We start from the raw sequence: 72,089 nt of genomic DNA on the forward strand, positions 1-72,089 counted from the left end.
ATCGTGTCTGTGTGGTTTACTTTGGTTAAACATGCATGTACATAACTGTTTGAATGTAAAACATTTCTGAAGTTTCTATGAAATCAACTGCGACTGTAGTGTACTATTGTGACCAATTGTTCAGCCAGACCATCTCAGTTGATGCCTTAATTTTGAATTGCGACTGTCTTTAATTTGCACGGAAAAAGGCGTTTTAAGGCAGAACTTAGTGCAAAACATGTTAAAGGCATATTATGCGCTTGAAAGTACAGCCAACAAAACTTTTGAGATTATTTTCATGAGAAAAAGATTCTAATAATTTCCAGGTTATTCGTATTTTTGTGAATACTTTAAAATAACATGTACCTCAAAGTGCAACGAATTTTAAGTATTAACACGGCGGTAGCCAAAGACGAGCCATATATCGATATGTGTTTTGTGTCCTCTGAGTCGATACAACAATCAGAGAGCTCTCTAGAGCCATGTTAATCTCAGTATTCCCTTTTGTAGCAATGGTCTTCTCACTACAAGCTGCTGTTCACAGTAACCCTCAACCCCATCGATATGACTTTTAGTGTTTACGATAATTTGTTTAATACAAGAACTATTCTGTGGCGTCTGTATGCTGTCGTTAAATTAAAGTCAGTAGCTCTGGACACCCGGGTTAGGAGAATAGTGGCCGTTATCACGAACATATTAGCTTTGGCGACTCTAAACGTTTCCTAAGCTGTAATCAGACACGACAGACATCATACATTACCGCGTCAAAAAACAAAACTTAATGTTAAACAATATCGTAAATAAAAATTAGTTCCATCACTGTATAATGCTACTGTTTCCTATTTTGTTCAGATACTGATCTGTGAAAGCCAGTATAAATAACCAATACCAACTTTAATGTGGCCTACACAATTGGTGCACAAATTAAACTTTTGCGTCGTAACGTTTATTGTGAAAGGGATGTACGGAGTATGCGCCAAAAATTAGTAGCTAATGTTAAATTCGTGTTGTTCAAGGTACACTAGTGTGTGCTGGTTTGTAAAAAAATAATTTTTTTGCTTCTACGTCAGTATCTTTAATGAACTGCACTATCGTTTAATTCTGTGCTACGAACATAGAGAATAGTTTCTCAGTCTATTCAAGAACTGCAAATTCGTTAAAACTCAAAGCTATTCTCTGCGAATTTCGCAGTCCGTAACACACTGCTTTTATGAGATAGTTCTACCATTTGAAGACCGAATAGATTCCGATCCTTTCCGACGTGTGTATACACGGAAGAACCAGATTTGTCTCTCTGTTTGTGCTGGCGCGGCCAAGGCTCCAGATAGACTCTCGGCAAGTTGGGTGCAGACTGTTAGCTACCTTCTCGCAGTCTCTTGTAAATAGTGAGAAGGGAGCAGAAGAGGTGAGGCGTAGGCAGGAGGCGGGCGCGTGCCGGTGGCGATCAATGTCAGCCGGAGCGTTGGCTCGCCGCCCGCGACCGTTGCTACAAATTAGCTTTCGTTACGGCTGCTGCAACGTTCTTCTCATTCCACAGAAAGCGCGCCGCGAATCGAAGCTATTAGTATGCGTACCCACGTGTAAAATATATGCAAAGGAATTACCGATTGGAAAAGCCGCAGCAAAATCCATTGCACACCTCTACTTCCCCGCATCCAGTGCGAATAAGGCCGCCGGATAAGTAATGATACCACAACTAATGTGGAATCTTCTTGTTAAACGCGCCTGGAGCCTCGCTATCGCTTCGCCGTGCCATTTGCTCGTTTTACGCCAAAATGTGAGCCTCAAATTAATACTATCAATTCTCTGGTTCCTAAATTTACGGTAGTTCCTATGACACCGCACAAAATTTCCGCATACTCGGCCGCTCATTCCACGGACGCCAGCCGTGATAACTAATATCGTCTACGATCTCCACTTGTTTATATTACAGCATTAAATCTTGGGTGAAGGCTTCCCACTAACGTTTCATAAACTGGAGACGTGGAATTCGTTTCCAACTTACACTAAGTTTAGTGAATAGTTGTAGATGGGATTTAGAGCGAATTTATCTGCTTCGAAACTGACACCACTTCATGGAAAAGATGTTCCATGGGTTCCAGGAGCCGACCAGTTCGGTAATGTTATTTCGTTTTCTTTCAGCCATGATGCATTATTTCTTGCTTTGTGGACTTATAATGAAAGGAGCGGTTCCTCGTAAAATGTGTTTATACACAGATATGTTTATTGTCTACACTGAAAACAGGAAAAGCAACGCCAATCCATAACATCAACTACGTCCCACCCACATCATGTACAGCAGGGCCGCGCGGGATTAGCCGAGCGGTCTTGGGCGCTGCAGTCATGGACTGTGCCGCTGGTCCCGGCGAAGGTTCGAGTCCTCCCTCGGGCAGGGGTATGTGTGTTTGTCCTTAGGATACTTTAGGTTGAATAGTGTGTAAGCTTAGGGACTGATGACCTTAGCAGTTAAGTCCCATAAGATTTCACACACATTTGAACATTTGAACATCATGTACAGTGATTCGACACCTCTCAAATCCTTCTTATGTCTTCCGTAGTAGCTGCTCTGGTTGCACCATACTAAGAATGACATCACACATTTATTGTAATCAGCAACCACCAGGCAGCAGCACTATGATTATAAAAGTTCACGATCGTGAAACCCATCTAATATGAGCCTTAGTCCTCTTAGTGGAACCTTTTGTCTGTTATCTTTGTGTCAGAAATGCAATGTAAGCCTCATGCCTTAAAAGCGAGGTGACGCAGTCACTACAATAATAATGTCGGAATGAGAGCAAATTGAAACGTCCCCTTAGAAAAATTAGTGAATGACTGTGCTGGTAAACCTCTTACATTATTTGATTTTCAAACAGCTGAGCAAAACTGAACGTACTCAGACATTTCGCTCTTTACTTATTCTGATCAACACTAAACTGACACACAATATTTTTAGCACAACTCAATCTGACTTTCAATAATCTCTACAAAAGAATGGCCCTGACTAACAATAACCTATACCTTACATGAATCACTTACCTCACAAAAATCTTCGTCACTCGAATTACTGCAATACAGCGAGCGCCAATACTGCCAGCTAAATAAAAGATTCTAACTACTGAAGACACTAACTACTGATAGGCATAGCTAGCAAATGAAAGATTTCGATGGAGAACAAACAATGTACACTCCTGGAAATGGAAAAAAGAACACATTGACACCGGTGTGTCAGACCCACCATACTTGCTCCGGACACTGCGAGAGGGCTGTACAAGCAATGATCACACGCACGGCACAGCGGACACACCAGGAACCGCGGTGTTGGCCGTCGAATGGCGCTAGCTGCGCAGCATCTGTGCACCGCCGCCGTCAGTGTCAGCCAGTTTGCCGTGGCATACGGAGCTCCATCGCAGTCTTTAACACTGGTAACATGCCGCGACAGCGTGGACGTGAACCGTATGTGCAGTTGACGGACGTTGAGCGAGGGCGTATAGTGGGCATGCGGGAGGCCGGGTGGACGTACCGCCGAATTGCTCAACACGTGGGGCGTGAGGTCTCCACAGTGCATCGATGTTGTCGCCAGTGGTCGGCGGAAGGTGCACGTGCCCGTCGACCTGGGACCGGACCGCAGCGACGCACGGATGCACGCCAAGACCGTAGGATCCTACGCAGTGCCGTAGGGGACCGCACCGCCACTTCCCAGTAAATTAGGGACACTGTTGCTCCTGGGGCATCGGCGAGGACCATTCGCAACCGTCTCCACGAAGCTGGGCTACGGTCCCGCACACCGTTAGGCCGTCTTCCGCTCACGCCCCAACATCGTGCAGCCCGCCTCCAGTGGTGTCGCGACAGGCGTGAATGGAGGGACGAATGGAGACGTGTCGTCTTCAGCGATGAGAGTCGCTTCTGCCTTGGTGCCAATGATGGTCGTATGCGTGATTGGCGCCGTGCAGGTGAGCGCCACAATCAGGACTGCATACGACCGAGGCACACAGGGCCAACACCCGGCATCATGGTGTGGGGAGCGATCTCCTACACTGGCCGTACACCACTGGTGATCGTCGAGGGGACACTGAATAGTGCACGGTACATCCAAACCGTCATCGAACCCATCGTTCTACCATTCCTAGACCGGCAAGGGAACTTGCTGTTCCAACAGGACAATGCACGTCCCCTTGTATCCCGTGCCACCCAACGTGCTCTAGAAGGTGTAAGTCAACTACCCTGGCCAGCAAGATCTCCGGATCTGTCCCCCATTGAGCATGTTTGGGACTGGATGAAGCGTCGTCTCTCGCGGTCTGCACGTCCAGCACGAACGCTGGTCCAACTGAGGCGCTAGGTGGAAATGGCATGGCAAGCCGTTCCACAGGACTACATCCAGCATCTCTACGATCGTCTCCATGGGAGAATAGCAGCCTGCATTGCTGCGAAAGGTGGATATACACTGTACTAGTGCCGACATTGTGCATGCTCTGTTGCCTGTGTCTATGTGCCTGTGGTTCTGTCAGTGTGATCATGTGATGTATCTGACCCCAGGAATGTGTCAATAAAGTTTCCCCTTCCTGGGACAATGAATTCACGGTGTTCTTATTTCAATTTCCAGGAGTGTATTTACCTTAATAGTGTTCAAAAGTCAATATATATAACATGCCGCGACAGCGTGGACGTGAACCGTATGTGCAGTTGACGGACGTTGAGCGAGGGCGTATAGTGGGCATTACTCTCTCTGATGGACGCACGTCCAGATCATCCGCTCTCGAAACTCTGCCATCTCTCTCCCCTGCTGGCTGCTCACCTTCAACTGCACAACGCTACGCGCTGTTCAAATCCAACTGCCCAACACTACAATAGCGAATATTTCAACAATGCCATCCAGCCACAGACTGCACACAGCACAGCCAGTGTTTTTCATACAAAGCGCTACGTGGCGTTACCAATATAAAAACCTAAACAGCCTACTTACGAATATTACAACAATGCCAACCAGCCACAGACTGCACACAGCACAGCCAGTGTTTTTCATACAAAGCGCTACGTGGCGTTACCAATATAAAAACCTAAACAGCCTACTTACGAATATTACAACAATGCCAACCAGCCACAGACTGCACACAGCACAGCCAGTGATTTTCATACACAGTGCTACGTGGCGTTACCAATATAAAAACCTTAACAGCCTACTTACAAAATGAGGACTTGTACAGCAAGACAGAACCTATCACAGCATCCATCAAGAAGAGACGATTGTTATTTTATGGTCATCTCATGAGGATGGACGGTGACCGACTAACTAAAAGAATATGGAGTTTCATCCAATCTAAGGAAAAAAGGCCAAGATGGTTCGAAGAATGTGAAAAAGATCTTAGGCAGATTGGTATCTCACAAAGAGAAATTCCTGACAGGAACAAATTTAGAAGACTGGTGAACAACTACCAAGGTTTTAAAATGGCATCAATGTCCAAAAGACTGAGAGGACCATTATCCGAAGAGCATAAACAGGCACTTCTTGGTGAATTCAGGAGATACTGGCAGGAAGTCAAAACTGGAACAAGAACAAGATCTAGACACTAAAATGAATTTGGTTGTTACCACGCAGTTCATAGAGGCTCAACTCGATAGTAAAAAAAAGTTGGAATAGGGAGAAGTGGGGTCCCAATTCCCGTTTGACCATCCTTATTTTCCCCGAGAAGCCAAAACATTGTTGACTGGTTGACTTGGGGGAGGGGACCAGACAGCGAGGTCGTCGGCCCCATCGATTAGGGAAGGATTGGGGAGGAGGTCGGCCGTGCCCTTTCAAAGGAACTGTCCCCCCATTTGCCTGAAGGGAGTTAGGGAAGTATCGAAAACCTAAATCAGGACGCGGACGCGGGTTTGAACTGTCATCCTCCCGAATGCGTGTCCAGTGTGCTAACCACTGTGTCACCACGCTCGGTAATATTATGAGCTCTGCCCCCCGCAAGCTGGTGACGTTGCAGGCAAGTGACGAATAAAGGTAATACTGGGCATCCCGTTTATGTAGAGCACCTCAAATAACTTATTACCCAGAAGAAAAACAAAAATATCGGGAAATTGTTGTTTAGCTACATTAATCAGCATGATTCCCTTTAAAAATGAACTCGCAAATTGCGATTATGATGCCCCATCAGCTTTAGAATATTTCAGAGCAAATGAAAATTTGTGCTAGACCAGGACTCTGTCCCGGATTTCCGGATGGTAGCGAGCAATTGCCGTAAACAACTTCGGCTTTCCGAGATCACTTCCAGGAGTAGCCCAAAGCTCCATTTGTCCATGTGTCTACTCTCTATTGCGCTCGTACTATGCAGTATTACAATGATTCCCGCACAGGCTGAGACACCAAAACAAATGGAGATTTGGGCGGACCCTGGAAGCACATTCTGATAGCCGTAGTTGTTAAGGCGACTGCTCGCTACAATTGGGAAATCTACGCACATATTTTCATTTATTCTGCAATGTTCTACAGCTGATGTGGAACCATAGTCGCAGTTTGCGAGTTCATTCTTATTTGAATGTGGCTTTCAATCGTCAGAGCTCTGTCTCAGACGCTGCACTGCGGTATTTCACGCTACAGCAAGACAACTGCGAGAGAAAACAGTGCCGGATACTATGCTGGAATCACAGTAATATTCTTCAATCACAAGGGAGAGTAGATACGAGGACAAATGGAGATTTGGGCCGCTCCTGGATGCTCCCTCGGGGTAGCTGACGTAGTTGAGGCGACCCCTCGCGACAAACGAGAAATCTGGGCTCGACTCCCAGACCGGCATAAACTTTCACTTGCACCGAAATATTCTACAACTGATGTGGAAGCATAACCGCAGTTTTCGAGTGCATTCTCAACTGAATGCGGCTCTTGACCGTCAACACAGTGTCTCAGACACTGCAGTGCACTATGATTGCCTTTCTTGTAACTTTATTAGTTACAAAAATATGAACAGAAGTACGTCTTTATTAAATAGCGCCATATATATTTTTTATTTGTTAATTCACTTCCTAGCCTTAAGTGGTGCTCAGAAACGTACCACATATTCACGTAGACACCGTATTCGACTTAATTAGAGCAGAAACAAGGGACCTTAATACCATTTTGAAGCACTGTAAGCCGGCCGGTGTGGCCGAGCGGTTCTAGGCGTTTGAGTCTGGAACCGCGCGACCGCTAAGATCGCAGGTTCGAATCTTGCCTCGAGCATGGATGTGTGTGAGGTCCTTAGGTTAGTTAGGCTTAAGTAGTTCTAAGTTCTAGGGCACTGATGACCTCAGATGTTAAGTCCCATAGTGCTCAGAGCCATTTGAAGCACTGTAATCCGTTGTGGGTACAAAAACGGGTAGAACATTCAAAAGTGCTCAGTGTGGTGACCGTGGACAGTCATGCACAGGTCCACGCGTTTAATGAAAGAATTCATTACTGTTTCCAGTGTTCCCTGCTGACATGAATTACAAGCAAGCAAGATACTTTTCTGCATGTTCTCTGGAGTTTTATGAATATCTTGATAAACAACGTCTGTTATTCATCTTTAAAGGAAAAAGTCCAGACGAGTTTAATCAGGAGGCCGAGCAGACAAACTCACTGTTCCTCTACGACCAGTCCATCTGGTAAGATACCTTTGGTTCGTGCATGCAAGGCGTTATGTGTTCGACGTCCATCATTTGGGACCACATAACCTTTCTTACTCTTAGCGACACTCTGTGCAGAAGACGAGGAAGAATTCGTGTAAAAGTTGGCACGTGCCTTGTGGATTAAGGCTAACATTGATGAAATAACGACCAATAATTTTAGTTTGAGAAATTTGGCGATGCACCGCCGCGCAGGCCGGTCAGGGCCATTTTATGCTAGAGGGATATTCACCTGGCCTTACATGGGACCTGTGGTAGTAATCGAAAGAACTATGACAGCTGTGGATTACGTGAACATTACGCACCTGCAGCCCTTAATACTTGATGACTTCCACGATGGTGATGGCATCCTCCAGCAAAATAACTGTCCGTGTCACAAGGCCAGGGTCATGCCAGTGATTTGAGGGGCGTGATAGTGAACTAATGTTGATGTATTGGCTATCAAATTAACCTGATCTGAGGCCGATGGCACACACCTGGGGCACTATAGGGCGCCAGCTACGTATCTACAAGCCACCCATCAGCAATTTACGGCAACTGCGTGACCTGTGCCTACATATCAGATGCCCCATACGTGTGGAAACGTACCAAGGACTTGTCAGACCCATGTCGTATTGCATCGCACGCTATTAACAAGGTGGTCGTTTCTGTTCATCAATATATGTTTTCCGTGGTTTCCCTAACTCATTTAATACAAATGCTGCGATCGTTTCATTGAAAACTACTCGATCGACTATCTTCTCCATCTTTGTACTATCGGAATTTATGCTTCGTCTTTAATACCCACGCCGTTCATTCGGCATAGATCCTGATCTTCTATTTTATTTGGAACCATGTATTTCTATTGATTAGTACAGTGAACTTTAGAATTTGGTGTTCTCTGTTAACACACAGAACTATTGTTGCGTAGCAGTTGCGTCTATGAATTGCTGTGGCCTATAGCATACATTAAAATAAAACATAATGACCTCATTTGATAACAATATCTCCTCGGCACTAACCACTATAGATCATAAAACAACAGTCACGTGAATCCCAAAAAATGATTTTCACCGATTATATCTTTTAGTTTTCAAGTCTGTCAGTCAAATAACAATTTTCCTGACTTTCCAGGAGTTTTCCTGTTACGCCATACCAATATCAACAACTTCTTACTATTTTGTAGAAACAGGTACGTAAGATAGCCCTACGTAAGAAGCAGATCTAAGTTGTTAATTTCGACTGACAGTAATCAAGAAATGCATATGCAATTTCAACTGACTTAAATGAAATTGATGAGAATAATATTGCTGAAGGTAAACGCTAAAGGTTTCGCTGATTGGGTTTCTCATTTTGTGGTAGCCACTTTGGCTGTTCTTGGCAAAACCGAGGAAGTGAGGTAAGCAGATTTCAAAGTCGTGGCTTCTTCACCATGACTTTCGTTACATTTGGGGGCATTCAGCTCGATGTCAACGAGCGAGAAAAGCACATCTTCACATTTTGATTTATTTTGTATAAATCATAAAACGAAGTAAATCCCACATATTTTTATTTCGTTAGATACGTGTATGTTGATATACATAATGCCCTTTGTATCTTGATTACCACTACTGCTACAACTCCATAGCGACCACTGACCCTAGTCTGTAAGAAAACGACCTAAAAGAGGTTGGGTATCTTTACTGTCGACATATTCAGTATATTTCCATAATGGATAGTAGGGTTCCCAACCATCTCTTCCACATAATTTTCAGATCAAGCATTTCCAAGCATTTGCCTATAAGTTTCATTCCGTCCGTAACTTACGAATTTTTAATTTTCCAACCAACTTTAGGGTAACTAAAAGTTCATTTAACTATTAGAGCATGACTTGAAATATACGTACAAGCAAACATTATTTATCTCGAAAGTCATCTTCTACCTAATCTTCTGGTAGACCACTGAAAGATACAACTACAACTTTTATCTCAATCGATAACTGTAATTCTGGTCCAAATCATAATCTCATGAAGGTGCTAAGGGAAGGCCACGACGTTCGGATCACGGATTTACTTCAGACTTTGTACACCTTTAGTAGGCCATTAAACAACATAATGTAGTAAGGTGCAGTACTCTGGCAGTTCCGATAAAATCGCAAGAGATGTATCTGTGCTTCGATACGAGACGTTAGAGTTCATGTTGGTCAAGCACTTAGCGTTCAAACTTCATAACACGAAGCTCTATGAAGCGACCGTTCGACTCCTGTTTACGCCCCATATATATTTTTTCATGACTAGTCATATTACGTAATTTATATGACATTTGAGAGGAAATATAACTAAAAAACCTACATGTATTTGCATGAAGGTTTAGTGAATTTCATGTTATTTGACCGCTTGATATTTCTTATTACATTTAATAATTAGAACAAACATGTTTATAGCTATCGATAAGTAAATGAAGAAATGCATAGTCTTTTCCTGAAAATGTATGCCTGTCGTGATTTGCAAAATCCCCTACACATGCAGTCCGGTAAGGTACCCAGAACTACTTTGCACCTCGACGCTTCGAGCTGCAGACATAGAGACAAGCTCCATTTGGCAGCTAACCTACGTAGCGGAGAGACATCGCTAGTGTAGCAAGAAAGAATAGCATAGGTGCAAATTTTTTGCGTTTTTGTTCGTTGTTGTTCGTTGTATTTGGTCGTCATCGTTTTTTTTTTTTTTAATTTTATGGGACTTAACTGCTAAGGTAATCAGTCCCTAAGCTTACACACAACTTAACCTAAATTATCCTAAGGACAAACACACACACCCATGCACGAGGGAGGACTCGAACCTCCGCCGGGAGCAGCCGCACAGGCCATGACTGCAGCGCCCCAGACTGCTCGGCTAATCCCGCGCGGCTCATCATTGATCCTTTCACCCAGTTTCTTATTACAGAGAGCAGCTAACCCTACATCTACATCTACATCTACATTTATACTCCGCAAGCCACCCAACGGTGTGTGGTGGAGGGCACTTTACGTGCCACTGTCATTACCTCCCTTTCCTGTTCCAGTCGCGTATGGTTCGCGGGAAGAACGACTGTCTGAAAGCCTCCGTGCGCGCTCTAATCTCTCTAATTTTACATTCGTGATCTCCTCGGGAGGTATAAGTAGGGGGAAGCAATATATTCGATACCTCATCCAGAAACGCACCCTCTCGAAACCTGGCGAGCAAGCTACACCGCGATGCAGAGCGCCTCTCTTGCAAAGTCTGCCACTTGAGTGTATTAAACATCTCCGTAACGCTATCACGGTTACCAAATAACCCTGTGACGAAACGCGCCGATCTTCTTAGGATCTTCTCTATCTCCTCCGTCAACCCGATCTGGTACGGATCCCACACTGATGAGCAATACTCAAGTATAGGTCGAACGAGTGTTTTGTAAGCCACCTCCTTTGTTGATGGACTATATTTTCTAAGCACTCTCCCAATGAATCTCAACCTGGTACCCGCCTTACCAACAATTAATTTTATATGATCATTCCACTTCAAATCGTTCCGCACGCATACTCCCAGATATTTTACAGAAGTAACTGCTACCAGTGTTTGTTCCGCTATCATATAATCATACAATAAAGGATCCTTCTTTCTATGTATTCGCAATACATTACATTTGTCTATGTTAAGGGACAGTTGCCACTCCCTGCACCAAGTGCCTATCCGCTGCAGATCTTCCTGCATTTCGCTACAATTTTCTAACGCTGCAACTTCTCTGTATACTACAGCATCATCCGCGAAAAGCCGCATGGAACTTCCGACACTATCTACTAGGTCATTTATATATATTGTGAAAAGCAATGGTCCCATAACACTCCCCTGTGGCACGCCAGAGGTTACTTTAACGTCTGTAGACGTCTCTCCATTGATAAGAACATGCTGTGTTCTGTTTGCTAAAAACTCTTCAATCCAGCCACACAGCTGGTCTGATATTCCGTAGGCTCTTACTTTGTTTATCAGGTGACAGTGCGGAAATGTATCGAACGCCTTCCGGAAGTCAAGAAAAATAGCATCTACCTGGGAGCCGGTATCTAATATTTTCTGGGTCTCGTGAACAAATAAAGCGAGTTGGGTCTCACACGATCGCTGTTTACTGAATCCATGTTGATTCCTACAGAGTAGATTCTGGGTTTCCAAAAACGACATGATACTCGAGCAAAAAACATGTTCTAAAATTCTACAACAGATCGACGTCACAGATATAGGTCTATAGTTTTGCGCATCTGCTCGACGACCCTTCTTGAAGACTGGGACTACCTGTGCTCTTTTCCAATCATTTGGAACCCTCCGTTCCTCTAGAGACTTGGTACATAGAATTTTACTTTCGAATTCACTGAACGCTTCACGCATAGCCCTCCTTACGCTAACTTTGACATCGTTTAGCTTCTGTTTGTCTGAGAGGTTTTGGCTGCGTTTAAACTTGGAGTGAAGCTCTCTTTGCTTTCGCAGTAGTTTCCTAACTTTGTTGTTGTACCACGGTGGGTTTTTCCCGTCCCTCACAGTTTTACTCGGCACGTACCTGTCTAAAACGCATTTTACGATTGCCTTGAACTTTTTCCATAAACACTCAACATTGTCAGTGTCGGAACAGAAATTTTCGTTTCGATCTGTTAGGTTGTCTGAAATCTGCCTTCTATTACTCTTGCTAAACAGATAAACCTTCCTCCCTTTTTTGTATTCCTATTAACTTCCATATTCAGGGATGCTGAAACGGCCTTATGATCACTGATTCCCTGTTCTGCACATACAGAGTCGAAAAGTTCGGGTCTGTTTGTTATCAGTAGGTCCAAGATGTTATCTTGACCGAACACGCTGAGTTACCGTGCCGCCACCACTTAACCACCACGAAACTCTGATGTCCGGCACCAACGTACAGATACATTATTACATAACAGACGCGTAAAACCCCTCTTGCAATTTTCTCTGATCTACCAGAGTAGTTCACCTTACTGCTTCCACATTATGTTGTTTTAATGGCCTAATAAAGGTGTAAAAAGTCTGAAGTAAATCCGTGATCCCAACGGTGGGCCTTCCCTTGTCATTTGGTTTGAGATTCCTCTCTGCCGTCAGAAAAGCTTCATATCCCATCCCACGTTCCTGCTCTTTTGGTAAAAGCTTAAGTTTATCCAGAAGATCTAACTACTATAAATTTCTGGTTTTAGTAACTTTCGACACCAAAACCACCACAAACAAGACTTCTCTGCCAGTTGCCGGGAGGGACCATGTACGTCCTCAGAACCCAGGCCGTAACACGCATTACTTATCCACACATGAGGAAACTCTGCAACTGGTTGCTGCTTGCACCCTCAGTTGCTGCTGATATAGCCATCCCAACGTCTTAAACATATGCAGCAGGCATTTCATTTTCCACCTATCGCTTTCCTTGATTTCTCTAAGCTCTACAATTATCCGCCGTGTTGAGTAACACACCATTCCCTTTCGGCAACTACTTTGACCTGACACACGATGCAGAAGGCTTACCGATAGTAGAAGTGTATCGCACATACTTAGGTTTACTGTTAGTTTCAGATAGCAGGAAAATGGCGTAAATTGTAGTGCCACTGACAGAGCGCTCCTAATAGTCAAGTTTCCCTATTCGATTTGGCAAGAGAACAGTTTTAATTTGCCAGGAAGATTCGGAACAGAATACACTTCCCCGTAAAGAGAAGCATCCGTCTTGACAAATCTGGTATTTATAATTGCCGATTTATACACTTGTCATTTGTTCGATTTCTACTGCTCAAATACAACTTCAGCAGGGGCCTCTATTCATATGTAATTATCGTTCCAGAGAAATATAGTTCCATAATCTTGAAACTGTTAGCTTTTTTCATTGGTATGCTGTATAATGCCTACTATAATGGGATCATCTACTATGCGATTGGCGTTGCTTAGATACTACAGTGTAACCTCATATGTTCTCAATTTATTAGGAAACACCTTGGTTTGCAATTCTATCTGCTTACTGACATATTTCGGTTTACTGAATTAATGGTTTAACGGTCGAGGGAACAAACACGATGGGGAGGGGACGGGGTGAGGGTGGGGGGCAAGGGGGGTAAAAACTGAGGATAAGAAAAGATGTTGACGTTCATTGTTCACAGACCTTCGGATTTCGATGATTGGTAAAAATCTCATAATCCTCTTAATAACGAAGCGAAGAAGGGAATTTGATTAAATTATAGGAAACGGATTTTGCACGATATTTTCACACAGCCCACACTCACTCTTTGCAGACGTAAGCACTAAAAATATTAAGTATTGGTATGATAGCTTTCTGCTGATCCGCAGTCATCCGTATGCTAATTTATAAAAATACTTGAAACATGAGAAATTAAAGAATAACAGTCAGAAAGCTATTCTATATAGAAAACGCTTAAACAAAAATGCAAAACTACTGAAGACTCTAAAATAATGTTGAATGTAACCCAAAAGACCCCAGCAGCTTTGTTAATATTACCTCAGTATACATATTGTGGCATTAGATTATCAGACAGAGTGTCACTCTACAGCTGTCTTTGAGCATTTATGCAGTGCGAATCACATAAGACTTGCACTGCAAATACTGCGGAAGTGAAAAGTGCGATTTTCTAAGACTAGATGGTACTCAGGGACTCGTAGTGTTAGCCAACCAACAGATTGTGACAATATTTAGAAGGTGTATTTTTGTTCAAACATTCATTTTTTAAATGGAACAATGTCTTCGAACACTAACAAACTAAAAGTATGGTAAATTAGACCACTACAGGTTGTATTCAAAATCACCACCGGCCTTAGCAATACACGCTTCCAGTCTGGTATGGAACCACTGCTGCACACGTGCTGGCGTTACAGCTGAGATATTTGAGCAGGATGCAGTAATACGTCATTGCATATCATCGGGTGTAGTTGTTATGTCCTTGTATGCGGTGTCTTTCATCTTTCCCCACAGAAATAGTCTACAGGCGTCAATCTGGAGAACGAGCCGGCTTAGATACAGCTCCACTGTGCCCAATCCACCGATTTGGAAACAATTCGTGAAGACATGCTGTAGTACTTCGTGCACTACGGACTGAACAGCCGTCATGTTGGTACCACAGGAGGGATTGTCAACAGACCAACAGTTCATGTTTTGGAGGTCTACCTGGCCATGATTGTAAATGCGGCTTCATCACTAAACAAGATATATGACACATCTGGACTATCCTTTCTTAATGCCCATGCATAGAAGTTAATTCGATTCTCATAATCGCTTGCGTGCCTCAGCGATAGAGCGTACTGTAGTCGCAACCACAATGAATGGATGGGGCATGGCTGTGTGTGATGTCCTTAGGTTAGTTAGGTTTAACTAGTTCTAAGTTCTAGGGGACTGATGACCTAAGATGTTAAGTCCCATAGTGCTCAGAGCCATTTGAACCATTTGAATGAATGGATGTCTGTTGAGAGGCCAGACAATCTGTAGTTCCTGCAGAAGGGCAGCAGCTTCTTCAGTAGCTGCAGGGGCAACAGTCTGGAAGATTGACTGACCTGGCCTTATAACATCCACCAAAATGGCCTTGCTGTGCTGGTACTGCGAACGACTAAAAGCAAGGGGAAACTATAGACGTAATTTTTTCCCAAGGGCATCCAGCTCTACTGTATGGTTAAGTGATGGTTCAAATGGCTCTGTGCACTATGGGACTTAACTTCTGAGGTCATCAGTCCCCTAGAACTTAGAACTACTTAAACATAACTGACCTATGGACATCACACACATCCATGCTCCAGGCAGGATTCAACTAATGAGGAGATACTGAATAGAGCTGGGGAGAGAAGAAATTTGTGGCACAACCTGAGTAGAGGAAGGGATCGTTTGATAGATCAGGACACATTCTGATATATGAAGGGACCACCAATTTAGTTTTGGGGGAAAGTGTGGGGGGTAAAAATTGTAGAGGGAGACGAAGGGATGATTGCAGTAAGCAGATTCAGAAGGATGTAAGTTGCAGTAGTTACTCGGTGATGAAGAAGCTAGCACAGTATACACTAGTATGGAGAGCTGCATCAAACCAGTCTTTGGACTGAAGACCACGTCAATACAGTCGTTTCCATGCAGCTCTTGATGGAGAAAGTTAGGTTAGTGTTAGTGTTGTTTAACGTCCCGTCGACAACGAGGTCATTAGAGACGGAGCGCAAGCTCGGGTTAGGGAAGGATGGGGAAGGAAATCGGCCGTGCCCTTTCAAAGGAACCATCCCGGCATTTGCCTGAAACGATTTTAGGGAAATCACGGAAAACCTAAATCGTTGATGGAGAAAGATGTGACAGGGTAGATGTTTAATCCGTAATACACTTGCCTAACTGATGCCACTTCCTCGTGCGATTGTGCGGGTGCTATAGGGTGGATCAGCTTCAACAGCAGCAAGATCATTAATTTCCACCTCTTCTGTTGTCACTTGTTTGCTTCTGTACGTTGTCTAGGTGTTATACCACCACTTTTAAGTAACTAATTGAAGAAGCTGATAAATTATTGCCGAGACGGTTGACGTCTGTAGGGTTATCTTGCTGCATAGACTGTACAAGAACGAACTGCATTCTTCCAATACTCTCCATACACCATGAGCGAGTCGGCTTTTTCTGCAGTGGAAAATCCCATCGTCCATTCAAAACCTATTGCTTGGATTGCGACTGACTAGCAAGTCGCAATGCACTCAAGGAACACACAAGCGCACTGTAAGCAAACATAACAACATCGCACCTTACAGCTACGCAAGTTGAATGGCACAAACAAGTCTCGGCGTGGGAACTTTTCGTAATACGATATCTGGTAAGCAACCTGCACTAGAATCCTGCAGCACTGACATTATAATTTATCTTATGTTTTGTCTGTTAACGTCAATAGTCGTTGTTCCATTTAAAAAGTGTACGTTTGCACAAAAAGTACGCTTTCTAAATATTATTGCAATCTGTTTATTAGCTAACAATACGAGCCCATGACTACCAATCCATTCTGTGAAAACCGCACATCAACAGCACTTTCCATTTCCGCGATACTTGCGTGGTGTAAGTTTTAAGTAATTCATCCTATATATTACGCCGAAAAGCAAAAGCGCTTAAAGCGGTCAGCAAATATGATTTTACTCCTGAATCTTGCAGTACTGTGGGTGGAAATCGTATTTTTTTTAGATAGTCTTTGCTTGATATCTCAAGATGAGTCATTTTGATCAAAAGCACCCTGACTGTAAATTTAAAGTGCTAAGAGGTTTATTTCAACCGTGAAGCCGAAAAATATTAAAACACATCGTAGTGAAAGAATATGATATTCAACCATCCACTTTTTATGTGTGAAAAATATTTGCCACTTTGCGTGACATTATTTTCAACGCGACGTACTTCGCATCCTTTTAGTGCTTCCAAATAAATTTCCTTTCTAGATCTAGATTGCGTGTCACTGAGTAACCGTCTTACTTTAGAATATGAATACGCTCCGTATTATTCAGTATGCCTTCAGGCACGGGAAGTTTCCCGACTGCAGGCGCGCTCAAGCATTCTAAGACAAATATTGAATCAGACCAGCACTTTTACGGCTCGAAGTAAAGACTTGAGCTGAACCTCCGTACATTTCCTCGTCTGATTGTATGCCTCTATTAAATAATAATATATTAAGTTAGTGGAAACGGAATATAGTTTCATGTAGCCTTCGACTTAATTTTAACATCCTGTGATGAAACCGGGACACATCTTACATTTCCTCTCAAAAATATATTCTGCCTTCTTAGTTACAAGGTTTATCGATCTTCCCGCGTTCTATGGCTGCGCAACAAGGCATTAATTCTGCATTTATTCTCTGAGTAGATACTATGGACGTCTATTTAATGGTCCCCACAGAGCACTGTTCTTCATAGTCCATGAGGGATGACTAATGTCCACCTCCCTCCTTATATCCTTATATTCATGAGCTTTTGCGTTGGATATTGCTCAATGAAGCCGTCCGATCCTCCGATGGTATTAGAGTATTTGTTATGAAGTTAAACTGTTACTTTTCATCGTGTATTACATTTTCTGTACACTTACAACCTTTATTACACGCGATCTATTTCATAGAATGAAATAATTTATATTGATACTGGAAGAGGGTAGATTCCCTATCCGTGACGTTTACAGTCATCTCTTGGTTCCTTCTACGATTTTTACCCCCCACACTTCCCTCCAGTAATAAATTGATGATCCTTTGATGTATCAGAATGTATCCTATCAACTAATCCCTTCCTCTAGTCAGGTTGTTCCTCAAATTTCTTTTCTCCCCAACTCAATTCAGTACCTCCTCATCAGTTATTAGTCAACAGCCTTAGCCTTGGACCTTTCGTCCCTATTAATATCAAATAATCTTTTCATACTGGAAGAAGATTACTTATTATAACGGCTATGAGTGACACAGTGAAATGAGTTTAGTTCTCATTACCCCTATTTTAAAAACTACGGAAAACTGTGTCTCCAATTCGCAGTTTCCATATTGGAAACATCCTTGCGTTAAAATAGTTTTGGTAAATTTGCATACTTTGAGTTTTACGGTCCTATTTTTATCATAATTTTGCTCTACAATATCACCAATACAGCGATCCGACAACTAGCTGGAAAACATGCAAGAATGGGGACTTAGGTGCTATGGACAAATCATACAGGCACCACCTACTTCAGTCATCAGCCCAGACTATCATCTCACTGTCGAAGACCAGAAACAAGTTGGAAGGCCTAAATTGCGATTGCTAGACACTATAAACGCAGATCTAAAGTCAAGAAACCTAGATCCACAGGGAGCGTTAGACCATAAGATACTGCGCGAACTGATCCAAAAACCGAACCCTATTACAACAAGACGGCGCTGAGAAGAAGAAGAAGAAGAAGAAGAAGAAGAAGAAGTAGCCTGTGGTAATACTTTGATTATTCAGCATGACGGGATGACATCTGAACTGACAGTTGTTCACCGTAATACACTTTCGTAATTGTGCAAAGTTGTCAATATTACGATCTCTACTACCAATTTGTTTTTCCCACTGGGTACTGATCTAGCACTCAAATGTTCTAATCACATACATCTAGCATGTTCGCGGTAGTAGCAGAGCAGTATTTCGTCCCCACACAATCTCCTCAGTGAAAACTATATGCCTTAAAATACTCTCGGTAGAGCTGTGAACACACTTTGCTTACTGCATCGCAATAGTTGCATCTTACACAGTAAACTTTTGTCGAACACTTCTGGTGAAAGTCTCAGAAATGTGGTACACAAAACATTTATGTTAATTACGAATTCCCTGTACGTCATTCATGAGTTGCTATTTATTATTTTTGGCTTCACATAAAACGTGGAAGTTAGAATAGCTGAAACTTCCTAACGATGAACTTGTTACCATAATGAATTATCTTTGAAAAAACGCGAAGGTCTAATAAGAACACCAGTTAAAAAACTAGCGACTCCCAGGACACCAGGATAATACGGTATAATATCACCTCTAACTTGATAATGACCGAAATTTGGCGAGGAAGGGATTCCACAAATTTCAAAATGTATACCGTATCCAACTGAAGACACACATTGACGATTAGTTCCGCAGAACTACAAAAGTTCGGGGATGATTACTATACTTCACCTGTTGATGAAAATAGTCCCTCGCATTTTATATGTTATTAAGATAAGATTATTTTGCATTCTAGTCGAGTTAGGATAGTTCGCCTCAGTCTTCTACAAAGCAGGAACGAATGCGTCTATACTTGGGAAGTCGACGTTGTCGTCTTGGCTGACAGGTATCACCAGAACATATCCATCATGAATATGTAGAAACAATTAAACATTTTGTCACAAATACTGTTGAAATAACCATCCTGGTTTATATTCCCAGTAATCTGGATGCGTAGATTCAAGTCATGGTGCGAAAAACACACCGGAAATATCGCAGAATCACCTCCTGCCTGAACTATATCCCTCACACCCACACACTTCGGCTTAAACACCCATTAGGCCTTCGGTGTGTTCTACGCATTGATTCAATTGAAGAGATACGAAACCGAGACACGTCACACCACACTATACGCCTCTAGTCAGCTACTGTCCCGATTCTGTGTTGTTTGACACACTTAAGACGTACAGCTTTATTTGCCACGGTTAGCAATGATCTTTGCGAGGTATTCCACTACAAATATCTATTTCATCCATTTCGGATACCAGTATCAATTAACTGTAAGAGTTCTAAGATTGGCTTGGTTTCTCAATACTAATACCAGAATATGTCCGTAAGATATATAAACCACGCGTATTAGCCCCTTGATAAGGAAATACACTGCCCGAAAGAAAAACGAAAAAAAAGGGATGAAGCACTCATAAGACATGGTCGGTCGGATGTCAATGTAACATCGCACACGTACTCACCATCGGCGAGTATATAAATGAATATATAAATGAGAAAAGTTGTAATTTTCTGTGACAGGTAGAACGACCAGTAGATTACATTAATGATGTTCGTGTTATCAGTGCTTTTATCAAGCCTGTTGCATTATATAAGGGGCGTGAAAACGTCAGATGAGGACAAAAAATATTCCGCATGCTCGTATGACAAAGAGTTATCAGGACCTAAAAGAATTCTGGGTGTCCATTTGGTGGCTGGTCGAACTGTGCAATATCAAATGGTTCAAATGGCTCTGAGCACTATGGGACTCAACTGCTGAGGTCATTAGTCCCCTAGAACTTAGAACTAGTTAAACCTAACTAACCTAAGGACATCACAAACATCCATGCCCGAGGCAGGATTCGAACCTGCGACCGTAGCGGTCTTGCGGTTCCAGACTGCAGCGCCTTTAACCGCACGACCACTTCGGCCGGCTGTGCAATATCCACATTTGCGCTGCATTCAGATGTGACATTGTCCCGATGTTGGACTCCATGGGAACTCAAGTCGACCACATCTTACCACCACAAAGGAGGGTCACCTTATTCTGCACCAATGACATCGTAACTCCTTTCCAAGTGGATCTGTCATCTGAGAAAAAGTAATTGGTTCTTTGCATCATTTTTTGACATATCACGCCATCGTGGTAGAAATATTTACTATCATTTATTATTTTTGAAAACTAAAGTCTAGTAGTTTCAGCGCCTGAATAGAGCCTTCTTCATGCCCGTATATGGTTACAAAAAGCACTTAACATAATAAAGTACAAAATGAGTCCAATAATACAAAGTTGAATCAATAGTAACAGGAGAGATGGTGTTGTTATTGATAAGCCTCCTTGTATTTCTGTTTTAGATACTGATGCACTCTTCATATGTACCCCTGTCCCCCTCCCCAGTACCGAACACCTTCACCTGTATCTTTTCAGTATAGTTGACCTAATACTACTGGTCCACATTCACTTACCCCTTCCGAATAGCCTGATTTCTAGGTATGCCATAGCATGGATCACTTATACTTCAGGCATAACCCATTTATATATATGGTCACATGTTTCACGAACACATTTTGCCTATTTACATGATATCAAGTTGGTTTGGGGTCTTTTCCACATTAGAATACGCTAACACGAGTTTCCTGTCGAACGTTTTTCCAGTTGAGAGGTTATTTTAAACCGTTTCCTACCAAGCATTTTGTCTTGATTTAGATTTCTTCCCCAGTCGTTATATATCCACACCAGTTATGTGCACTTTTAATGACACTTTTCCGCCCATGTGATAACGAAATGTTTTTACGTCTGGTAATTTTGGTGCATACCCCCTTTCTATTTAATTATGATTATAATTTTATCTTTATTTCAAATGTCTTTTATATACCTAGAATCCATTCCTTCACATAAACCCTACAAAGTTCTTTCCATGATGTTTCTTAATCCTGAGTTCGCGCTCTCGCATCATACCATCACATACGTTGATACAGGGTCTTCTCTGCAGTTGAATATATGAATATATTGCTTCGTTCTTGCTCTTTCATGCCGGAGCTGTTATCTCAATCCAGCTCTCCTTTCATTTTCATTCTCATTTCTGCTTAAAGTGTTGTTTTCCTCCGGTTAGTGCATATTCTGACAACGAGACACACCGGTCCATCGTTTTATGATATCCCACATTCTGAAAATTAATGAATTCTTGTCCTGTTAGTTTCTATCCCGTATTTCTCTTCTTACATAACTTGACAAGTACTCTGCACTGTTATTACGGATGGGATGTTCTTTCAAATTAGTGGCAGCTATTTCTTACTGCATAATTAAATGTTTTCACCCTATGTAGGAGAACTTTTCACGACATTGTTTGACATACTTTTGTATATGACATGATCTTTTCCTATTTTCTTTACAACTTTAGAAATAATTCATTTTTAAACTACTCACACATAATACTCAACACTACCTTAAACTATACTTTAAGACAAAAAAAGACACGCAGTGAAGGGATTATCCAAATGGGTCAGAAATGGGTATATGTGATGTATATGTACAGACAAAAAAATTGTACAGTTTCAGAAAAATTGGATCATTTACTTAAGGAATGCGCTTCACAAATTAAGCAATCGAATAAGGCGCTGGTCCACCTATGGCCCTTACGCAAGTAGTTACTCGGCTTGGCATTGATTGACAGAGTTGTTGGATGTCCTGAGGGATATCGTGCCAAATACTGTTCAATTTGCGCGTTAGATTGTCAAAATCCCGAGATTATTGGAGGCCCCTAACCATAATACTCCGAAAGTTCTCAGTTGTGGAGAGATCCGGTGACCTTGCTGGCCTACATAAAATTTGGCAAACACGAAGACAAGCAGTAGAAACTCTTACTGTGTGCGGCTGGGCATTACCTTGCTGAAATTTAAGCCCCTGTTACCTTGCCCTGAAGCGCAACAAAACGGCGTGTAGAATATCTTCGACGTATCGCTGTGCTGTAAAGGTGCCGCGGATGACAACCAAAGTGGTTCTGCTATGGAAAGGAATGATATCCACACCATCACTCCAGGTTGTCGGGCCGTATGGTGGGCGAAAGTCGGGTTGGTATCCCACCGCCGCCCAGCTCGTGTCTTGGTACGTCTTCGGATTGGAATCTCATTGAATGGACTAGAATTATCTTCAGTGTGTGTCCCGCTTCGAGTTGAGCTACGATGACAGGGAGGACGTGTCTGAAGACGCCCCAGACAGCAGATACCAGTCTGAATGTCGCTCGACATATAGTCAGACAACTAAGAGCGATGGTTGAGGATCTAATCCGCCAGTTGGACATAATTTTGCATGACATCCCTCAGGAGGACTTGTAACAAATCTAACAATCAATGTCAATCCAAATAACTGGTTGCATAAGAACCAGAGGTGGGCCAATGCGTGAATGAATAGCTCAATTTTTGAAGATCTTACTCTGGAATAAATCATCCAATTTTTCTGAAATGGTAATCATTTGTTCGTCTGTACATATGCATCACATTTACCCATTTCTGTCGCATCGGGATAGTTCCTTCGTGCTGTGTCGTTATTTTCTTAGAGTATATTTTACATTGCGGTCAATTTTCATCATTTTCTGCTATTAATTTGTATATATTTTTCCTGCAGTATGGCTACATCTTTTTACACGATCCCTATGACACCTTCTATATGATATTACTCAATTTGTATTTCTTACTACACGTGTTTCATATATTGGACGTTGAACATGTAGGGTTGCTACATCCCATTACAGTGATACCATTATGTTCCATAGTTGCCTTAATAGATCTGATGTTCTCATACGCTGCTTCTATGAAATGTTGTTAATATTCTTTTTTGAACTTATTTTATACGTTATTATTTTAAGTATTTCCTGTAACTATATAGGGGCCTGAAAAATACGTTACTGAGGCGCTGAAACCAGCAATCTGCTTCAAAAATAACGGCTGATGGTATATATTTGTACAACAGTTCGACCGGCCACTGTTCCTCACTCCCTATTTTCATGACCCCACTGGTCGGGGATTAGCAGCAGCCGGAGTAGGATATTACGGTCCTACGTTCGGCAGACCTTAACACCGTAATACAAAGGGCTATACTGGGTGCCGTGACTGGGAAGCATGGACTACTGAAGAAAAGCGTTGCACTGTGTTCAACGATCAAGCACGGTTCTGCACTAAGCCGATTGACTATCGACAGAGTGTATGGTAGCACGCTGGGGAGAGGTTCCATTCTTCCACTGTTTTAGGGAGACACAATGGCGTTACTTCTGGCGTCATGATGTGGGCAGTCATCGTGTATGACTTCGTCACAACTGATCGTGGTTGGGAGAGCTCTGACGGCACAACGGTACATCGCGGACATCCTGCGTACTTATATGTAACTTCTCATGCGACAGTATCGTATTTCAACAAGACAAAGCTTGTCAACACATGGCACGTTTCTGTATATACCGTCTGCATGACGCTGAGCTACTCCGATGGCCTACAAGACCCCCAGATTTGTCCCCAATAGAACATATAAACTCTGTCCCAGTGACAGTAACTGCGACAAGGACAATTACATCAGTTGTGGGCAAGACTGCCTCAGAATACGATACAACTGCTTTACGAACCCCCTTTCGAACCAAATCAGTTCATGCATCCAGGCTAGAGGTGGAGCACATCATATTCATAAAAGTTGGCATATTGTGAAGAGTTTGTTTTTTAAATCTATTTTGTAAACACTGAAATAATGTCATTTAGCCTCACAACCAGTGAACTTTCATTGAGTTTCCACCTCCTCTTCTGGATACTGCACTGTTTTCGTCAGGCAGTTTGCATGCAGTCTTAACAGGTGCTTCAAGAGATTGATTCTAATCATACAGTAATCTATGGTCTGGAGCTATTTTCTACACACACTCAGGCGAAAAGGGAATACAAAGTGTTCTGGACCCCCATCTCCACCTCAGAAACCAATGGAAAGAGGTGTTATTCTGCTAGGTATACAAGAACCCGGGGTTTCAGGGAAATTAAACTGTTCCTTTCATCCGTCTTTTCGATCGACAAGTTGAACATTTACAAGTCATACATGTAGCTTTTATCTCCACGACTACGTTCATTGAATTGCTTCAGCAAGTCTAGCCATCCTTGCTTTGACCAACAAGTCATGTTTAAATAGTCACAAAAAGGTAAGGAAGGAAGATTAGAATTGAACGTCTCGCCAACATCTAAGTTATTAGAAACGGAACAAAAATTTGATTGTACTGAAGCACCGAATCTGACCACTTAACCAAACATCACACCATTACATAATCTCCATTTGACCTCCAAGTTGTTTCATTTTAATAGTGTTATAACATCATAAAAACTCAAAAAATATTGACATAATATTACAAAAGTACGACAGCCACAGAATTAAAGAATTGATTTTGCTTGGAAAAGATATAGATCTATTTCGCATTAAATAAGTTCATAAAATCAGACGCCTTGACAAAAATTTACTGCAGGGGGTTCGTCTCTCCACCCTTTAACACAAAACTACTGGCGAAATTCTCTGTCAATTTAACTAGGAAGCAGTCAGATTTATCCAATAGCTCCTTCCACAGCACCTACTGGAAACAAGTCACGCTAACTCTCCGCTTGGTTAATAATTACCACCACAATTCCGATCTCTTTATACACTTCATGAGGACACACGACTGCCTCCCAGAATCTCAGAGCTACCAGCAACTCCCTAGAGTGCACCTGCACCTATACTCTCCAATCCACTTCTTGCTGTGCGCCGTAAGCATCAAATTCTCCCACAAATTTATCTAACTATTACAAGTACGCGTTTCTTACGTGCAAGAAAGAAATACACAAATTGGCCCCAGCAAATAAAAGCCAAAGCTGTTACACTGGCGAAAGTTAAGACCGGTAGAAAGAGACTTTTGTGTGTTACACCGTAATGCCACTGAAATATTTCTGAGTGCTGGGACTGCGCAGCCGTGCGCAGTACGCTGCTGAGGTTCGTCCTAGCGCGCCGAGAGTGACACCTAGGTACTTGGGGCACTCCGCGCACAACTCCACACAAGATGCCAACTTGCCGCAAGGCCTTGGGGACCGGGAGTTTCATCTCGACGAGTGCCTGGATGTCTCAGCGTCTGTGTGCACGATTTGTTAGCTAAACTCCTTCCCTCTCGTTCTTCTGCGAAGTGTTCTGCGCTGTTCCTTCAGACTTCCTTGGAAATCCTACTCTCACGTCATTTGTTCTGGCGGTATTCTCTGACAGCAATCTGGAACAGCGAACTTCGGGCCACCGTTATACACTCACAAGACACCTAATACATTTACGCTTCCTTACCATCCATCACCAAGTTGCACTTTCATTGAAAAAATGTATGCTAATGAACACGCAAAAAAATATGCACAACGAGCACAACATTAGTCATCCCGAAGACACATCAGGCTAAGACTGTGCAGCATCATCCCCAGCCAAGATAATAGCCTCATTTCGGCCAGGAAAAGAATCCACAAGGTTCTTTTAGCTGTGACATACCCAGCTGAAGCCACTCATTAATTAAATAAAATGATCATATGGCACTGATGGCCGGGAGTCCCTACCTGGGGAAATTCGTGTGCCGATTTTCACGTCTTTTCAGTTGATGCCACATTTGGCGACTTGCGTGCCGATGATGATGAAATGATTTTGAGGACAAAACAACACTGAGTCGCTGAGAGGAGAAAATCTCCGAGTCGACCGGAAATTGAACCCGGGCCTTCTGCAGGGCGGTCAGAAGCGCTGATCCCTCAGCCAAGTAGGCGGACACAGAGTGACGATTAAATCCCGCAGAACTACCAAAATGTGGGGGTTTGATTTCTAAGTTTCACTCGCTTTCCAAACAGTGTGAGATATTTTCTATGGGTACGATCAGGTGGTTTAGTGGGTCAGTCGAGGTTCGATAGGGTATTTGCCAAACCAGGGAATTATGCCTGCACTGTGAACACGTCTGTTGTCATGAAAGACGGGAGTGTTTGAAGCCTACCATTCGTGAATATATACAAGAAAGGGTAAAAATTGGTCACCGAAAATGTTGAATAAAACTTCCTTGTTCATGTTCACGGTATCTTGAAAGAGTGATCCCAAGCTGTGATACGAGAGACTCATCAAAAGCGTCATAGAAGCACCTCCACCCTTAGCTACAACTTCCACACACTGTGTGTTAAACGCCTTATCGAGCCGTCGGTGCATTCGACACGTTACATCATATGAAAAGAGATTGAATCGCGAGTCGTTGGACAACACTACGCGCTGTGTCTAGTGAAGACTTGCCGCTGTGAACATTGGCCTCCTACGACATACCCAACTACTAATGTTCATTTCAAGCAATTTCCTTCGTAATATTCTCTGGGAAACTGCTTCAGATGGATGTGCATTCACTGACAGCATCATTCCCTATCGGGTTTCAAGCCGACAGTCACTGACAACGGGTGGCATCCTACATCGGTCCCCTTTGGTTAGATGCTTTTTATGACCTCTGTTCGCACACTGTGTTAAGTGGTGCACCATTCCTTGTAACCACGTAAAACAGTTCGTAATGATACACCAACAAATAGGGCAGTTTTGTTCACGGTGTCGTCATCCGAAAGTACAAATACAGTATTTCTTTTCAGCCATTCTGTCACGTTGCCACGTCTTTCTGTCTCACTGCACTGATTTCGTAAAACAAACTGGCACATACACACCACTTCATTGCTATGACTTACCAGAGCATTCGTTTGCTAAGGGACGATCGGTCACGAAATGAGAACTAGCGTAAAAATCAAAAATGTTTTATTTGTAGCAGTTAGCCCACACTTTCAGCTGCTTCTCTACACAGATGCCTCTCCGACTTAGACATTTGTTGTAGCGTTGTACCAACTTTCCAATATCCTCGTCACAGAGGGCAGCCGCCTGCGCTTTCTGTGTATTGTCTACGCCGGTCTGCAGATCGTTGCCTGTGCCAAAATGTTGTCTTCGTGGCCAAGAGTTCATGTGAGCAACGAGAAACTCAGAGGGAGCTAATTCCAGACTGTGTGGTGGGTGGTGCAACACCTCCCATCGAAACCGCTACAGCAGCGTCTACATCGCCCATGCAGTTTACGGCCGATAATTGTCATGAAGAAGGAAATGCATAACAGTTACGTTATGTGGGCTGCATGAAATCGGGCGAAATCTGTCAACGGGGAAACATTATTTTCTAGGCATCTTTACATGCTCACTGTGCGCTCACAAATGAAACGAGCGATGTGACCTGATCGATGGGCATACTAGAGACAATGCCCATTTGTGGTTTCAACTTCCCGACCGATGAGACCTTACCAAACGAATAGCCCTCGTATATTAGCGTTGGAGAGTCACATCATCATCTGGCAGTTGTTCTACACCATGTTTTTTGTGTTGGTTGGAGGGGGAAGTCGTCAGTCTTCTGACTGATTTTATGCTGTCCGCTACGAATTCCTGTGTCAACCTCTTCATCTGAGAGTAGCAGTAGTACCCCACATCCTAATTTATTTGTTGAATTTATTCCAACCCCTGTCTTCCCCTACAGCTTTTACCCTCTATAAGTCCCTCTAGTAGCATGGAGGTTATTCCCTGACGCCTTGACACATGTCCTATCATCCTGTCCTGTTTTTTATTATTGTTTTCCACACTTTTCTCTCCTCTCCTATTCTGTCGAGAGCCTTCTCATTTATCATCTTACCAGCCCCCTTAATCTTCAACATACTTCTGCACGTCCCCTCCCGCCGGAGGTTCGAGTCCTCCCTCTGGCATGGGTGTGTGCGTTGTTCTTAGCATAAGTTAGTATAAGTTAGTTTAAGTAGTGTGTAAGACTAGGGACCGATGACCTCAGTAGTTTGGTCCCTTAGAAATTCACACACATTTGAACATTTGAACATACTTCTGCAGCATCGCGTTTCAGTCGCTTCGATTCTCTTCTTTTTCAGTTTTTCCGCAGTCCATGAGTCATTGCCGTATAATGTTGTGCTAGAAACTTACATCCTCAGAAATTTCCACGGAAAATAAAGACCGATTTTTTATGCTAGCAGTCTTCTTCTGGGTAGTAATGCCTTCTTTGCATGTGCTAGTCTTTTTTATAGCCTCCTTGTTTCCAACGTAGCAGTAATCCATAGCTTTGTCTACTCCGTAGTACCCAGTTTCAATTGTAAGTTTCTCACTAATTTCATTTCAGGTAATCCCAATTAGCTTCTTCTTCCTTCGGTTTACTCTCAATCCATTTTCTGTGTTCAGTAGACTTCATTACATTCAGTATGTCCTGTAGTTCTTCTTAACTTTCACTGAGAATATAAATGTCGTCAGCGAATCTTGTCACAGATTTCCTTTTACCATGAATTTTAATCCCACTGCAGAACCTTTCTTTTATTTCCGTCTTTGCCTGTTCGTTGTACACGATGCAGAGCGCTATAAAATGACCTGTGTGTTCTTTTAAGAGAGTGATTAATATTTTGTTCGATGAGCTCATTAAAACACCATTAGACGTAAGCTTTTAGGGTGATTGAAATATATTACAGCAGGTCGCCGTATCAACAATTCTGTGATTTCTACTTGTTACGTAATAATAATTAAACCAATACAGAATCATTTAACCTTTCTTAATTGTCTTTTCCACACCTTCCATATGGTACATTTGAAACTTACGTTTACGTGCAGATGACGTAATTAACTTAATTTACAATCACATTAAACACTAATATATCAAAGCTTTTTATACTAGGTTTGAATAAAATCTACGAAGAGGTGCTGAAAAGTAAGCCCTGCGACTTTTTTATGTGAAAACTTTTAAAGGTTTTTAAATAAAACAACCATTATTAACATTCTTCATATTTATTCTTCATGTCTACATATTAATTTCTCAACATAGTCACCTTGGCGACGAACACATTTCTGGCAACGAGAGACCAGTTTGCTGATACCGTCACTGTAAAATGTTTCACTTTGTTGACGGAGCCACAACCTCACCTCTGCTTGCACCGCTTCATCACTGTCAAAGTGAGGTCCTCGAAAGCGTTCTTTAAGTTGTGAGATCAGATGAAAATCGGATGGCGTCAAGTCAGGACTGTGTGGGGGATGCTCGATGACAGTGAACCCAAGGCGTTGGATTGCTGCAAATATAGGAGCGCTCGTGTGTGGTCTGGCATTATCATGCTGAAGGAAAGGGAGCTCCATGTGTGGACAAACCCTCAAGATTCGAAACTCGATTGCAGCACACTGTTTCTCACGCACGGACGTAGTTACATTACATTCCCCATAGCTACATGCTACAATGTAACATGAGCCCTGTAGCGACAGACGGCTGCAAATATGTAGATATGAAGTATAAAGATTTAGAATGTTAATAACGTTTGTTTTACTTAAAAGCTTTAGGAGTTTTTACATAAGAAATTCGTATAACATGCTGTTGTGTTTTTCTACGTAATTATGCTTATCTGGACTGTAATATTGACTTACTTCTTGTATTTAGCGCCTCTAACGACTGAAATAATGTACATTTTCCTACTGTCAATGTCCAATGACGGCGTGATCATTTGATGTATTGTTTATTTTACAACAATTTTAGGTGGAAGTTAATACTTTTCAAAGAACTGTGTTAATTACTAGAATTTACGTGCCTGTAATGCTAGAGATAAATCTCACGCAGTCATGGTCATAGCATCATCAGTTTTGTCACAAAACAGCCTATCAATTTCTTTTGTATCATACCTAGTTGTATCATTCTCTTTATGATACAGTGATGTTGTATATTATAAAATCTTCACCATTCTTGTTGCTGTGTTTTGGCGGCCAAACTCGTTCCCGCCTAACTGCCGGGGCCGGCCGTTGTGGCCGAGCGGTTCTAGGCGCTTCAGTCTGGAACCGCGCTACTGCTACGGTCGCAGGTTCGAATCCTGCTTCAGGCATGGATGTGTGTGATGTCCTTAGGTTAGTTATGTTTAAGTAGTTCTAAGTTCTAGGGGACTGATGACCTGAGGTGTGAAGTCCCATAGTGCTCAGAGCCATTTGAACCATTTGATTTAACTGCCGGGATTTCAGACAGCCGGCATTATATCGTGAGCTCACCTTCCAGGCGTCTTGGGCAAGACCACTCGAGATTTTCAGGACTCCGGCAACGCCCTCTTCTCGGCCGAGCCGAATGTCTAGTCGTCGTATTGCTCTACCGGAAACAATGTGCCTTCACTAGGCACGGATGCTTATGATATGAAAAACGAAAGCTAACGTATAATGTCCCATTAATAACGGGATTGATAAAACAGTTAATTCCCGAATGAACAGGTAGAGGTCAGTGTCCAATGGGCACCATATTTCGGCCAACGACCACGTTGCCTATATCAGGTGCGCTGATGAACTTATCGCTTAAGGTCCAGCATCGCGCTTCTATGGCTGATTCCAGGGATACCTCTTGGAAATGTTCCGTAAACGAGGAGCGTTCAATAAATAATACAATACATTTTTCTCTGAAAGTGGGTTGGTTTTCAGGATTCCAGTACACCATATTATTCCCCACTCCTTTGGCTACGAAACCCTATTTTTCAACATAATCTACGTTCAGTACGGAGGGGGGAGAGGGTGTCCGCATGGCATCACTCTACTGGTCGACGTTGATGCCAACGTACTGCTTCGCGTGGAGTGCATCCTTCTTTGGGCCAAACAAATGGAAGTCGGAGTGTACGAGATCGAGGCTGGAGGATGGACGACAAATAACAGTCCAATAACGTTTTGTGAACACCTCTCGGGTGTACATACCTGTGAGAGGCCTCATGTTGTCATGGAGAACGAGAAGTTCGTCCCCATTTTTGTGACGACGAACACGCTGAGGGCATTTCTTCAATTTCCTGAGTGTAGCACAATCCACTTCAGAGTTTATCGTTGCACCATGATGGAGGACATCAAACATAATAACCCCTTTAGGTTCCCAGATCATCGCCATGTCTTTATCGGCTGAGGGTCGTAGCATCGTGATAATCACGACTGGCAAGCCGGATTCTCTGTAAGCGCCATAGTCTTCCTCTTGGCGTGATCAGTGTCAACCTTTCTATATGCTCTATCTTCTAGCATGCTCCGCCTCTTCAATTACCCTTGAGCAGGGTGTCTCTGCTGGTATGGGAACAGCGAATGCCAGCATTTCTTTCCGTTGTCATATTACATCAGACAAGGAGGAGGGGAGGGTGCGGGAGACGAGGTGGGGTACGAGGGGAAGGGAGGTCGGCCAATCGCGTTACGTCAACGTCATTGTGCTGTCTACCAATCGCTATGGGGCCACGGGGCACTGACGCCTCGGCCAGTTTTTATAATTCAGTTGTGTGAGACTCATCACTTGTTGGCTGCCTGTACATACACCCAGGTCTCGTGTTGCACTGGCGAGACACATGTGTCGACTAGAAGACTTTAACAAGTGTGTTTCCTGCAAGCATCCATTAGAGGAATATATTCACTATCGTCTACATCAAGATTGGGAGGACACAGTTAATGGGAGAGCATATGACACTTTATTCGGATAAAACAGCAATCAAGAGATGTATAAGCAGAAATATGGTTCATCAAATAACCGCAACACAAGAAAATGACATGAAGATGCATTGCCTGATTGAGATGCTTGAAACAATGTGCTTCTTTTGCTCAAATTGTACACTCTTTTTGAAATCTCCAGTAAGTCTAAGTTTTTCCACAACGCAAGGTGCGGCAGTCAGTGCGTCAAGAACGGAAAGACAGTTTATTATGATTACCTGGAATTCAAGAGATGTATGTGTGTGAAGATGTATGATTTCTCCAAGCAAAGAGTTACATTTGCTGGAACTACCTCTCCTTTTGAAATGATTGAGTGGTAAAACACTGACTATGATACCTACCCACACTTGAAAATTAAGTAGCTCTCTCCGTCCATTATTATTATTATTATTATTATTATTATTATTATTATTATTATTATTGTCGTTATAATTATATTTACTTATGATATAGGTTTTGATGGCGGCAGAATTACATTGTTATCATAACATCTGGTGGCTCTTTATTTACGCATACTTTCATAGCGGTGTATTCCACCAATTCTATGGGCAGTTTTCCAGTTTCCAAAAAGTGGGGGAAAGTTATGACAGAGGGACCTGCCTGTAAGAATGTTGCACAAAGTATAATTTAATCACTGCTAACACTTGGTTTGAGAATCATGAAAACCATTTGTATATGTAGAAGAAACCTGGGGACACTTAAGGGCTTCAGTATGATTATATATAATCGTAAGACAGAAATTTCGAAACCAGATTCTAACTGTAAGATATTTCCGGGGGCTGATGTGGACTATGATCACAGTTTGTTGGTTATGAACTGCAGACTAAAACTGAAGAAATCACAGAAAGTTATGAAATTAAGGAGAACGAACCTGTATAAATTAAAGGAACCAGAGGACTCAGAGTTTAAAATGGAGCATTAGGCAACGTCGGGCTGTAACAGGCTAAAAAAAAATTCCAACAGAAGACGAGTGGGTAGCTTTGAGAGATGAAATAGGGATGGCAGCAAAGGATCACATAGGTAAAAAGACAACGCCTAATAGAAGTCCCTGGATAACACAGGAATTATTGAATTCAATGGAAATCTCATGTGACTACCGCCTCCCGTAGAGTAGACCGTTCGCCGGTTGCAAGTATTTCGATTTGACGCCACTTCGGCAACTTCCTCGTCGATGGGGATGAAATGATGATGATTAGGACAACACAACACCCAGTCCTTGAGCAGTGAAAGTCTCCGACCCAGCAGGGAATCGAATCTGGGCCCTTAGGATTGACATTCTGTCGCGCTGACCACTCAGCTACCGGGGGCGGACATTGAATCTAATGAAGAACGGAAAAATATGAAAGTGCAGCAATTGAAGCAGGCGATTTCTAAAAATGAGACTGATAAAAGTGAAAAATAGCTATGCAGGAATGGCTAGAGGAAAAATGTACGACTGTAGAAGCTTGTAAAACTAGGGGAAAGATGTATGCCGTCTGTAGGAAAATTAAAGAGAAGTCTAAGGAAAAGAGAAGCAACTGTATGAATATCAAGAGATCAAATGAAAAGCCAGTAGTAAGCAGAGCAGGAGAAGATAAACGGTGGAGGGAATATGTGGATGGTCTATATAAGGGAAACAAACGTGTGAACAAAGTTATAGAAAGTCAAGAGGGGTTAGGTGAAGGTGATATGAGAGACAGGATAGAAGCGAGATGACTTCGACAGAGCACTGAAAGGTTATGGAGTGGAAGATATTCGACCAAAATTATGGAGAATCTTGGGACAGTCAGCCGCGAAAAAATTATTCCCTCTGGTCTGCAAGATATATGAGACAGGTGAAAAACGTGAAGATTTCTGGAAGACTGTAAACATTCGAATCGTAAAGAACGCAAGTACTGACAAATGTGATTACTATCAAACTACGAGTTTAAGAAGTCTTGGTTACGATTTATTGTCAAGAATTATTTACAAAAGTCTAGAGGACATGGTAGGAGCCGACCTTCAAGAAATTCAGTTGGGATTGTAGTGTAGGAACACTGGAGGCAATACTCTCCCCATGAATTCACCTACGCGATAGGTTGAAGAAAAAAAAGCTGCCTTTACAGTAACTGTAGATTTGTAGAAAGCTTCTGATAATATTGACTGGTTTACGCTCTTTGAAATTTTGAAAGTAGCAGGACTAAAACACATGGAGCAAAAGGTGTTCTTAAATCTTTACGAAAAGCAGACTACAGTTACAGTGGGTGGACAAAAATATGGAAATATCGCGGGAAATGCATGCTTGAATATAAATGCAGATGGTAGCCAAGTCCGCAGGTTGCGTTGTTGTTTTTGACCACGAACGGCACGTGTGCCATGTCCTCAATGCGTTGCAAGTGTCAGTCATGGTCAGAGCAGTATTCTGTGTAGTTGTGAGTGCGTTATTTCGGAGTTCAGTGCATTTGAACGTGGGCATCGTACTGAAAAAAATCAGGGAAAGCGTAAAAATATCACCCGCTAAATCACAACGCGGACGAAAGCGCGTGTTGAGTAATCGTGCCGTACGGCCATTGAGGAAAATCGCGATAAAAATAAGAGGGCGACAACTGCAAAAGTCACTGCAGATCTGAATGTCGCACTAGCGAACCCTGTCAGCAACAAAACAACACGAACGGATCTCCATAAACAAGGAACTGCAAGGCGAGTTGGATTTCGAAAATCACTCATCACTGGTGCCAATTCCCGTAACAATAAAACGTGGGGCCTGGATTATAAAGCAATGGAAAATGTAATTTATTGGGATGAACCTTGTTTCACATTGTTTTCAACTTCTGACCGAGTATACGCCACAAGAGAAAACCTGGCGGGAGTTCGGTGATGATTTGGGCAGCCACATCATGGTATTGTACAGGCCCTGTGGTTACTCTGTAAGGTTGCATTACTGCATTACTGTGAGAATTTTGGCTGAACAGGTCTATCTCATGGAACGATATTTGTTTTGCGATTGTGATTCTGTGTTCCAACAGATCTCCTTACAGATGTCGGAAGTCGTAGGCTGGGCAGACTGGTAAAACAGGACATACGACGAACTGTAGCGTAACTATCAGACTTTATTGCACAGCAGAGTACATGTTTGTCCGAACCCACACTAACTTCTCTATTATTCTAGTCTCAAACAGAGCGCAGAAAAATCGAACACCTATATCTTTCCGTGCGAGCTCGGATTTCCTTATTTTATTATAATGATCGTTTCTCCGTGTGTAGGTCGGCGTCAATAAAATATTTTCACATTCGGAGAACGTAATTGGTGATTGAAATTTCGTTACAAGATTCCGGCGCAACGAAAAACACCTTTCTTTTAATGATGTCCACCCTTAATTCTGTATAATGTCAGTGATACTATCTCCCCTATTTCGTAATAATACAAAACGTGTTGTTCTTCTTTGAACTTCCTCGATATAGTCCGTTAATTCTGTCTGCAAAGGATCCCACACCGCGTAGCAGCAATCCAAAAGAGGACGGAAAGCATTCATATGATTCAAATGGCTCTAAGCACTATGGGACTTAACATCTGAGGTCATCAGTCCCCTAGACTTAGGAATACGTTAACCTAACTAACCTAAGGACATCACACACATCCATGCCCGAGGCAGGAATCGAACCTGCGCCCGTAGCAGCAGCGCCGTTCCTGACTGAAGCGCCTAGAACCGCTTGGGCACAGTGGCCAGCCCGGAAAGCGTAGTTTAGGCAGTCTCTTAAGTAGGTCTGTTACATTTTGTAAGTGTTCTGCCAGTAAAACGCAGTCTTTGGAACGCCTTCCCCACAACATTTTCTATGTGTTCTTTCCAATTTAAGTTATTCGTAATAGTAATTCATAAGTATTTTGTTAAATTTACGGCCTTCGGATTTGACTAATTTATCGTGTAACCGAAGTTTAACGGATTCCTTTTAGTACTCCTGTGAATGACCTCACATTTTTCATTATTTGGGGTCAACTGCAAATTTTTTCACCTTACAGATATCTTTTCTAAATCATTTCGCAATTTGTTTTGATCTTTTGATGACTTTGCTAGACAATAAACGACAGCATCATCTGCAAAACAACCTTAGAAAGCTACTCAGATTGTCTCCTAAATCGCTTATACAGATAAGGAACGGAAGAGGGCCTAAACACTACCTTGGGGAACGTCAGATATCATTTGTGTTTTACTTGATGGCTTTCCGTCAATTACTACGAATTGTGACCACTCTGGTTGGAAATCACGAATCCAGTCACATAACTGAGTCAATATTCCAGAAACACGTAACATCAGCAGCTACGGCTAAAATGGTCAGTGTCCAACGGCATTGGACGTTGGCGCAGTGGCAGGTTGCATGGTCTGAAGAAACCCGGTGCCTTCTTCAACATGCCGTCGTCTTTCAGAAGAACAGCTCCTTGACACCTGTACTGCAGGACGTACCCGAGCTGGCGGCGGCTCCACTATGCTCTGGGTAACATTCACGTGGGAATCCATCTTTCCAGTGGAGCTCGTGCAAGGAACCATGACGGTCAAGGAGTATCATACACTGGCTGCAGACCACGTACACCACTTCACGACTATCATGTTTCGCAACAGCAGTGGCATATTTCAGCAAGATAATGAGCCACGTCACAAGCCCAAGAGTGTGATTGATTGGTTCGAGGAACACAATGACGAGTTCCAATTGATTTGCTGGCCGCCCAACCCGATCGAACACATCTGGGATGCGATTGAAGGTGGCGTCAGATCTCATCGCCCCCTTCCCTGGTATTTACGGGCACTGGGTGGTGACTTGTGTGTGTAAATGTGGTGCCAACTCCCTCCAGCGACGTACCAAGGCCTCACTGCTTCCATGCCACGACGCGTCGCCTTTTTTATCCTTGCTAAGGCGGACATGCCGGCTATTAGGTAGGTGGTCATTATGTCCTGGCTGATTAATGTATAGCCTTACTGAAAATCTGGAACAGAAATATCTAATATAGCCATTTCTACAGTCATAGGTTTTGTCAAACACAATGACAATCTATTTATTTCAATAGTACCAGAAATTAGATAACTACGATGTAATAGATGCTGTCTGTATGAAACCGTACTCCGATGCATGAGAAGCCCTGATGGCCCCAATCGGATTAGGTTACATGTGTAAACAAAGGAATAAAAAATAAAAATTTTGGAGAGGAATTCCGCCTTATGCAACACACCTGTGTAGTTTTGTTTTACTGAGACATATTTGGGCACTTTTTGAGCTATCTTCAGCGGATTTTTTCTCTTCCCCCTGAAAAATTGTTACATTTTAACACTTAAAGAAACTTTTGGTGCAAAATATTTACATTTGTAAAATGAGGTATTATTGTCAAATGTTTTTACATTGGTTTGCATACAGTGTAGAGCTGAGACATGTATCAGTTAGTTGAGGTATTCTATGTTGTTTATTTACATTATGTCTGCAGTTTCTTATTTTGTAGTCGATTTGAAAACAAATTGGATCTATGCATTTGTTTACATTCCCCACATGGAGCTATTGGATATTTATGCTAGCAGCCTTAGGTCTGCTACGTAATCTACAGCTTGTCACCTACAAACATGAAAATGTTATTTTATTTTTGTTTTTATTATGAATTTCCCAAAGGAATCGCTATGCATCATGTTCTTTTGCGTGTTACTTATAGTTTTTTATGCTGTGGTGTTTTTACTTTTTTGTGTCGAGATAACACGCTTATTTCTTACGTTTTTCGTCGTTACACTTTCCTTTTATACGACTTCTTACCAAGCATAGAGTTTTCGCTGGTATTACGTGTTCTTGTGACTATAGAGTTCATTTTTCTGTGGCATATTTGTTTTGGATGTGGCGCATGGATTTGAAGTATTGTTGATGTTTGTAGTGTTTAGTTCTTGTGTGTGTGTGTGTGTGTGTGTGTGTGTGTGTGTGTGTGTGTGTGTGTGTTAGCAAGATGATGAGAAAGAGAGAGAAAGAGAGAGAGAGAGAGAGAGAGAGAGATTGAGGGAGCAGTGGATAGGCACGTAGAGTGAATGGTGTGCAGAGTGGGGAGACTGGGATTTAATTTTAGAAGTTGATCATATATAGTTTTGAGGTAGGTGTTATTTACATAGTTCATCTATTGTGACAAAGAGAGTTTTATTGCACAGTGATATGTATTCGTTTACTGCTTTCTTTCCTTGGTCTACTGATTTTTGGATGTTATAGTTTTCTTCTATTATTAATTATTGGTATAGGTTGTTACTAATTTTAAGGGTTCTTACGTCGGCTTTTTTGTTGGTTGGGTGGTAATTGTGTGCTTTTAGGTGATCTGAAAATGTTGAGTGCGAACTGTTGCTATGAATGAATAAGGAATCCAATCACCCCAGAAGTAAAAAAAAAAAAAAAGCCAGCTTCCTATATTTACTGCACATGCTGAACAAAACAAACATGAACAAGTATGACTACACAGAAGAACTGAACACATTAAAGGAAACTGCACGGAAGAATGGGTGTGACACAAAGACTGTAGATAGAATACGAGTGCAGACAGTAAGCAACAAATGTCACATAATGAATTACAACAACAAAGTCACACACAGGGTGGGCAATATACTCGTACTAAAGAGACAAGTGCTCAACATAGCACACAGAACCAACAACTCAATACAGAACAGACCTGGAAGAAAATACCAACAACATCGACAAATACCGCCAGTTTGGAATGTATCAACTAACTTGCAACTGCTGTCAATCTGTATATGTGGATCAAACATGCAGGAATATTAGTACCAGGTATACAGACCATCTCAGAGTACTGGAAAGCAATAGCTCACACTCAACATTTGCAGATCACCTAATAGCATAAAATCATCACCCAACCAACATAGAAACCGACTTAAGAATCCTTTGAAATGAGTAACAACCTATACCAAAAATTAACAATAGAAGAAAACTATAACATCCAAAAATCAAGAACCCAGGGAAAGAATGTAGTAAACGAATACATATCACTGTGCAATGAAACCCTCTTTGTCACTAGATGAACTATGTAAATATCACCTACCCCAAAACTGCATGTGAACAGCTTCTAAAATTAAATTCCTGTCTCCTCACACTGCACACCATTCACACTAAATGCCTATCCACTACTCCCTCAATGTCTCTCTCTCTCTCTCTCTCTCTCTCTCTCTCTCTCTCTCTCTCTTCCTATCTTGGAAACACACACTCACAAACACACACACACACACACACACACACACACAAGAACTAAGCACCACAAACGTTAACAACACTTCAAATCGGTGCACCACACCCAAAAAAAACCATGCTACGAAACAAATAAATACTACACAGTCACAACAACACGTAATACCGGCGAAATCTCAGTGCTGGGTAAGAAATCGTATAAAATGAAAGTGTAATGACAGAAAAAGACGAAAGGAATAAGCGTGTTATCTCGACACAAAAAAGTAAAGAACCACACTATCAAATAACTGTAAATAACACGCCAAACAATACGATACATAGCGATTGTTGGTCGGAAATGCATAATAAACAGAAAAATAAAATAACGTTTTGCTGTTTATAGATGACAAGCTGTAGATTACGTAGTAGACCCAAGCCTACCAGCACAAATATCCAGAAGCTCCATGTGAGTAATGTAAGCAAATGCATAAATACTCTATATCCGAATGTACTATAAAACTAGAAACTGTAGACATATCGTAAATAAACAACATAGAATGCCTCAACTCAGTGACACATGTCTCAGCTCTGTAGTGTATACAAACCAATGTAAAAGCATTTGACAATAACCGCTCATGTTACAAATGTAAATATTTTGTACTAAACCTTCTTTAAGGTTTAACATGCAACAAATTTGCAGAAGGAAAATAGACCAACCTACTGAAGATAGCACAAAATGTGGCGACACATGTCTGGTAAAAGAAAAACTGCAAAAGTGTCTTGCATAAGGCGGAACTCCTCTCCAATTTTCTTAGCAAGGACGGAAATAAGAAGAACTGCAAAATTCAAAAGACGATTAATAAAAAGTTTCCTTGAATGTGACAGTATGCTTCAAAGTGGGTGTTACAGTCAGATTAGCTGCTTTATATCTACCTTCCCAATATGTTACTAGCTTCACAGCACTCATTTTTCAGCAATTCTGCATATTTTTGCCAAAAGCACTGTTTATCATAAGTTTGAAAACTGTTATTTTCGAATTCGTTTTTTGCATACATACACTTGTCAGTATTAGTGCTGATACACAGTTTCAGACAGGGATCTTGACGGAATGATAACATCTGACGAATATTTCTTAGAATACGACTATTGTTCTACACTGCTCTAAATTTCTGTAATGGACCAATACGTTTTCTTATCGTATAATATGGAAATCAATTTCTTTGGAACTTTGCATTGCTGATTGTTGTACCACTTTTTCTGGGCATAATTGTAGGTAGACTGGAGTGTAGTTCATGAATATTTCCAGGATTATCAGGACCTATTTTTAAAATGTAACCAATGTCTCAGTCACTTGATATGCTCGTTACTTCAAATGCTTCCATAGACAGCCATGCAAAATCAGAGGGTGGTAGGTATTGCATTATTGCTAAGACGTACAAACTATTAAAATCGAGGTGCGTAACATAAGCTTCAGAGTTATTTTCATTCTTATGAGCTATGAAATTTTTGCTTGCAACAGCATCTTTATGTGAACGGTGAACAGTACCACCTCTAACACCACGCTCAAGAAATTTTACTTGTTCTACGTCCGTAATAAGTTCCAATTTTATATTTAGAGTTTTCAGCAAAGCATCCCTTGCTAAAGTGCGTGAAGTTTCATATGGCCTGGATCCAGCTCGTACATTTTCAGAGTACGCGGAAATAGTCAATGACATTGAACAATAAGAAGACACCGGTTTTCAAATATAAATCGCACAAATGTCCACGTATCTTGTATTCAGATAAAATCTACATGTTGCACGCTCTTTGGTATTCTTGTTCTTTGTTACTTGTTTCATTAGTCGGTCAGATTTTGAACACCTCAATCGGTGGCAACCGATCATCCAACAAAACGGATTCTTCAATTACATACCACTGTAGATAAAAATTGTTATATCCTAGCCAGTAATGCCACCCGAGCCCGCTGCCAAAAGGTTGGCAGCATCAAAGTCCGGACGCCGTCCGCATAAGCAGCGCCAGCGAGACAGGAAATCGCCGCAAGTCTGCGCGCGCCACCGCTGGCTTCTGGTTTCTTAAGCGCTGGAGTCGCGAGCGCTAGGACAGTTCTGTATTCGCCGCTCAGTTGTATACTCGCCACCGAATTGTGTACTTGCTAGTCAGTTGTGTGTTCATCGCAGCAGAGTTGTTTGTCGTCAGCCGACGCTGACCTAGCCGCTCCGACTCGAACTAGACAGATCTCTGCAGACACGGAGTTCACTACTGTGTTTCTGTATCTTCGTTAATAAAGACAAGTACCGACTTTTATTTAATCAGAGTGTTTGGGTTTTCATCTTTCTGTTCACTGTTCCTGCGGACCGGTCGGCCCGCTATTAAAAGTGTGGCGGTGACTTCGTAAGCCGTTTCTACAGCGAATTGTTTGTCGCTACGAACGCCGCCACAAAAAATATTAATTATTAATCAAATTAAATTGGATACGGTCGAGGAAATAGTTTCTTATTTTTATCTCATTAGGTTTAAATATGAGGCACATTACTATAGAGAGCATGCCAGAAATTTGAAGAATTTTACGATATGAGCCATAATTTTGTGTTGCAAAGGTGTTTCACTGCGATATTTTTAGTAATTTTTTATACTTATCTTTGTTTGTTGCCATCACAGAAACATAGCTTGGATTTATTTTCACCATCTTATTACGCTCAGTTTCTTCCACTTGTTCATGTAGAGTTCATAATTGTGAAATTAGCCTAATAATTCGTCAGACTGCAAAACACCATTTGTATTGTAAAATTAGATCTGTAATTTAAATTACATCTCGCATGCGCAGCTCCTCGAAATCTCCCAGTACGATGACTGTGATCCCTGCGTTTGAAGTCATTTTGCTTGAAACATTTGCTTGGAAGTTTTCTGCTGTTATAAACACTCCTTCCTCTTCGAGGCTTATAGTCATATACTTGTTCTGCAACAAGTCATTTTTTATGTGTTCAGCAATCAGCTACAGCCGTTTGCTAAACCATTCCATACAGTCAGCACCTTTCCACAGCTGAAACTGTAACTACAGTGTATGTAGTATGTTATAATATATGGTTCATCGACATAATTTCGTCAGCAAGACTTGGTTGTAACAACCTTCAGTATCTGCAATTTGACAAACGTTAGCTTTAGAAGCTCGTTGAACATGTATAATTTTATGTACTGTGTCTCTGCATTTGGCATGACACTGTTCACTTTCAGTTATGAAAAATCGACTAAATGTGTAGCCAACTTGTCTTTATAATGAAAATAGCACGAACAGCGCTTATATAATTCATTTGAATGATGGAAGTTGTAATGCTACTATGTATTAGACTAGAAAAGTTTTATGTAACAGTAATGGTAAATTTCCGTTTTTTTTCAACTGACAGCATTATCAGATACATATCTTTCTGGCGACTATGATGGAATCACATTAAACCCTTTTCCTTCATATTCTTTTGTCCCTCCTACAACCATCCACTCATGCTCAGAGTACTGAACAGGGAACACATTAACAGATACATTTTCGATGTTTCCTCAAATATTTCCACATGCTTCAGAGTGCTATGAAATGGAATATTTGTGAAGTTTAATGCAGCTAAGTAAGAAAGATGATTGGAGATGTAATTAATACGGTTACCTGCTGGGTACAAACCACTAAAATCAATAGACTTGAAACAACATTTTATCACGAGATGTTTGTTTGCAGTCTCTTTTGGTAATTTTCTGTTTGTTCTCATCATCAGACATAGCTCCAATACTACACAATTACCATTACCATTGGACGAAGATAATGTCATGCCCCACCCATCACTGATGTAGGAAGCTCTTTGAATACCCTATTTACAAGAAACAAAATAGGAAAAGGCTGAAGAAGCGTGGCTTAACAAGGAGTTTCGCAGTGTCATCGGACAAGCTCATATGGCAGTGAAATACTAAGCTGTCACTGAGATGAGTATGTCTAATACAGTTGCCTTAGAAGCAATCTAATTAATTTGTTCCCAAGAATTTAAACAGAAAAGGAGGGAAGGCAGGGAGACCTGGGCAGGTGGGGGGGGGGGGGGGGAGGGGGGTTTATAGGAGAAGGATTGGACACGACGGCGTGATGCGTTTGCTTTTGGCACTCCATGTAGACAACCCGACGCTCAGAGGTCATATTTGGTCCACAATCCCTGTTACTCTCATTGCGTTGTGCAGAATGTCTATTGCTCACCTACCTGTATGAATCGCTGGGTCTTTGATTAGCCCAGTTCAGCAGACGTATCTGAGGTTTTTCCATACTTTTATTCAACGACCCTTTCTTTGTGGATGCACGATTATCATGCTGGCACAAAAGATTATTCCATTCCACACTTTCTCCACAGTATCGGAAGTATTCTACAGCCAAAAATGTTTATTTCACACCTGCATTTTTTCCGTTGATTTTATCAGTACGTTCGAAATGTAACAGTCCAATAAAATTTCAGCGAATACCAGTGAAGGAAAAACATGACATCCTGATGCTACGTCAGAACCGAGCAACTGAATTCCATGCATCCCACTGGTTTATCTGCTGATGAAGTAACACACGAGCTGGAAGCTGTTTGCGTGGCAAAATGCAAACAGCGCTCGACTGACTCGTTCCATACGCACTCGCAGTTTGTCTGGTGCTGACATGTGGATTATTAGTAACAGCCGCCAAAACACCTATTTCACCCGCTCCACTCGTTTCAGCATTCTGGAATACTTCTAATAACAATTTTTTGCACTTCCGTTGCATTGTCATTCTTGATGGACAGCTTTATCAGCATACCTTTCTGTGCGTTAAATGGAACCACTTTTTTTGTGTTCCTTCTGAGACCTTCGCAAAGAGGTAAAGTATATAATACCTCTTGATTTGTGAAAGACCCTTTTTTTTTAAGTAGCCACAACACCAGACGTGAGAACAACACAGAAAATATTGGAATTTATCCTATACTAATTATCAGATTTCGGAGAGTGAAACTCCACTGAATTTGTCTCTTTGAAATCTACGGTACTAGCACTATCAATAAAGCGAAGGTGACACCAATATATTTATAATTAATGTCGTATCTACAACAAGACCCCATGTGTCTTTTTGTGAGGACTGTCTTACAGTTCACCAGGGTGAAAATCCTAAAGGCTTATAAAGCAACGGCCGTGAGCGTTAGTTACCTTTGAGACTGGACTTGGTGAGTTGATGTTAGTCAAGAATGCCTTTAAGCCGACACGGACATCACTATCGACACCTCACAGAGTTTGAACGAGGTCGTATAATACGGCTACGAGAAGCTGGATGTTTCTTCTGCGATACTGCAGAAAGACTTGACAGGAATGTAGCCACTGTACGTGACTGCTGGCAGCAGTGGTGAGTGGAATGTACGGTCGCAATAAGACTGGGCTCCTGACACCCACGTGACACTACCGAGAGGGAAGACCATCGTGTTCGGCGTATGGCTCTGGTGCATCTTTTTGCATCTACTGCAGCAATTTTAGCAACAGTTGGCACCACAGTGACACAACTAACTGATAAAAATTTATTATTTCAAGGACAGATACGAGCCAGACTCTCTGTACATTCCACTGACCTCAAAGCACCGCCATTTGTGACTGCACTGGTGCCAAGCGAGAGCTCATCGGAGGGCAGGGTGGCGGTCTGTTTTGCAAGCTGGCTCTGCCTCATTGCTAGTGATGGCAGTGTACTGGTTAGAAGGAGGCCGGTTGAGGGCCTGTAACCAGATTGTTTACATGCTAGACACCTTGGATCTATACCTACATTTATGATCTGGAGTACGGTTTCGTATGACAGCAGGAGCATTGTTCTGGTTATCCCATGTACTTTGACTGAAAATTTGTACGTAAATCTGGTGATTCGACCTGTTGTGCTGCCATTCATGAACAGCATTCCAGGGTTGTTTTCAAACAGGATAATGCTTCCCCCACACACCGCTGTTGTAACTCAACTTGCTGTACAAAGTGTAGACATGTTACCTTAGACTGTTCGATCACCAAATCTGTCTCCAACCGAGCACATATGGGACATCATCGGACGACAACTCCAGCGTCATTCACAAACAGCGTTAAGCATACCTGTATTGACCGACCAAGTGAAATGGGCACGGATTTGCATCCCATAAACTGATACCCATAACCGGTATAACAAAATGCATGCACGTTTGCATGTTTTCAACATTCTGGAAGCTGCACCGGCTATTAACGTACCAGTTCCGAAATTTCATTACCATCCATTAATTATTTTTTGTTATTGCGATTTTTTTCCATCGTATATGCACACATCAAAAAAAGTTTTGTATCACCTCGGTTCCGAGAGTTCCGGGACCTGTACAGAAAATTGGAATAGAGATCAACATAAACATCATTTCTGCCCTTTTTATTGCTCATGAAAACTGCCCATTGCATACACCGAGACCTTCAGAGGTGGTGGTCCAGATTGCTGTACACACCAGTACCTCTAATACCCAGTAGCACGTCCTCTTGCATTGATGCATGCCTGTATTTGTTGTGGCATACTATCCCCAAGTTCATCAAGGCACTGTTGATGCAGATTGTCCCACTCCTCAACGGCGATTCAGCGTAGATCCCTTAGAGTGGTTGGTGGGTCACGTCATCCATAAACAGCCCTTTTCAATCCATCCCAGGCATGTTCGATAGGGTTTACACCTGGAGAACATGCTTGCCCGTCTAGTCGAGCGATGCCGCTATCCTGAAGGAAGTCATTCGCATGATGTGCACGACGGAGGCACGAATTGGCGTCCATGTAGACAAATGCGTAGCCAATATGCTGCCGATATGGTTGCACTATCGGTCGGAGGATGGCATTCACGTATCGTACAGCCGTTACGGCGCCTTCTATGACCACCAGCGGCGTACATCGGCCCCACATAATGCCACCCCAAACCATCAGGGAACCTCACCTTGCTGCACTCGCTGGACAGTGTGTCTAAGGCGTTCAGTCTGACCGGGCTGCCTCCAAACACGTCTCCGACGATTGTCTGGTTGAAGGCATATGCGACACTCATCGGTGAAGAGAACGTGATGCCAATCCTGAGCGGTCAATTCGGCATGTTGTTGGCCCCATCAGTACCGCTCTGCATGGTGTCGTGACTGCAGAGATGGACCTCGCCATGGACGTCGGGAGTGAAGTTCCGCATCGTGCAGTTTATTGCGCACAGTTTGAGTCGTAACACGACGTTCGTTACCTGCACGAAAAGCATTATTCCACATGGAGGCGTTGCTGTCAAGTGTTCCTCCGAGCCATATTCCGTAGGTAGCGGTCACCCATTGCAGTAGTAGCCCTTGGGCGGCCTGAGCGAGGTATGTCATCGACAGTTTCTGTGTCTCTATATCTCCTCCATGTCCGAACAACATCGCTTTGGTTCACTCCGAGACGCCTGAATACTTCTCTTGTTGAGAGCCCTTCCTGGCACAAAGTAACAAATGGCTCAAGTGGCTCTGAGCACTATGGGACTTAACATCTAAGGTCATCAGTCCCCTAGAACTTAGAACTACTTAAACCTAACAAACCTAAGGACATCACACAACACCCAGTCATCACGAGGCAGAGAAAATCCCTGACCCCGCCAGTGATCGAACCCGGGAACCCGGGCGTGGGAAGCGAGAACGCTACCGCACGACCACGAGCTACGGACAAAATAACAGTGCTGGCGAGATCGAACCACGTTATTGACAGTCTAGGAATGGCTGAACTACAGACAACACGATCTGTGTCCCTCCTGCCTAGTGGAATGACAGGAACTGATCGGCTGTCGGACCCCATCCGTCTAATAAGCGCTGCTCATGCATGGTTGTTTACATCTTTCAGCGGATTTAGTGACATCTCTGGACATTCAAAGAGACTGTGTCTATGATACAATATCCACAGTTAATGTCTATCTTCAGGAGTTCTGGGAACTGGGGTGATGCAAAACTTTTTTTGTTGTGTGTGTGTGTGTGTGTGTGTGTGTGTGTGAGAGAGAGAGAGAGAGAGAGAGAGAGAGAGAGAGAGAGAGAGAGAGAGAGAGTAGTCAAACATTCTTCGAGTCAGCCAAATAGTTACAGGATTATTGATGTTTATCTTGGAATCCGACAATGTGGTGCAATGTCGAATGCCTTACGAAAATCTAGGAAAACTAAAACTATCTGTTCACCTGTAAATACTGTTTACAACGTATCTTCCTTGAAAATAAGAGACAGTGTTCCACACTAGTGGCTTGTGCTGAACTTATACTTACTTCTGGGAAGAAGCTACTTTTCGTCTAGGAACTTAAATCTGGTAAAATCCTACAACACCTCTTTCTCCGTACTTCCGTGCATCCGTTCGCTCAAGCCTTTCTTACAAACGCTAGTGCTATATGCTCTTTTCTAGTCACGTGGAACTGTTTACCGCACAGCAAGTTCTCGATAAACCTGAGCTAAAAAATAGGTTGAATCCGCATCGCGTTCTATTCAAAGTAAAATGTAATAAACGTTTCATCAGAACCAGGTTACTTGGCTCTTTAGGCAGTCTTCACCGTTTTTCAGTACCGAAAATACTTATTTCGGTATCTCTCATTTGCGAGCTTGTGTAGCAGTCAACGACTGATATGGTTGTATCCACATACTTTTACACGTCGCTAGGAATTTTCAAAACTTCTTCACTGCAGAACAAATCGTCTTCTTGCTTCGTCTACATCCAGCCTATGGTTGACAACAGGAACTTCGTCCGTCACCTACTCCCACGTCACTTAACCCGTCACTGTACATTGATCAGCCAGAACATTACGACCACCGACCTACTATCGATATAAAACCGTCAGGCGATGACAACGTCACCCGGCGAGGAATGACTGCTAGTCATACACACTCACAGTGCATGTAGTATCAGTGAACGAGCTGATCGCGTAGATCTGATCGCGTAGATCTGAGTTTGAGTTTGACCGAAGGTTTGTTGTGATGGCCCGAAGGCTCGGCACGAACATATTGGAAACTCCACGACTTGTCGGATGTTAGAGGAGAGCTGTGTTGAGTGTCTTCAACACGTGACGAAACCAAGTGAAAACACGCCTGGACATCGTGGGTTGGGTGGCCACCCCTCAATGGTAGATGTCGGACGTCGTAGGCTGAGCAGACTGGTAGAACAGGACAGGCGGTGGACTGGGGCCGAACTAACATCAGACATCAATGCTGGGTAAAGTACAGTGCACCGAACACTGCTAACGATGGGCCTCCGCAGCCGACGAGCCATACATGTGCCAATGCTAACACCACCACATCGGAATCTACAACTGGAATGGGCACGTGACCATCGGCATTGGACGTTGGTGCAATGGCAGAGCGTTGCATGGTCTGATGAATCCCGATACCTTCTTCAACATGCCGATGGGAGGGCTCGAATCCTTCATCCACCACGGGAATAGCTCCTTGACATCTATACTGCGGGACGGAGACAAGCTGTTGGCGGCTCCATTATGCTCTGGGGTACATTCACGTGAACGTCCACGGGTCCAGTGGAGCTCGTGCAAGACACTATGATGGCCAAGGAGTATCGTACAATGGTTGCAGACCAAGTACACCCCTTCATGACGCTAATGTTTCCTGAAAGCATTTGCATTTTTCAGCAAGATAAAGCGCCTTGTCACATGGCCAGGGATGTGATGGAGTGGTTCAAGGAACACAGTAGCGAGTTCCATTTGATGTGCAGCCCGCCCAATTCGCCAGATTTGAACCTGATGGAACACACCTGTGATGTGACTGAACGCGGTGTCAGAGCTCATCGCCCCCTTCTACGGAATTTACAAAAATTAGGTGGCTTGTGTGTGCAGATGCGGTGCCATCTCCCTACCAAGGCCTCACTGCTTCCATGCCACGACGCGTCGCCGCTGTTATCCGTGCCAAAGGTGGACATACCTGCTGTTATGTAGGTGGTAATAATGTTGTGGCTGATCAGTGTAACACCATCGAGCGTAAAGCAGTCCCACACGAACGTTGTTTTTAACCTGCTGCTGTGACATAACATGACATCAAATCTTATGCTTGAAAATGGCACAAATGGGCGAGAATGAAATAAAAACAGTTATAGCTTAAATCTAATATGACATCATTTAAAAACGAATTTTTAGTCCTATGAACTCTATAGGAACGACATTCATCAGAAATATAATAAAAGGCTGCGTTATTTAATGTCACTGTATTCAGAAACTTATGTTACGTGTATGATCTTCATTCACTGTAGCCCAAATCCATTGTCTGTATCATAATCACGGACATTTAAATTAAATTTCGTTGACTTCTGGTGATAGCAATGTTGTGCCAGCATAGTTCCTTACATGACTGAATACCTTTCGCAAAAAGAGAAAAGCTGTGCCGGCACGCTCTTCTACCACATTCCACGCATGTAGAATGCTACCGCTCCTACAGAAGAAGATTATTCACAAATCATTCCTGATTGCGAGACAGTTCTGTTTTGTTTCAGGGAGCTTCGTTATATTCAGGCCAAGAATTTTTAAAGAGGAAGACGTTACAGATATAAATCCATAATTTTGCGTAGCTCCTCTTTTTACGCTTCTTACTACAGGAAGAGAAGTGATCGCTCCTTGAGTCAATTGGGACTGTTCGCTGCTCGAGAGATTCGCAATAAAAGTCAGCTGAGAAGAAAAATAATTCCACGGTGCACTTAATTTAAAATTTAACAAGAATTCCAGCAGCTTCCTATGCCTGCTTTCTTTTGAGAAATTTCAATTACATCTCTAACTGGTGTGCTTATTTCTGTATCCCCTTTGAGAGTTCCTGCGGCAGTTAAACAATGATACCGAAATATGATCTCTCAGCTTTAATTAATTTTTGATCTTCCGCTTTACAATTTCGACTTCGTTGACGAGGGGTGAGCCTGCAAATAGCTAAGATTTTGTACTTTCAATCACAATTGGTTTCATTGTCTGAGGCACCTTTACCGTAGATTGATTATGAAAGTCATTGTGGGCTACAGTATGATTCTTTTGTTTGCCGTACAGATTTTATTAAATTACTTGCTCGCACTTTAACACTCCTTCTTAGACCAAGATTATAAAATTTTATGTTTTCTTAACCATATCCTCAAGTTGCTATTAAATTATAAGTGATGTTTACTTTTCTACATTCGGTAACTTCTGATGCACTTTTGTAAATAAGAAATGTAAACTGGTAGTTTGATTTTCGCTGAATATTTGTTTGTCGCTATGTAGATGGTATGTTAATTACTAGCGATCGACTTCAGCGTCGCACGGGCAAAACGTAGTACCTACAGCCGAACGAATAGGCTCTCGTAGAGCTAATTTTACTTGAGCGAAAGTTACGCCTCTTGCCCCCTGTCGGACTCCAGCATCAGTCTGACAAGAGCTACAGTTTCTGTGTGACTTTTCGACATTTTCCCCTCACACACCTTAAACATTAATTCTATAGAAGAAACCTGATACTCCCTGTATAGAATGTCGTTTAGGAAGTCAGCGGTAGTTTGCACCGGCACCCCGGAACCGGTAGCTCGCGTCAGCCTGGCATTGTAGTCAGGTAGCCAAACCTTGTATGGATGATTCGAAGGAGTTATACTGTTCACTGCCAGATGGCAATGGTATCATCTTCACAGCTGCGAGAGCTTTAATTCATCACAGTTCACCTAATTTACACGACATATTTACAATTATATACACAAACCTTCCTCCTGAATAACCCTGTCCGTTAGTTGAAACCGTGTCGAAAACCGTAAAATTGTTCCTGTATAGCTACAGCGTACAGACAGAAAACACGACGGCGGCCTTTAATTTATATGCGCATCAATTGATTGCTTTTGTCCTCCGCAAGGCATCAAAATTATCTTTCTTAAATTACGATATATCGCCATAGCAGTTTAATATATCATCCCCAATTAGTCCGTGCAATTATTTTTTAATAATTAACTTTATCAGGCACAGTTCATTATAATTAAGCGTAAGGATATTCTCTCGTCATGCTACGAAACCATGTGTCAAAGGACTGTGAACATTTCATAGACCTGTTAGAACAACTTCACACCACCTGAGTGGCCCAAAGGAGGTACACCATTATCAACGTGCTGTCTTTACCTCTTAAAACCTATCACTATAAGCTATTCGTCCTCCCATTGACACGTTACTACTACCTTTAAACAGCGAGGCAACAGCATGTGCATTTACCATTTCGTTTCTCTGAATTTCTATGTGTCCTGATACCCATCTGTTGTACGTTCTCTTAGCCCTGCCTATGTAGGCGGAGAGGTGGGCACTGGGTTTCTGAACTAGTTTATCTGCAATCAGTATGTACAACGTAAGCAGAACAATAAAAAGTAAAGGAACAAACTAGGAGTGTCAAAGCACGAGTGTGTCTCAATTCCTCCAGTGCTCCCTAGATTGCATGTAACTCCTTGTCAGATACTTGAAATTAATTTGGTAGAGGTATTTCACCACTTCCTCAGAGACAACCACCGAACGGTCAAGAGTAAAATAGTGTTATAAACAAGCTGGAGTATCTCATGTACACTATGTGATCAAAAGTATCGGGCATCCTTAAAACATACGTTTCTTATATTAGGTGCATTGTGCTGACACCTACTGCCAGGCACTCCATTTCAGCGACCTCAGTAGCCATTAGACATCGTGAGCGAGCAGAATGGGGCGCTCTGCGGAACTCACGGAATTCGAACGTTGTCAGGTGATTGGGTACCGCTTATGTCATACATCTGTACGCAAGATTTCCACACTCCTACACATCCCTAGATCCACTGTTGCCGATGTGATAGTGAAGTGGAATCGTGAAGGGACACGTACAGCACAAAAGCGTACAGGCTGACCTCGTCTGTTGACTGACAGAGACCGCCAACATTTGAAGAGGGTCGTAATGTGTAATAGGCAGACATCTATCCAGGCAATCACACATGAATTCCAAACTGCATCAGGATCCACTGCAAGTACTATGAAAATTAGGAGGAATGTGAGAAAACTCGGATTTCATGGTCAAGTGGCTGCTCAAAAGCCACACCTCGCGCCGATAAATGCCAAACGACGCCTCTCTTGGTGTAAGGAGCGTAAACATTGGACGATTGAACAGTGGAAAAACGTTGTGTGGACTGACGAATGACGGTACACGATGTGGCGATCCGATGGCAGGGTGTGGGTATGGCGAATGCCCCGTGAACTTCATCTGCCAGCGTATGTAGTGCCTACAGTTAAATTCGGAGGCAGTGGTGGTATGGTGTGGTAGTGCTTTTCATGGAGGGAGCTTCGACTCCTTGTTGTTTTGCGTGGCACTATCACAGCACAGGCCTACATTGATGTTTTAGGCACCTTTTTGCTTTCCACTGTTGAAGAGCAACTCGGGGATGGCGACTGCGTCTTTCAATACGACCAAGCACCTGTTCATAATGCACGGCCTGTAGCGGAGTGGTTACACGACAATAACATTCCTGTAATGGAGTGGCCTGCACGGAGTCCTGACCTGAATCCTATAGAACACCTTTTGGATGTTTTGGAACGACTACTTCGTGCCAGGCCTCACCGACCGACATCGATACCTCTCCTGTGAGTAATGCGCTGCCATTCCCCAAGAAACCTTCCAGCACCTGATTCAACGTATGTCTGCGAGTGTGGATTCTGCCATCGAGGCTACGGGTGGGCCGACACCATATTAAAATCCTGCATTATCGATGGAGGCCGCTACAAACTAATAAGTCATTATCAGCCAGGAGTACAGATACTTTTGATTACATAGTGTAGCTCAGTAAGTCTAAAATACCAGGGTTGGGACTTAAATAGTGCAACTATTTATTCACAACCGATACAAAAGAGTTACATGATTTCACCTGTTATTGTCCTTCAACGTAGACACCAGCATTGTGTATAACCCGTTGCCAGCGATGTGGAAGGCGTAGTATACTGTTAGCAGAGCCCGTTCTGTTGAATGTGCGAATGGAGCGGTCTACTGCCTGTCCAACATGTGGAACAGTTCTGAAGCGAATGCCACCGTCAATGCACAGCATTACTGTTCGTTTTTGGAACATCACCTGCGACCAGATTTGCGAAAGAAGCGGTGACACTTTCTCCGCAACCCACCCATCATTTTGCACTAGAATGCGTGGGCGCATACGGCGCAAGCTGCGGCTGCTCTGTTCGGTCGATGGGACTGGAAGTATTGTACCATCCATCATTCTCCCCGGACTTACGTCCTTGTGACTTTGATTTGATTCCGAAGATGAAGGAACCACTTCGTGGCATTCGCTTTAGAACTGTTCCAGAGATTCGACAGGCAGTAGACCGCTCCATTCGGCCCGCATCTCGTGGTCGTGCGGTAGCGTTCTCGCTTCCCACGCCCGGGTTCCCGGGTTCGATTCCCGGCGGGGTCAGGGATTTTCTCTGCCTCGTGATGGCTGGGTGTTGTGTGATGTCCTTAGGTTAGTTAGGTTTAAGTAGTTCTAAGTTCTAGGGGACTGATGACCATAGCTGTTAAGTCCCATAGTGCTCAGAGCCATTTGAACCATTTGAACCGCTCCATTCGCACCATCAACAAAACAGGCTCTGCTAACGGTATACTACGCCTTCCACATCGCTGGCACCGGGTTCTACACAGCGCTGGTGTCTACTTTGAAGGTCAGTAACAGGTGCAAACACGTAACTCTTTTGCATCGGCTGTGAAAAAATAGTTGCCACTATTTAAGTTCCAACCCTCGTAATTGTAAGCGTCTTCAGTAGCCATAGCGAGTTAGGTACAGTCCCAGTTTAGGGTTGATGATTGTGTCACACGAAGTGCTACAATATCGTGCTCTGCGTGGATCTCAAATATCGTCTTTGACTGTGGCTGAAAGGCTAATATCAGTTTCTTTATATGATGATTATTGGTTTGGTATACTAGTCATTCTATAACAGTCAAGAACCTATGCGACAGACATAACTTAAAGCATTGCCCCAGCCTGAGCATAGATGCTGGGAATGAGACTTGGTTTTTAGGCACCTGTGACCGGGGTAATCCACTTATGATGGTATACAATTACAAAAAAGTTTATGAAACGGAAACTGTAGTGTTCTGGCTCCCTCCGTTCTTTCATAGGGCTGTGACTAAAGCACTTTTGGATATTCAGTGCCTTCAGGAATTATGCATTCAGATCCCATACTTCTGGCGACCACTACAGCTCAGAATGTCGTATTAGCTCCTGAAACCTCATCATATCTTTAAAACGTAGAACGGTGTCCCACAACGGTATACTAGGGGATTAAAAATGCACAAGAAAGGACAAATTCGAAACACACACACACACACACACACACACACACACACACACACACACACACACACACACACACACACACATCAGTAACATATGGAAAACTAGCATGTTCAGACCATTCTTCTAACCAACATGAAACTTTTTCGGGATTGGGCGATAAAGAAAAATGCTAAACCATCCACGAATACAGCGCATTAGACTTAACACTATACCGTTGTATTACAGACAACCATTATGACGGGCTTTACACTTAAAACAATTTCTTGGAGCCACACTTGCCTTCTTGAATCTATCAGCCAGAATATCTTCATCGAATTGTGTAAAAAAAACTGACCCCTCTTTTAAAAGGCCACACTCTGCCTGTCACAATCCAGGATAAAGGGGGAGTGATGGTGGAGTAACACATTAAAAAACATCTGGTCATCTGGGCCTGTTGGTATTACCTTGAAATGACTTGATAAGAGTTATGGTGAAGACGGAATCGGTCCGTCAGAAGAATAGGACAAGGCACTTAGCAGTATGGTTCACAGAGCGTATAAAGAGAAACTTCGTCCTGGAGGAAGCAGAACTACACAAATAGTCACAAATGGTGGAAATCAATGAGATTGATCAGTGAAATTAGTACGGCATCTGTGGTGCAACCAATCGGCTTGTTCAAGATGAGTTTAGACGTGCAGTATTGCGATGTAAATGGCAACAGGAAATCACCACATTATCTTCCCGGAATAAATTCAGTTCTGTGTTGAAAATTTCATGATAGCTTTCTAATGAGTAAAATATTATGGAGGTAAATAGTCGCCCATTCGAACCTCCAAGCACGAATTACTGGGGTAGAGCTCTAAGACAAAAAATAGAATGGTCAGTAGGCTGGGTACAAGGAATGTTAGAATGATAAACCCGTATGAGAAACTGTTAAATATAAAGAAAGAAATGAAAAGGATCGAAAATAAAAATAGATATTTTAGAAAATAGTAATATGTGATGACCAGAACAGGAGAATTTTTGGAATGGGAATTAAATGATTATTCATACTGCATTAAATAATGTTAGAGCATAATGAGACTAATAATGAGTAGCGTCACTGACACACAATCCGACAATTGTCTGCCCCAAGGAGAATAAGCATTTGTTGTGATATTGAATGTATAACCAATGGATATTTTGATCAAGCAATTATATATACGAACAACAGATGTCAATGTCAGTGAAATTTAAGAATTATGTAATAATATTGATGAACTGCCTGACGCATAGAGTGAGAAGCTATCTGAGACTGCTGATGACGCTGTAGCGTGTGGGGATGTTTGGCCTTGAGCAATTGTAGAATGACACAGGATGACTTGGATATAACTTATGTTTGGCAGTATGAATGGCAACTTACTCTAAATTTGGGAAACCTAATGTTAATGAAGACGAGTAGAGAAAACAATCCTGTAGTGTTCAAAGAGAGTGTTATCGATGTGCTGCTTGACACATTTACCTCTATTAAATATCTAGAAGTAACGTTTCAAAGCAATACCAGATGGAACGAGCACGTAAGCGCGGTAGCAGAGAAGGCAAATCCTGGACTTCTGTTTATTGGAAAAATTCTTGGAAAGTGTAGTTCATCTGTAAAGGAGACCGCTTATATGATACTTATGCGACCCATTCTTGTGTACTACTCGAGCGTTTGGAATCCCCATCAGATCGTGTTGAAGGAAAACATCTAAGCAATTTAGAGGCCTTCTGAGAGACTGAAAATCAATCTTTGGCGAAGTTAGGGAACTGAAAATTATGAGAGAGTTCGGTCGCGGAAAGCGAAATTATAGGAGAGAAAGATTTGCGCAGAAGGCGCAACGTTTTTCGAGTACTCCTCGAGAAGGAAAGGAACTCAAGTATCAAAGAAGATGGGTAAAACAATTATTTAGAAATTAAGTGAATAACTTCAAGAGCTATCCAATTGTTAACAACGATTTATGAAACGCTAGTTCAAATTCAAGACAAAGAAAATTCGTTTGAAATGTTGTTTAATGTCTCACCCTTGATATGCTGCTGGGCTAACACGTGATCCTTAATTGAATAGCGAGGGCTTGTGGCTGTGCTGTATCATCTAGTTAAGGGGAGGGACTTTGATCATAATCATGCTTTGATGGTTCCATAAATTGATTGTGATAGAATTCGCGCTCTTCTGCCTACGCCACGTTCGTTATCCATCGTGCATGCTCTATGAACAAAATTCATGCTATTGTATGGACCCAATAAAGAAGGTAATTATTACCTAGCGCAACCAGCACTTGTATAAAACAAAGGGAGAAGGTGACAACCTAGATGATGCATTATGCTTAAGTTCAGTAACTACTCATGTAATTTAATCCCATTCCTTTTCGAGGTATGCACACGCATCTCATTTGTGCTATTAATTTGAGGTATTCATATAAAAGTGGATAGCAATAGGAATTGTGTGATGTGTAACGCGTCTCAGCAGAAGCAAGTTTCATTGGTCACAAATGAGAATATATTCTGAAAGAACAAGAAGTTCCCACCTATGTACATTTCTAACATTCTCATACCTCACTGATCATTCATGAGACAATGGATGCGATTTATTTAACATTCACGTGGGTTATGTGACAAATTATCAAATAAATGGGCCCTTAATACACATCAAGAATGAAATATCCCCAAAACATGAACTTTATTACGGATGTAACCAGTCCCGTGTTCAGGATTGGAGAGGCAACATGGCAGCTGGGATAAGGATACCTAATTCACATGCAGACGATCAGAGAGGGAATCGAGCAACAAATACGTTATGATCTATCAGCATTAACTTAATCAGAGAGCAAGTAGAGAGGCCAAGGGCGCATTTCAGGTGTGTAAAATGTGTCCTCAACAATCACGCTAAAATCCAAACTGAGGGAATGAAAGAAAATTTCAGATGCATATAGGTATTCATTAGATTGACAATTTTTCGTACTACAACGTGAATTGTAACATTCAGCAGTGAAGATTAGCTTGAACATGTTGCACGGAATATGCCCATTGAATCTAAGCACTGACAGCTTATCTGCTTTTACGAAAACAACACTCACTCAGCCTCTGGGAAAAGTTTGAGGAAAGGAATTACTGTTGAACGCACTTGGTAGACTAATGGACAAAGGTTTCAACATCAAACCAAAAATTGAAAAGTAGTTGACGAATAAAAGCTCCCCACACATATAGATATTCATGAGGTTCGTCATTTCGCGTTCCACCTCGTTAAACATAACATTTAACGATAGTGAGAGAATTTAGAACTTGTGGCATGGATTATGCCCAATGAGTCCGACGAAGTAGTGATAACTTGACATCTTTTGCAAAACTCAGCTCAGAGTTGTGGGAATTTTTAAGGGAAATTTTAATTGCGGAAGGAACTAGTACTGGACATCTAATCCTTTGTGGCCAGTTCAGTTCAATTTTTGGAATATTTGGTGAACTAAGAAAAAAAGTTACACTGTTGGACATAAAGTCTTCCAGTTAAGATGTTAACAACTTCAACACATAATTTAGCACCACGGGTTATTAAAGATAACAAGCTATCAATAAGAAAATCATGATAATCTACCATTTTACACAAGAACTCACATTTCGGTGCAGTTGAGAAGGAACAACGTGTGTCATCCCAAGTTTCATTCGACCACACAAAATTACGCAAAAAGCAATGAAAATGAGATCGCAGATCATTACCCTGTCTACCGCAGCTGAAATGAAAAGAAATTAAATACATCACGAGTTACACTACAAACCCTTCACTTAAAACTTCCGGGCTGATAGGCCGTGGTCGAAGTATAAAACTCTCTCCTGACGTTTCGTCTCCGACTGCTGGAGACATCCTCGGAGGTAAAGCGGCGAACTGCGAAGAGAACTCGAGGAAGCGCTGATTATATAGGCAGTACAGAGGGCGCCACTGTCGATCACGTAGCGTCGGCTATGAGATTATCTCTGGTAATGCCAACATTCTCGATTGAAAGTAATCGATCGTCACGCTTGCGGTGCAACGCTGACATCCAAATTTTTTCCAGTTTAACACCTTCGTCTTTCCTGTTAAAATTATTACGATGTTTATCAATCTCGACAGCCTCTCTATACAAGCGTGCATAATAATGCGAGGTAAACATGTTCCGCTACGGCCGATTTATCCGTGTGACCCAGGCGGCAATTCCTCTTATGTTCAACAAGACGGGTGTTCACACTTCACTTCTCTTTGTGGTACCGATGTAAACCTGTCCACAATTACAAGGACTTTTATATACCCCCGGTGTAGCCAAAGGGTGTCGTGCATCTTTTGCCGACCTTAAAAATTCTTTTATTTTCCTGGTGGGTCTGAAAATAGTTTCCACCCCATACTTGCCTAAAACTTTCCCAATGCGGTCTGTCATCTTACTAATGAACGGAAGAAAAACTTTGCCCTTGGACGACTGTTGTTCGTCGTTACTCCTGATTCTCCGCCTAGAGCGAAGTGCTCGATCTATATCCTTGCTAGAATAGCCATTCTTCACTAAAGTTGACCGTAGATGTTCCATCTCATCTTTTAAATAAACAGGTTCACAAAGTTTGTACGCCCTGTCTACCAAAGTTTTCATTACACCTATTTTTTGTCTAGGGTGGTGGTTTGAATCTTTGAATAGATAACGATTAGTATGTGTGGGCTTTCTATGCACCTTATGGCCCAACGTTCCGTCCCGTCGTTTAATCACAGACGTATCCAGGAAGTTCAATTGCCCATTCCTTTCCGTCTCCATAGTGAATTGGATTTTCGGATTAATGCTGTTTAAATGTGTCAGGGAAGCTTACATTGTATGATCAAACGACTTTACGGGGAGGATATGTCAGCATCGGTTCGACGATTTGAAGGAATGCGCAAGAAGAAAGCACAACAACTGTGTACCCTCACCTTCCTGTTACGCTGCAGGGACATTTCGACGGTTCCGAAATTTCTGAAGGTTAAGAGGATGTTTCGCTCAGCCCAGGCACATCGTATTTACAACCGTATGGAGTCTGCAATGCGATGTGAGAGGATTCATCAGACGCGGCGAGCACTGGCGTTAACCGGCATTAAACTTTTTCATCTCCACTTTTTTCTTAGTAATACTATGCAGTGTGGTGACTGGAATAAGATTGACGGTCTAACATTCAAAACTATGGAAGTTAGTGCAGAAATATCAGCAAATAGGCAGAAGAAGAAGGTCAATAACTTACAGAACAACTTTTCTGGAGGTTCAGTTGAGGACAATTCTCGAACTGTTATTAACCTGTCTGATAAAGATTTGTCAAAAGTTTAAATTTCTGTACTAGCGAAAGGAGGCAATTTTGCTGTGACGCCCCAAAACGTACCCACAGTGGATATTGTAGCAAATATTGAGGCCGGTATCCGTCAGCTGCCACAGCAGTCCGCTGACGTAATTAGGATGGAAACAGTTAGGATTTTACGTACATGTAAGCCACCTAAAAGTAATCTGTCGCAGGCTCAAAGGAAGGCGCTGAGGGATATAAATGGAGATAAAAACATTAGTGTTCTTAATGCAGATAAGGGTAATGCCACCGTCATACTGAACAGTGAGGACTATCATGGAAAAATCAATGATATTTTGGTTCCCTCCAATTACAAAAAACTCCAGAAAGATCCGACTATGCAGATTTTAAGAATGACAAATCGACGGGTGAATGCGTCTTCATTTGGCTCCGACGATTAGAAGCTGCTTTGTAAAACAGAAGCGTACCCACCTAGACTTTATGGCTTACCCAAAGTTCATAAACCTGGGATTCCGTAGAGGCCAATTGTCAGCGCTATAGGCGGACCAACACACGAGTTAGCTAGACACCTTGCCTCAATGTTGCAGTCTTATGATGGTAGGACGGACAGTCATATTAAAAATTCAGCTCATTTCATTGACAAGTTAAAGGAAACGAGCGTGGGCCCGGATGATATCCTCGTCAGTTTTGACGTTGTGTCGTTATTTACTATGATTCCGGTAAACGAAGCTATCTTATGCATAGCTGATATTTTTCCTACCGATATTGTGGCATTATTCCGACACTGCCTCACCACAACCTACTTTCAATACAATAATAACTTTTATGAACAGATAGTCGGGGTGGCTATGGGCAGTCCTCTCAGTCCTGCTGTGGCTAACTTATTTATGGAGACTTTTTAACAACGGGCGTTGCAGACTGCCAGTAAGAGACCAGCCAGATGGTATCGCTATGTCGATGACACGTTCGTTGTATGGACACACGGAGCAGAGGAGTTGGATGCCTTCCTGACACATTTAAACAGCATTAATCCGAAAATCCAATTCACAAAGGAGACGGAAAGGAATAGGCAATTGAACTTCCTGGATGTGTCTGCGATTAAACGACGGGACGGAACGTTGGGCCATAAGGTACATAGAAATCCCACACATACTGATCGTTATCTACACAAAGATTCAAACCACCACCCTAGACAAAAAATAGGTGTAATGAAAACTTTGGTAGACAGGGCGTACAAACTTTGTGAACCTGTTTATTTAAACGATGAGATGGAACATCTATGGTCAACTTTAGTGAAGAATGGCTATTCTAGCAAGGATATAGATCGAGCACTTCGCTCTAGGCGGAGAATCAGGAGTAACGACGAACAACAGTCGTCCAAGGGCAAAGTTTTTCTTCCGTTCATTAGTAAGGTGACAGACCGCATTGGGAAAGTTTTAGGCAAGTATGGGGTGGAAATTATTTTCAGACCCACCAGGAAAATAAAAGAATTTTTAAGGTCGGCAAAAGATGCACGACACCCTTTGGCTACACCGGGGGTATATAAAAGTCCTTGTAATTGTGGACAGGTTTACATCGGTACCACAAAGAGAAGTGAAGTGTGAACACCCGTCTTGTTGAACATAAGAGGAATTGCCGCCTGGGTCACACGGATAAATCGGCCGTAGCGGAACATGTTTACCTCGCATTATTATGCACGCTTGTATAGAGAGGCTGTCGAGATTGATAAACATCGTAATAATTTTAACAGGAAATACGAAGGTGTTAAACTGGATAAAATTTGGATGTCAGCGTTGCACCGCAAGCGTGACGATCGATTACTTTCAATCGAGAATGTTGGCATTACCAGAGATAATCTCATAGCCGACGCTACGTGATCGACAGTGGCGCCCTCTGTACTGCCTATATAATCAGCGCTTCCTCGAGTTCTCTTCGCAGTTCGCCGCTTTACCTCCGAGGATGTCTCCAGCAGTCGGAGACGAAACGTCAGGAGAGAGTTTTATACTTCGCCCACGGCCTATCAGACCGGAAGTTTTAAGTGAAGACAATACCGGCCGTGGAAGCTTACCATATGTGATTACATTACGAAGTTCCAATATATCAACCTAGATCCTAATAGGACCGCTGCTAGGAGCGACCTATATTTACAGGATCCTAGAAGAAGAGTGCCAGAGTAGCCTGCGCTTGTGCGGTCGCTGATTGTAGTGTGGGCCGGTTCCCGTTGAGAAGCGAATTACTAACTGTGCCCCTGTGACATAGTGGCCCGGCAAACATCCCTGTCACTGACCGATATCTCTACTCCCGGATATTACGTTCTGCAAGGTATAATTGATATTGCTTACTCTGGATCTTCTGGAGGAACTTTTGAAGCACACCCACTCTAACAACCATTCTCTGATGGTCACGATTAACCGGTTTCTACTCTAATGAGTTATCATCAGAACTAAAACTCTTAAAAAATGCAAAATTGTTATTAAATATGTTTAATTATGAGAACACTAAAAAGTGAAAGCCAAACAGAGAGATAAAAATATACCCAGCATGTTGTTACGTAGCAGCGAATGTAGACAATTAAAGTGAACTACCATGACTGGTCGTGCGTCGTGCTATTCCAGCTTTAAAGCACGAAGTACAAGCAGGTACGGCAGCTGATCCTAAGAAAGCACATTGACTGCTTCATGACGAGTCGTAACAGGTTCTTTGCTTACATACTGAAGCGCCAAAGAAACTAGTATAGGCACGCGTATTCAAATACAGAGAAATGTAAACAGGCCGAATACGGCGAACACCTACATAAGACAACAAGTGTCTGACGCAGTTGTCAGATCAGTTGCTGCTGCTACAATGGCAGATTATCAAGATTTAATAAGTTCGAACATGGTGTTACAGTCGACGCACGAGCGATGGGACACGGCATCTCCGAAGTAGCAATGAAGTGGGGATTTTCTCTAACGACCATTTCACGAGTGTACTGTGAATGTCAGGAATCCGGTAAAACATCAAATCTCCGACATCGATGCGGCTGGAAAAAGATCCTGCAAGAACGGGACCAACGACGACTAAAGAGAATCGTCCAACGTGACAGAAATGCAACCCTTCCGCAAATTGCTGCATATTCCAATGCTGGACCATCAAAAAGTGTCGGCATGTGAACCATTCAACGAAATAACGATATGGGCTTTCGGAGACGAAGGCCCACTCTTGTACCCTTGCCCGCATCTCGTGGTCGTGCGGTAGCGTTCTCGCTTCCCACGCCCGGGTTCCCGGGTTCGATTCCCGGCGGGGTCAGGGACTTTCTCTGCCTCGTGATGGCTGGGTGTTGTGTGCTGTCCTTAGGTTAGTTAGGTTTAAGTAGTTCTAAGTTCTAGGGGACTGATGACCATAGATGTTAAGTCCCATAGTGCTCAGAGCCATTTGAACCATTTCTTGTACCCTTGATGACTGCACGACGCAAAGCTTTACGCCTCGCCTGGGCCATTCAACACCGACATTGGACTACTGATGACTGGAAACGTGCTGTCTGGTTGGACGAGTCTCGTTTCAGATTATATCGAGCGGATGGACGTGTACGGGTATGGAGACAATCTCATGAATCCATGAACCCTGCATGTCAGCAGGGGACTATTTAAGCTGGTGGAGGCTTTGTAATGGTGTGGGACGTGCGCAGTTGGAGTGATATAGGACCGCTGATACCTCCAGCTACCACTCTGACAGGTGACACGTACGTAAGCATCCTGTCTGATCGCCTATATCCATTCATGTCATGTGCATTCCGACGTATTTGGGCAATTCTAGCAGGACAATGCGACACCCCACACATTGATAATTGCTACGGTGAGGCTCCAGGAGCACTCTTCTGAGTTTAAACATTTCCGCTGTCCACCAAACTCCCCAGACATAAATATTATTGAGCATATGTGGGATGCCTTGCAATGTGTTGTTCAGAAGAGATATCCACCCCCTCGTACTCTTATGTATTTATGGACAGCCTTGTAGGATTCATAGTGTCATTTCCCTCCAGCACTACTTCAGACATTAGACGAGTCCATGCCAAGTCCTGTTGCGGCACTTCGGCGTGCTCACGGGGGCCCTACACGATATTTGGCTCTTCAGTGTATTCTTTCAAGACATTTCCTAATGAAGGAAATTTGTTATTAGTTCTGATTGATGTTTGTGTTTAATATAATAGGCTGTGTGGGAGGGGGGGTGAAAAAGAGAGACAGAGAGATACATTATACTCAGCTATTTTATTTTTTTCTCCCCTGTTACACCTTAAGTAGATCACTTTTCTAATGAACAGTAACAGAGAATTTATTCACAGTATTGTTCTTAGAGCAGTTAAACTCCCCTAAATAGTTACAACGAATGATCACATGTTCTCAGATAAGTATCACTTTTCACACATGCTTATCATTGGATTTACTCGGTATTTCATGTACATAGGCAAAGTATAACTTGGGATGAAATACAGGGTGTCAATTAAAGTTCCAGTTCAAATCGCTATAGAGAGAGAATCACTGCTCAGAATGACGTCGAATTTCAACAGCATATTATTGGTGCACGGGGAAACTTCATGCGGCAAAGAAAAAAATTAACGAAAATTTGACCAATAGAATACGCCCACCAACATATGTGCACCACACGGCTGTTCCTCAGGCTGCGTTCTTTTAAGATATTTTCTGTTATGTATTGCAATAGTTGTTTCACATGTTTAATGAAGGCGGGTGGATATGGGATCATTACTGACAATTCTTCATATAATTCGTAAGGTTGAAAGTCACAGCTCTCACCCACCGGTAGTCCAGTGTGTAAATCTTGACAGCTTTTTAGTATATGATCTTTTGGAATAATTACTTATATTATGGAGAAAACCAAACTTTTCAAAATGTTGCTTTAAAGATATATATCTTGAATCCACATTACTCAATATGGATTCAATCACGGTGTAAAAACAATTTCTGAATCGGTTTTGGAAGACTGGATAAGCTGATCACTGCTTTAGTAATCGAATATCCTTTTCTTTTTTACTAATTTTTACTTTGAAAATCTTTTGGTAGATCATAAATGCTTTTCTCAATAAACTGACTAGCGTCAGATAATTGCTCGAACACGATTTATAGATACTCTTTGATCCAGTCAAAAAATGTGCGCAAATGTTCCAGAGCAATACTCATATGAACTTGTACAGATTGCGTTAATTAGCAAATATCTCGTACCATAAATGTAGTGATTTGATAAATTCTAAACTGTGCATTTCGTTCAGAACTGTATGACAGTCACTGAGTGTAATTCTTTTAAGCTATGCATTGAAGCGTTCAACATCATCAAAATGCAATGGGACGGCGTTCACTGGCTCAACTCTGCTTTCCCACCTTGTGTCTGATAAAGGTTTCATTGTAAGCTTTCATCCGCCTGAGATTACTTTCCAGCGTTATCCGGATATTGAAACTAGCAAATAAAATTTCTGAATAAAACCAAAAAATGTTTTTGCTGCCGCTGAAGAGAATCAGATCCCAACTACGACAACCGCAAGGTGTAGAAAATGCCCTGGGGTTTATGTTTAATATTAGACTTTTGACTCCACAATTTATATCCCCTATATCTTCACCATTGTTGTAGCCTTGGCCACGACAGTGCTGAATATCTTACCAGTTTCATCTGGCTCTTCCATTATTGCATTAATAAGATATTCTTTAGTCGTCTCAGCAACGGCTACAAAGCCGACAAATTTTTCTCCTGTTGTGCGAGTTGATGTAATAAAAAAACTTAAGGTAACTGATGTTTGTTCAACTCGACTACAGTCTCTAGTGCATTCGAGCAAAACTGAATAACATTTTGCCTCTTTTACTCTATGAATCACTTCAATAGCAATAGTTTCTGACATCAATATGATCAATTCATTCTGAACATGATGGCTTAGATAACAGTGCGTAAGTTGTTTGTCATTAATGCGTTTCATGTGTTTCCGTAATGTAGGATCGTGTTTAGATATCTGTTTAAACAATTCAATGAAGTTACCACAATTCCCACTGTCGTCGAATCTACTGAAAGATTCTCTGTGACCTTTAAATACCATATTATGAGAGGCTAAGAAATTAGCGGTATGATTTACTCTCTTAAACAAATAGTGGTTATGTTTTTGGGATTCACGAATCAGTCTTCCGTTTTCTTGGTCTATTGTTCTTCCACGTTTTATTCCTTTCTTTAATGTCATCCATCGGCAGATAATTGCCATACAGACTTTGATATTCTCATGTCTTTGCAAAATACTACTTAAGTGTTTCCAGTCACAGCACCCTCCTTGTACCATCTGAGTTTGTGAATTGCCAAACAGTCTGCACGGGGAACAGAAAACTGTAATTTGAGAATTTGAATAAACCAGCCATCGACGATATTGAGTTTCATCACTATTCAATTTTCTTCAGAAATAAAAATTAGAAAAGAGCCTATGATCATATTTAACTACTGTTTAGGGCCGCTGTGAACAATATTATGACACCAACAACCGGTTATGGGAACCATCCACATTCCCGGATCCGAACTAAAAAAGACATCGTTAACTTCAACAAGCACATACCTGACAACAGGCAGAGAACTGTTCTTCGTGAATTCCACTGTTCAACATAGAACTTTCATTCCGATTGGCTAGATTTTGATACTGTGTCTATTTCCATACGTCTGGAATACTTCGCGAATTCAACGGAGTATCGGACGTTACTGTTTCTGTTTGGAAGTCGAAGCAATCGATTCAGATGGTTCCGTACTACTAGGTGCATTGTTTTTGAGAAACTTCAGCATACCTACGCTCAGAACCCGATTCTATACAGCTCGTTCAGTTTTTCTTTTCTATCTGTAGAACCAGATACTCATTTTCTCCCTATATATTATTTTTCTTGGATCCTGGGACTCATATGTTAAAGAAACGAAAGTTGTATTTTACAATACGTGATCAAACGTATCCGGACACCCCCAAAACATACGTTTTTCATATTAGGTGCATTGTGCTGCCACATACTGCCAGTTACTCAATATCAGCGACCTCAGTAGTCATCAAACATCGTGAGAGAGCAGAATGGGACGCTCCGTGGAACTCACGGAATTCGAACATGGTCCGTTGATTGGATGTTACTTGTGTCGTACGTCTGTACGCGAGATTTCCACACTTCTAAACATCGCTAGATCCACTGTTTCAGATTGGATAGTGAAGTGGAAACGTGTAGGGGCACGTACAGCACAAAAGCGTACAGGCCGACCTCGTCTGTTGACTGACAGAGACCGCCGACTGTTGAAGAGGGTCGTAATGTGTAATAGGCGGACTTCTATCCAGACCATCACACAGGAATTCCAAACTGCATCAGGATCCACTGCAAGTACTATGACAGTTAGGCGGGAGGTGAGAAAACTTGGATTTCATAGTCGAGCGGCTGCTGAAAAGCCACACCTCACGCCGGTAAATGCCAAACGACGTCTCTCTTGGTGTAAGGAGCGTAAACATTGGACGATTGAACAGTGGAAAAACGTTGTGTGGACTGACGAATGACGGCACACAATGTGGCGATCCGATGGAAGGGTGTGGGTATGGCGAATGCCCCGTGAACTTCATCTGCCAGCGTTTGTAGTGCCAACAGTAAAATTCGGAGGCGGTGGTGGTATAGTGTGGTAGTGTTTTTCATGGAGGGCACTGTCACAATACAGGCCTACATTGATGTTTTAAGCACCTTTTTGCTTCCCACTGTTGAAGCGCAATTCGGGGATGGCGATTGCATCTTTCAACACGATCGAGCTCCTGTTCATAATGCATGTCCTATATCGGAGTGGTTACACGACAATAACATTCCTGTAATGAACTGGCCTGTACAGAAACCTGACCTGAATCCTATATAACACCTCTGGGATGTTTTGGAGCGACGACATCGTGCGAGGCCTCACCGACCGACATCGATACCTCTCCTCAGTGCAACACACCGTGAAGAACCTTCCAGCACCTGATTGAATGTATACCTGCGAGAGTGGAAGCTGTCATCCAGTATAAGGGTGGGCCAACACCATATTGAATTCCAGCATTACCGATGGAGTGAGCCACGAACTTGTATGACATTTTCATCCAGGTGTGCAGATACTTTTGATCACGTAGTGTATATCTGTAGAAATAATAATAATATTTTTACTTCTTTACGTAAGTACCTATAGCCCGTCGACGTAACTGTGTCACAAGAGGATGGAGTGAAGAGGAAGTAAAAGATGGTCGTTGCACTATGATGGAGGGTGAACCGGTTGTGTTTCTCTGAATCCTTCATTGCTACTAACACATGCGTCACGCACCTGTCAGCGGCTATGGTAGAAACGGAGCACGGAAGTGACAGCGTTTCCTGAAACAGTGTTGTAGGGGGGTTTATGTTCAAATGCGATGTTGATTTGTAGTAATGAATCTTAACCCTATGGGCCAGAGGTAGCTTCATCGCCAATTGCTTTATTAAGTACTACTGGGGACATATTCACCGAGCATCTACAAACAGTACCACAACTGTTTTTGTGCAGCTTCTGGTAACAGTGGAAAACATGGAGTCAAATCTTGAAGACTACGAATAATACTGATATATGTCTAGCACACGTTGGGAGCAAAGCGACACTGTTACTTCGGCAGACTGTACACTTTATGAAACCTACTACACATCTCACACGTCCGCAATCAGTTAATAAAATAAGAAATAGACTCAAGTAATGTAATGAATGACAACCAAATTACAGTTATTGTAAAGGTATATCTTATGTAAACTGAAGGGGTAGGGGGAGAAAGAAAAGGAACTAATGTTATCAGCTGCATAGGGACTTTATGCAGAATCAGTGATGACGAATGAAAATGTGTGCCGGCCCAGGACTCGAGCACTAGATTACATGCTTACTAGGCAATTGCGTAAACCACTGCACAACTCGGACACAGCGGTTATTGCAAATCCGCGGACTACCTCGACACCCTCCCCGGTCGATTAACATTCCCACTTAGAGCCACCTATCCGCAGTTCCCGTCCATGTCCTCCATGCTCGCTAATTTTACATTCCTGCTGGAGGTCGAATGTAAATGTGTATCCTCATTGAAGGTTGTGGATTCATTGTCCATCGAGGCGAATCAATTGTATGAATTCGCCGTGTCCGAAAGAACAGACACGGCGCATTCATGTAAAGGTATACCACACTTAACGGCGTCCTACGATCACAAATTATAGCTCAAACACGAAATTTTCTGAGTTCTTTCATTTTACGAATGACGGTAAAACCTCATAAGATTATTTTGTACAGTAAAATTACGAATTACGGAACATATCGTATAGATACACTCTAATACAAAAAAACAAAGCACTAGGAAGGAGTTATTCAAATTGGTCCCAAATTTATATTCACACAGGGTATCGACGGAAAATGTGAAACTGTAAACTTTGGCGGCCGATGGATGAATGCTTGGTGATGCAGCGCAGTTTCACCACGCAGATGGCAAGAATAGTAAAGGTAGACTTGTCAATGCCTGGACATAAACTCTCTGCGAATTTCATTCCGTGTACTCAGTTGGACAGTGAACAGGGGCGTCAACAATGTATGGAGATGTCACCATTTGAGAGAGGACGTGTAACTGGGCTAAAAGAAGCTGGTTGGAGTAATCGAGAAATTGCTCAACGTTTGAATAGCAATGATGCCACTGTTCGACGATGTTGGCAGGAATGGATGAATCACAGCCGAACACAGCCTCAAGAAGGAAGCAGTCGACCTAGAGAGACGATAGAACTAGAGGACTGAGCAGTCGTAACAGGGAACCAGATTCATCATTATCATCGATCCGAAGTGCAGCTGGTTACTTCAGTGACCACAAGGTGCGCTAATAGGCGGCTTACAGAAAGGAGGCTGAGTTCACGGCGCCTCTTGGGCCAACTACCATTGACTTCTGTACGCCGACAAGCTCGTCTGCAGTGGTGTCGGACACATTCTGCCTGAAATCTCATTGACTGGAGTAGAATTGTCGTCAGTGATAAGCCCCTCTGCGAACTGACAACATGGCTGGATTCGCCATGGACAGCGGTGGGTTACCAACCTGTCGTCCGCCTTTCGTCACGTCAACGTCAACCGACCTATGATCTGGGGTGCGTTTTCATTTCATAGCAGGACCCTTTTGGTTGTCATTCGTGGCACCCTTACAGTACAGCGGTATGCTGGCGATGTTCTGCGCCCCCCCCCCGCCCCCTCCCTTTTGTTTCTGTTCGTGGCAAGAAACCCTGGGCTCACATTTAAGCAAGATAATGCCTACCCGCACATGGCGAAAATTTCTACTACTTGTCTTCATTAGCTGGTCGGGGTGGCCGAGCGGTTCTAGGCCCTACAGTCTGGAACCGCGTGACCCCTACGGTCGCATGTTCGTATCCTGCCTCTGGCATGGGTGTGTGTGATGTCCTTAGGTTACTTAGGTTTAAGTAGTTCAAAGTTCTAGGGGACTGACGACCTCAGAAGTTAAGTCCCATAGTGCTCAGAGCCATTTGTCTTCATTCTTGCCAAACCCTACCTTGACCAGCAAAGTCGCCAGGTCTCTCCCCAGTTGATGACGTTTGGAGCATTACGGGCAGGGTCCTCCAATCATCTCGTGATTCTGACAGTCTAAGGCGCGAATTCGACAAAATTCGGTACGATATCCCTAAGGAACACATACAAGAACTCCATCAATCACTAACTTCTAGCGTAAGGGCTGGAGGTAGATCAACGCGTAACTCACTTGTTCCGTTGATGAAGCTCTTTCTCTTAATTAAATCATCCAGTTTTCCTGAAACTGTAATAATTTGTTTGTTTCAACATGAAAATCGCAATTACCGGTTTTCATCCCATTTGGATAATTCTTTCACGGTGCACTTTTTTTTTTGTCCTGGCAGTATATTAGTACAAGATTTTGCCGTCGCTATAATAGTCGTAAAATGTAAGAAACTTACGTTACGAAACTGCGGGTTTTGAGTCATAATTTGTGAGCGTATGTCATCGTTTAGCGTACCCGAAGGTATATCTTTACTAGAATCGTCATACGTCTTTCATTATGCATGCGTAATAAAAAATAAACATGCAAAGGAAAAGACAGAATCCAGGACGTCTTTCATTATGCATGCGTAATAAAAAATAAACATGCAAATGAAAAGACAGAATCTAGGACGACAAATCGAAGGCATCGAACAAGCAAGTTATAAAAACGACGAATTATAAAATTAAGTATTCTTAATATCCCTGTCCATCCCTTTAACCATTTACTGTTGTATGTTGTAGGCTTCATTCTGCAAATTTACTCCCATACTGATATACCTAGTTAACTGGGCTTGCACGGCTCTGTTTAAAAAGAATTGTTTGATAAAATCCTATGGCCGATCGGTACACATACGCTTTCATGCCCTGTACCTAAACTCCCTGCATATAATAACCTGTTCCTGTGATACTGCAGTCAAATAGTTCATGCATTGGCTAGGAATGCGAATTAATAAATAATCATAACATGAAATAAAAGATAAATGTATAATTAATAAAATGGTTTTATTCTTACGTCTCAAATTGATGTGGACGACACCCGAGACTTATGTCGAATAATGTCAATTCAAGTAAGTAATATCAAATAAACCGAAAGTGGTCCTACAATTACCAGTATTAAACTCCCTGCATATAATAACCTGTTCCTGTGATACTGCAGTCAAATAGTTCATGCATTGGCTAGGAATGCGAATTAATAAATAATCATAACATGAAATAAAAGATAAATGTATAATTAAGAAAATGGTTTTATTCTTACGTCTCAAATTGATGTGGACGACACCCGAGACTTACGTCGAATAATGTCAATTCAAGTAAGTAATATCAAATAAACGGAAAGTGGTCCTACAATTCCCAGTAATAAAAAGCAAGAAAGGTAACCTTACTTAAATGCAGTAGAGCAGCGTTAAGTGTGTTACAAGAACGGTAGCAGAATCACCAAGATAAATAGTCATCCAAGATGCGCGAAGAACTAGGTAGGCCTACATTTCGTGATCATTATGAAAGAAACATTCACGAGCTCAAAACAGATCGGAGTTCAGGGTGACGATTTACACATCAACACACGAGAGATAAAAAGTCATGCTGTGTCTAGTTTTAATTCCATAATGCAAACAGAAATTGTTAAAGTTCTCAACTGAAATGCAATAAAACTTCGCAAAAGTCAAAGTTTCTTCGGAACTTAAAGTATTCTAGCAGAGTTCGCCACCGAGAATCTATCACCTACATGACTGAATAGCACACGTTACCTAAGGACAGTCTGCCTTCTTCCAAATCTCGACGGAAAAGTGTCCTGAATCGCTCGCTTCAGCGCAACACTCAGAAAGTG

This window comes from Schistocerca nitens, chromosome 3 (genome assembly GCF_023898315.1).
Source record: "Schistocerca nitens isolate TAMUIC-IGC-003100 chromosome 3, iqSchNite1.1, whole genome shotgun sequence".
Lineage (NCBI taxonomy): Eukaryota > Metazoa > Arthropoda > Insecta > Orthoptera > Acrididae > Schistocerca > Schistocerca nitens.